Below are 72089 nucleotides of genomic sequence, written 5' to 3'. Positions count from 1 at the left end.
AGGGAGAAGAAAAGGTTGATGGACTTCTTGAGAACCTGTAACACAAAAAAGAAAGACAATACATGTATAGAAACTGAATGATCACCTACCTGTTACACACTTGCAGACAGATTGATAGCGAGCCACACACACAGTGACAATGGAAAGACCCTTGGTTCATGCAGTCCGAAAAACCTGTAAGACAAAAAAAGGTCAAAACATGTATATAAATTGAATGATCACTTACCTGTTACACACTTGCAGACAGATAGTAGCGAGTCACACACAGTTGCAGATGCACAGACCCTTGGTTCATGAGGTCCGAAAGACCTTTAAGACAAAAAAAGAAAGTCAATACATGTATAGAAACTGAATGATCACCTACCTGTTACACACTTGCAAACAGATGGTAGTGAGTCACGAACAGTTGCACTTGCACAGACCCTTGGTTCATGCGGTCCGAAAAACCTTGAAGACAAAAAAAGAAAGTCAATACATGTGTAGAAACTGAATGATCACCTACCTGTTACACACTTGCAGAAAGATTGATAGCGAGCCACACACACAATGGCAATGGAAAGACCCTTGGTTCATGCGGTCCGAAAAACCTGTAAGACAAAAAAAAAAGAAAGTCGATACACGTATAGAAACTGAATGATCACTTACCTGTTATATACTTGCAGACAGATAGTAGCAAGTCACACACAGTTGCAGATGCACAGACCCTTGGTTCATGTGGTCCGAAAGACCGTTAAGACAAAAACATGAAAGTCGATACACGTATAGAAACTGAATGACCACCTACCTGTTACACACTTGCAGACAGAGAGTAGCGAGTCACACACAGTTGCAGATGCACAGAACTTTGGTTTATGCGGTCCGAAAAACCTGTAAGACAAAAAAAGAAAGTCAATACATGTATAGAAACTGAATGATCACCGACCTGTTACACACTTGCAGACAGATTGATAGCGAGCCACACACACAGTGGCAATGGAAAGACCCTTGGTTCATGCGGTCTGAAAAACCTGTAAGACAAAAAAAGAAAGTCAATAGATGTATAGAAACTGAATGATCACTTACCTGTTACACACTTGCAGACAGATAATAGCGAGTCACACACAGTTTCAGATGCACAGACCCTTGGTTCATGCGGTCCGAAAAACCTGCAAGACAAAAAAATGAGGTCAATACATGTAAAGAAACTGAATGATCACCTACCTGTTACACACTTGCAGACAGATAGTATGCGAGTCACACACAGTTGCAGATGCACAGACCCTTGGTTCATGCGGTCCGAAAGACCATTAAGACAAAAAAAGAAAGTCAATACATGTATAGAAACTGAATGATCACTTACCTGTTACACACTTGCAGGCAGATAGTAGCGAGATGCAGATGCACAGACCCTTGGTTCATGAGGTCCGAAAGACCTTTAAGACAAAAAAGGAAAGTCAATACATGTATAGAAACTAAATGATCACCTACCTGTTACACACTTGCAGACAAATTGATAGCGAGCCACACACACAGTGGCAATGGAAAGACCCTTGGTTCATGTGGTCCGAAAAACCTGTAAGACAAAAAAAGGTCAATACATCTATAGAAACTAAATGATCACCTACCTGTAACACACATGCAAACAGATAGTAGCGAGTCACAAACAGTTGCAGATGCACAGACCCTTGGTTAATGAGGTCCGAAAAACCTGTAAGACAAAAAAAGAAAGTCAATACATGAATAGAAACTGAATGATCACCTACCTCTTACACACTTGCAGAAAGATTGATAGAGAGCCAGACACACAGTGGCAATGGAAAGACCCTTGGTTCATGTGGTCCGAAAGACCTTTAAGACAAAAAAAGAAAGTCAATACATGTATCGAAACTGAATGATCACCTACCTGTTACACACTTGCAGACAGATAGTAGCGAGTCACACACACAGTGGCAATGGAAAGACCCTTGGTTCATGCGGTCCGAAAAACCTGTAAGACAAAAAAAGAAAGTCAATACATGTATAGAAACTGAATGATCACTTACCTGTTACACACTTGTAGACAGATAGCAGCGAGTCACACACAGTTGCAGATGCACAGACCCTTGGTTCATGCGGTCCGAAAAACCTGTAAGACAAAAAAAGAAAGTCAATACTAGTATAGAAACTGAATGATCACCTACCTGTTACACACTTGCAGACAGATAGCGAGTCACACACAGTTGCAGACGCACAGACCCTTGGTTCATGTGGTCCGAAAAACCTGTAAGACAAAAAAAGAAAGTCAATACATGTATAGAAACTGAATGATCACCAACCTGTTACCCACTTGTAGAGAGATAGTAGCGAGTCACACACAGTTGCAGATGCACAGACCCTTGGTTCATGTGGTCCGAAAAACCTGTAAGACAAAAAAAGGTCAATACATCTATAGAAACTAAATGATCACCTACCTGTAACACACATGCAAACAGATAGTAGCGAGTCACAAACAGTTGCAGATGCACAGACCCTTGGTTAATGAGGTCCGAAAAACCTGTAAGACAAAAAAAGAAAGTCAATACATGAATAGAAACTGAATGATCACCTACCTCTTACACACTTGCAGAAAGATTGATAGAGAGCCAGACACACAGTGGCAATGGAAAGACCCTTGGTTCATGTGGTCCGAAAGACCTTTAAGACAAAAAAAGAAAGTCAATACATGTATCGAAACTGAATGATCACCTACCTGTTACACACTTGCAGACAGATAGTAGCGAGTCACACACACAGTGGCAATGGAAAGACCCTTGGTTCATGCGGTCCGAGAAACCTGTAAGACAAAAAAAGAAAGTCAATACATGTATAGAAACTGAATGATCACTTACCTGTTACACACTTGTAGACAGATAGCAGCGAGTCACACACAGTTGCAGATGCACAGACCCTTGGTTCATGCGGTCCGAAAAACCTGTAAGACAAAAAAAGAAAGTCAATACATGTATAGAAACTGAATGATCACCTACCTGTTACACACTTGCAGACAGATAGCGAGTCACACACAGTTGCAGACGCACAGACCCTTGGTTCATGTGGTCCGAAAAACCTGTAAGACAAAAAAAGAAAGTCAATACATGTATAGAAACTGAATGATCACCAACCTGTTACCCACTTGTAGAGAGATAGTAGCGAGTCACACACAGTTGCAGATGCACAGACCCTTGGTTCATGTGGTCCGAAAAACCTGTAAGACAAAAAAAAAGTCAATACATGTATAGAAACTGAATGATCACCTACCCGTTACACACTTGCAGAAAGATTGATAGCGAGTCACACAAACAATGGCAATGGAAAGACCCTTGGTTCATGCGGTCCAAAAAACCTGTAAGACAAAAAAAGGTCAATACATGTATAGAAACTGAATGATCACCTACCCGTTACACACTTGCAGAAAGATAGTAGCGAGTCACACACAGTTGCAGATGCACAGACCCTTGGTTAATGAGGTCCGAAAAACCTGTAAGACAAAAAAAAGAAAGTCAATACATGTATAGAAACAGAATGATCACCTACCTGTTACACACTTGCAGAAACATTGATAGCGAGCCACACACACAATGGCAATGGAAAGACCCTTGGTTCATGCGGTCCGAAAAACCTGTATGACAAAAAAAGGTCAATACATGTATAGAAACTGAATGATCACCTACCTGTTACACACTTGCAAACAGATAGTAGCGAGTCAAAAACAGTTGCAAATGCACAGACCCTTGGTTCATGAGGTGCGAAAAACCTGTTAGATCTAAAAAGAAAGTCAATACATGTATAGAAACTGAATGATCACCTACCTGTTACACACTTGCAGACAGATAGTAGCGAGTCACACACAGTTGCAGATGCACAGACTCTTGGTTCATGAGGTCCGAAAAACCTGTAAGACAAAAAAAGAAAGTCAATACATGTATAGAAACTGAATGATCACCATCCTGTTACACACTTGCAGACAGATTGATAGCGAGCCACACACACAGTGGCAACGGAAAGACCCTTGGTTCATGAGGTCCGAAAAACCTGTAAGACAAAAAAAGAAAGTCAATACATGTATAGAAACTGAATGATCACCATCCTGTTACACACTTGCAGACAGATTGATAGCGAGCCACACACACAGTGGCAATGGAAAGACCCATGTTGGCTGTATGCACTATCAGTAAGGGGGGAGCCCTTGGTCCTGAAAGCATGTAAGACAACAAAAAGGCAATACATGTATAGAAACTGAAGGATCACCTACCCGTTACACACTTGCAGACAGATAGTAGCGAGTCACACACAGTTGCAGATGCACAGAACTTTGGTTCATGTGGTCCGAATGACCGTTAAGACAAAAAAAGAAAGTCGATACACGTATAGAAACTGAATGATCACCTACCTGTAACACACTTGCAGACAGATTGATAGCGAGCCACACACACAGTGGCAATGGAAAGACCCTTGGTTCATGCGGTCCGAAAAACTTGTAAGACAAAAAAAAAGAAAGTCAAAACATGTATAGAAACTGAATGATCACTTACCTGTTATACACTTGCAGACAGATAGTAGCAAGTCACACACAGTTGCAGATGCACAGACCCTTGGTTCATGTGGTCCGAAAGACCGTTAAGACAAAAAAAGAAAGTCAATACACGTATAGAAACTGAATGACCACCTACCTGTTACACACATGCAGACAGAGAGTAGCGAGTCACACACAGTTGCAGATGCACAGAACTTTGGTTTATGCGGTCCGAAAAACCTGTAAGACAAAAAAAGAAAGTCAATACATGTATAAAAACTGAATGATCACCGACCTGTTACACACTTGCAGACAGATTGATAGCGAGCCACACACACAGTGGCAATGGAAAGACCCTTGGTTCATGCGGTCCGAAAAACCTGTAAGACAAAAAAAGAAAGTCAATACATGTATAGAAACTGAATGATCACTTACCTGTTACACACTTGCAGACAGATAGTAGCGAGTCAGACAAAGTTGCAGATGCACAGACCCTTGGTTCATGTGGTCCGAAAGACCTTTAAGACAAAAAATTAAAGTCAATAGATGTATAGAAACTGAATGATCACCAACCTGTTACACACTTGCAGACAGATAATAGCGAGTCACACACAGTTTCAGATGCACAGACCCTTGGTTCATGCGGTCCGAAAAACCTGCAAGACAAAAAAATGAGGTCAATACATGTATAGAAACTGAATGATCACCTACCTGTTACACACTTGCAGACAGATAGTAGCGAGTCACACACAGTTGCAGATGCACAGACCCTTGGTTTATGTGGTCCGAAAAACCTGTAAGACAAAAAAAAGAAAGTCAATACAAGTATAGAAAATGAATGATGACCTACCTGTTACACACTTGCAGACAGATAGTAGCGAGTCAGACAAAGTTGCAGATGCACAGACCCTTGGTTCATGTGGTCCGAAAGACCTTTAAGACAAAAAAAGAAAGTCAATACATGTATAGAAACTGAATGATCACCTACCTGTAACACACTTGCAAACAGATAGTAGCGATTCACAAACAGTTGCAGATGCACAGACCCTTGGTTCATGTGGTCCGAAAGACCTTTAAGACAAAAAAAGAAAGTCGATACACGTATAGAAAGTGAATGACCACCTACCTGATACACACTTGCAGACAGAGAGTAGCGAGTCACACACAGTTGCAGATGCACAGAACTTTGGTTTATGCGGTCCGAAAAACCTGTAAGACAAAAAAAGAAAGTGAATACATGTATAGAAACTGAATGGTCACCGACCTGTTACACACTTGCAGACAGATTGATAGCGAGCCACACACACAGTGGCAATGGAAGGACCCTTGGTTCATGTGGTCCGAAAAACCTGTAAGACAAAAAAAGAAAGTCAATACATGTATAGAAACTGAATGATCACCTACCTGTTACACACTTGACGACAGATAGTAGCGAGTCACACACACAGTGGCAATGGAAAGACCCTTGGTTCATGCGGTCCGAAAAACCTGTAAGACAAAAAAAGAAAGTCAATACATGTATAGAAACTAATTGATCACCTACCTGTTACACACTTGCAGAAAGATTGATAGCGAGCCACACACACACAATGGCAATGGAAAGACCCTTGGTTCATGCAGTCCGAAAAACCTGTAAGACAAAAAAGGTCAATACATGTATAGAAACTGAATGATCACCTACCTGTAACACACTTGCAAAAAGATAGTAGCGAGTCACACACAGTTGCAGATGCACAGAACTTTGGTTTATGCGGTCCGAAAAACCTGTAAGACAAAAAAAGAAAGTGAATACATGTATAGAAACTGAATGATCACCAACCTGTTACACACTTGACGACAGATAGTAGCGAGTCACACACACAGTGGCAATGGAAAGACCCTTAGTTCATGCGGTCCGAAAGACCATTAAGACAAAAAAAGAAAGTCAATACATGTATAGAAACTGAATGATCACTTACCTGTTACACACTTGCAGACAGATAGTAGCGAGTAACACACAGTTGCAGATGCACAGACCCTTGGTTCATGTGGTCCGAAAGACCTTTAAGACAAAAAAAGAAAGTCAATACATGTATAGAAACTGAATGATCACGTACCTGTTACACACTTGCAGACAAATTGATAGCGAGGCACACACACCGTGGCAATGGACAGACCCTTGGTTCATGTGGTCCGAAAAACCTGTAAGACAAAAAAAGAAAGTCAATACATGTATAGAAACTGAATGATCACCAACCTGTTAAACACTTGCAGACAGATGGATAGCGAGCCACACACACAGTGGCAATGGAAGGACCCTTGGTTCATGTGGTCCGAAAAACCTGTAAGACAAAAAAAGAAAGTCAATAGATGTATAGAAACTGAATGATCACCAACCTGTTACACACTTGCAGACACAGAGTAGCGAGTCACACACAGTTTCAGATGCACAGACCCTTGGTTCATGTGGCCCGAAAGACCTTTAAGACAAAAAAATGAAAGTCAATAGATGTATAGAAACTGAATGATCACCAACCTGTTACACACTTGCAGACAGATAGTAGCGAGTCACACACAGTTGCAGATGCACAGACCCTTGGTTCATGCGGTCCGAAAAAACCTGTAAGACAAAAAACGAAAGTCAATACATGTATAGAAACTGAATGATCACTTATCTGTTACACACTTGCAGGCAGATAGTAGCGAGATGCAGATGCACAGACCCTTGGTTCATGAGGTCCGAAAGACCTTTAAAACAAAAAAAGAAAGTCAATACATGTATAGAAACTAAATGATCACCTACCTGTTACACACTTGCAGACAAATTGATAGCGAGCCACACACACCGTGGCAATGGACAGACCCTTGGTTCATGTGGTCCGAAAAACCTGTAAGACAAAAAAAGAAAGTCAATATATGTATAGAAACTGAATGATCACCTACCTGTTACACACTTGCAGACAGATAGTAGCGAGTCACACACAGTTGCAGATGCACAGACTCTTGGTTCATGAGGTCCGAAAAACCTGTAAGACAAAAAAAGAAAGTCAATACATGTATAGAAACTGAATGATCACCATCCTGTTACACACTTGCAGACAGATTGATAGCGAGCCACACACACAGTGGCAACGGAAAGACCCTTGGTTCATGAGGTCCGAAAAACCTGTAAGACAAAAAAAGAAAGTCAATACATGTATAGAAACTGAATGATCACCATCCTGTTACACACTTGCAGACAGATTGATAGCGAGCCACACACACAGTGGCAATGGAAAGACCCATGTTGGCTGTATGCACTATCAGTAAGGGGGGAGCCCTTGGTCCTGAAAGCATGTAAGACAACAAAAAGGCAATACATGTATAGAAACTGAAGGATCACCTACCTGTTACACACTTGCAGACAGATAGTAGCGAGTCACACACAGTTGCAGATGCACAGAACTTTGGTTCATGTGGTCCGAATGACCGTTAAGACAAAAAAAGAAAGTCGATACACGTATAGAAACTGAATGATCACCTACCTGTAACACACTTGCAGACAGATTGATAGCGAGCCACACACACAGTGGCAATGGAAAGACCCTTGGTTCATGCGGTCCGAAAAACTTGTAAGACAAAAAAAAAGAAAGTCAAAACATGTATAGAAACTGAATGATCACTTACCTGTTATACACTTGCAGACAGATAGTAGCAAGTCACACACAGTTGCAGATGCACAGACCCTTGGTTCATGTGGTCCGAAAGACCGTTAAGACAAAAAAAGAAAGTCAATACACGTATAGAAACTGAATGACCACCTACCTGTTACACACATGCAGACAGAGAGTAGCGAGTCACACACAGTTGCAGATGCACAGAACTTTGGTTTATGCGGTCCGAAAAACCTGTAAGACAAAAAAAGAAAGTCAATACATGTATAAAAACTGAATGATCACCGACCTGTTACACACTTGCAGACAGATTGATAGCGAGCCACACACACAGTGGCAATGGAAAGACCCTTGGTTCATGCGGTCCGAAAAACCTGTAAGACAAAAAAAGAAAGTCAATACATGTATAGAAACTGAATGATCACTTACCTGTTACACACTTGCAGACAGATAGTAGCGAGTCAGACAAAGTTGCAGATGCACAGACCCTTGGTTCATGTGGTCCGAAAGACCTTTAAGACAAAAAATTAAAGTCAATAGATGTATAGAAACTGAATGATCACCAACCTGTTACACACTTGCAGACAGATAATAGCGAGTCACACACAGTTTCAGATGCACAGACCCTTGGTTCATGCGGTCCGAAAAACCTGCAAGACAAAAAAATGAGGTCAATACATGTATAGAAACTGAATGATCACCTACCTGTTACACACTTGCAGACAGATAGTAGCGAGTCACACACAGTTGCAGATGCACAGACCCTTGGTTTATGTGGTCCGAAAAACCTGTAAGACAAAAAAAAGAAAGTCAATACAAGTATAGAAAATGAATGATGACCTACCTGTTACACACTTGCAGACAGATAGTAGCGAGTCAGACAAAGTTGCAGATGCACAGACCCTTGGTTCATGTGGTCCGAAAGACCTTTAAGACAAAAAAAGAAAGTCAATACATGTATAGAAACTGAATGATCACCTACCTGTAACACACTTGCAAACAGATAGTAGCGATTCACAAACAGTTGCAGATGCACAGACCCTTGGTTTATGTGGTCCGAAAGACCTTTAAGACAAAAAAAGAAAGTCGATACACGTATAGAAAGTGAATGACCACCTACCTGATACACACTTGCAGACAGAGAGTAGCGAGTCACACACAGTTGCAGATGCACAGAACTTTGGTTTATGCGGTCCGAAAAACCTGTAAGACAAAAAAAGAAAGTGAATACATGTATAGAAACTGAATGGTCACCGACCTGTTACACACTTGCAGACAGATTGATAGCGAGCCACACACACAGTGGCAATGGAAGGACCCTTGGTTCATGTGGTCCGAAAAACCTGTAAGACAAAAAAAGAAAGTCAATACATGTATAGAAACTGAATGATCACCTACCTGTTACACACTTGACGACAGATAGTAGCGAGTCACACACACAGTGGCAATGGAAAGACCCTTGGTTCATGCGGTCCGAAAAACCTGTAAGACAAAAAAAGAAAGTCAATACATGTATAGAAACTAATTGATCACCTACCTGTTACACACTTGCAGAAAGATTGATAGCGAGCCACACACACACAATGGCAATGGAAAGACCCTTGGTTCATGCAGTCCGAAAAACCTGTAAGACAAAAAAGGTCAATACATGTATAGAAACTGAATGATCACCTACCTGTAACACACTTGCAAAAAGATAGTAGCGAGTCACACACAGTTGCAGATGCACAGAACTTTGGTTTATGCGGTCCGAAAAACCTGTAAGACAAAAAAAGAAAGTGAATACATGTATAGAAACTGAATGATCACCAACCTGTTACACACTTGCAGACACAGAGTAGCGAGTCACACACAGTTTCAGATGCACAGACCCTTGGTTCATGTGGCCCGAAAGACCTTTAAGACAAAAAAATGAAAGTCAATAGATGTATAGAAACTGAATGATCACCAACCTGTTACACACTTGCAGACAGATAGTAGCGAGTCACACACAGTTGCAGATGCACAGACCCTTGGTTCATGCGGTCCGAAAAAACCTGTAAGACAAAAAACGAAAGTCAATACATGTATAGAAACTGAATGGTCACCTACCTGTTACACACTTGCAGGCAGATAGTAGCGAGATGCAGATGCACAGACCCTTGGTTCATGAGGTCCGAAAGACCTTTAAAACAAAAAAAGAAAGTCAATACATGTATAGAAACTGAATGATCACCTACCTGTTACACACTTGCAGACAGATTGATAGCGAGCCACACACACCGTGGCAATGGACAGACCCTTGGTTCATGTGGTCCGAAAAACCTGTAAGACAAAAAAAGAAAGTCAATACATGTATAGAAACTGAATGATCACCTACCTGTTACACACTTGACGACAGATAGTAGCGAGTCACACACACAGTGGCAATGGAAAGACCCTTAGTTCATGCGGTCCGAAAGACCATTAAGACAAAAAAAGAAAGTCAATACATGTATAGAAACTGAATGATCACTTACCTGTTACACACTTGCAGACAGATAGTAGTGAGTAACACACAGTTGCAGATGCACAGACCCTTGGTTCATGTGGTCCGAAAGACCTTTAAGACAAAAAAAGAAAGTCAATACATGTATAGAAACTGAATGATCACGTACCTGTTACACACTTGCAGACAAATTGATAGCGAGGCACACACACCGTGGCAATGGACAGACCCTTGGTTCATGTGGTCCGAAAAACCTGTAAGACAAAAAAAGAAAGTCAATACATGTATAGAAACTGAATGATCACCAACCTGTTAAACACTTGCAGACAGATGGATAGCGAGCCACACACACAGTGGCAATGGAAGGACCCTTGGTTCATGTGGTCCGAAAAACCTGTAAGACAAAAAAAGAAAGTCAATAGATGTATAGAAACTGAATGATCACCAACCTGTTACACACTTGCAGACACAGAGTAGCGAGTCACACACAGTTTCAGATGCACAGACCCTTGGTTCATGTGGCCCGAAAGACCTTTAAGACAAAAAAATGAAAGTCAATAGATGTATAGAAACTGAATGATCACCAACCTGTTACACACTTGCAGACAGATAGTAGCGAGTCACACACAGTTGCAGATGCACAGACCCTTGGTTCATGCGGTCCGAAAAAACCTGTAAGACAAAAAACGAAAGTCAATACATGTATAGAAACTGAATGATCACTTATCTGTTACACACTTGCAGGCAGATAGTAGCGAGATGCAGATGCACAGACCCTTGGTTCATGAGGTCCGAAAGACCTTTAAAACAAAAAAAGAAAGTCAATACATGTATAGAAACTAAATGATCACCTACCTGTTACACACTTGCAGACAAATTGATAGCGAGCCACACACACCGTGGCAATGGACAGACCCTTGGTTCACGTGGTCCGAAAAACCTGTAAGACAAAAAAAGAAAGTCAATACATGTATAGAAACTGAATGATCACCTACCTGTTACACACTTGCAGACAGATAGTAGCGAGTCACACACACAGTGGCAATGGAAAGACCCTTGGTTCATGCGTTCCGAAAAACCTGCAAGACAAAAAAATGAGGTCAATACATGTATAGAAACTGAATGATCACTTACCTGTTACACACTTGCAGACAGATAGTAGCAACTCACTCACAGTGGCAATGGAAAGACCCTTGGTTCATGCGGTCCGAAAAACCTGTAAGACAAAAAAAGAAAGTCAATACATGTATAGAAACTGAATGATCACTTACCTGTTACACACTTGTAGACAGATAGCAGCGAGTCACACACAGTTGCAGATGCACAGACCCTTGGTTCATGCGGTCCGAAAAACCTGTAAGACAAAAAAAGAAAGTCAATACATGTATAGAAACTGAATGATCACCTACCTGTTACACACTTGCAGACAGATAGCGAGTCACACACAGTTGCAGACGCACAGACCCTTGGTTCATGTGGTCCGAAAAACCTGTAAGACAAAAAAAGAAAGTCAATACATGTATAGAAACTGAATGATCACCAACCTGTTACCCACTTGTAGAGAGATAGTAGCGAGTCACACACAGTTGCAGATGCACAGACCCTTGGTTCATGTGGTCCGAAAAACCTGTAAGACAAAAAAAAAGTCAATACATGTATAGAAACTGAATGATCACCTACCCGTTACACACTTGCAGAAAGATTGATAGCGAGTCACACAAACAATGGCAATGGAAAGACCCTTGGTTCATGCGGTCCAAAAAACCTGTAAGACAAAAAAAGGTCAATACATGTAAAGAAACTGAATGATCACCTACCCGTTACACACTTGCAGAAAGATAGTAGCGAGTCACACACAGTTGCAGATGCACAGACCCTTGGTTAATGAGGTCCGAAAAACCTGTAAGACAAAAAAAAGAAAGTCAATACATGTATAGAAACAGAATGATCACCTACCTGTTACACACTTGCAGAAACATTGATAGCGAGCCACACACACAATGGCAATGGAAAGACCCTTGGTTCATGCGGTCCGAAAAACCTGTATGACAAAAAAAGGTCAATACATGTATAGAAACTGAATGATCACCTACCTGTTACACACTTGCAAACAGATAGTAGCGAGTCAAAAACAGTTGCAAATGCACAGACCCTTGGTTCATGAGGTGCGAAAAACCTGTTAGATCTAAAAAGAAAGTCAATACATGTATAGAAACTGAATGATCACCTACCTGTTACACACTTGCAGACAGATAGTAGCGAGTCACACACAGTTGCAGATGCACAGACTCTTGGTTCATGAGGTCCGAAAAACCTGTAAGACAAAAAAAGAAAGTCAATACATGTATAGAAACTGAATGATCACCATCCTGTTACACACTTGCAGACAGATTGATAGCGAGCCACACACACAGTGGCAACGGAAAGACCCTTGGTTCATGAGGTCCGAAAAACCTGTAAGACAAAAAAAGAAAGTCAATACATGTATAGAAACTGAATGATCACCATCCTGTTACACACTTGCAGACAGATTGATAGCGAGCCACACACACAGTGGCAATGGAAAGACCCATGTTGGCTGTATGCACTATCAGTAAGGGGGGAGCCCTTGGTCCTGAAAGCGTGTAAGAAAACAAAAAGGCAATACATGTATAGAAACTGAAGGATCACCTACCTGTTACACACTTGCAGACAGATAGTAGCGAGTCACACACAGTTGCAGATGCACAGACCCTTGGTTCATGTGGTCCGAAAGACCTTTAAGACAAAAAAAGAAAGTCAATACATGTATAGAAACTGAATGATCACCATGCTGTTACACACTTGCAGACAGATTGATAGCGAGCCATACACACAGTGGCAATGGAAAGACCCATGTTGGCTTTATGCACTATCAGTAAGGGGGGAGCCCTTGGTCCTGAAAGCATGTAAGACAACAAAAAGGCAATACATGCATAGAAACTGAAGGATCACCTACCTGTTACACACTTGCAGACAGATAGTAGCGAGTCACACACAGTTGCAGATGCACAGACCCTTGGTTCATGTGGTCCGAAAGACCTTTAAGACAAAAAAAGAAAGTCGATACACGTATAGAAACTGAATGATCACCTACCTGTAACACACTTGCAGACAGATTGATAGCGAGCCACACACACAGTGGCAATGGAAAGACCCTTGGTTCATGCGGTCCGAAAAACTTGTAAGACAAAAAAAAAGAAAGTCAAAACATGTATAGAAACTGAATGATCACTTACCTGTTATACACTTGCAGACAGATAGTAGCAAGTCAGACAAAGTTGCACATGCACAGACCCTTGGTTCATGTGGTCCGAAAGACCTTTAAGACAAAAAATGAAAGTCAATAGATGTATAGAAACTGAATGATCACCAACCTGTTACACACTTGCAGACAGATAATAGCGAGTCACACACAGTTTCAGATGCACAGCCCCTTGGTTCATGTGGTCCGAAAAACCTGCAAGACAAAAAAATGAGGTCAATACATGTATAGAAACTGAATGATCACCTACCTGTTACACACTTGCAGACAGATAGTAGCGAGTCACACACAGTTGCAGATGCACAGACCCTTGGTTTATGTGGTCCGAAAAACCTGTAAGACAAAAAAAAGAAAGTCAATACAAGTATAGAAAATGAATGATGACCTACCTGTTACACACTTGCAGACAGATAGTAGCGAGTCACACACAGTTGCAGATGCAAAGACCCTTGGTTTATGTGGTCCGAAAAACCTGTAAGACAAAAAGAGAAAGTCAATACATGTATAGAAACTGAATGATCACTTACCTGTCACACACTTGCAGACAGATAGTAGCGAGTCACACAGTTGCAGATATACAGACCCTTGGTTCATGTGGTCCGAAAAACCTGTAAGACGAAAAAAGAAAGTCAAAACATGCATAGAAACTGAATGATCACCTACCTGTTACACACTTGCAGACAGATAGCGAGTCACACACAGTTGCAGATATACAGACCCTTGGTTCATGCGGTCCGAAAAACCTGCAAGACAAAAAAAGAAAGTCAATACATGTATAGAAACTGAATGATCACCTACCTGTTACACACTTGCAGACAGATAGTAGCAACTCACACTCAGTGGCAATGGAAAGACCCTTGGTTCATTCGGTCCGAAAAAACCTGTAAGACAAAAAAAGAAAGTCAATACATGTATAGAAACTGAATGATCACCTACCTGGTACACACTTGCAGACAGATAGTAGCAACTCACACACAGTGGCAATGGAAAGACCCTTGGTTCATGCAGTCCGAAAAACCTGTAAGACAAAAAAAGAAGGTCAATACATGTATAGAAACTGATTGATCACCTATCTGTTACACACTTGCAGGCAGATAGTAGCGAGATGCAGATGCACAGACCCTTGGTTCATGAGGTCCGAAAGACCTTTAAGACAAAACAAGAAAGTCAATACATGTATAGAAACTGAATGATCACTTACCTGTTACACACTTGCAGACAGATAGTAGCGAGTCAGACAAAGTTGCAGATGCACAGACCCTTGGTTCATGTGGTCCGAAAGACCTTTAAGACAAAAAATGAAAGTCAATAGATGTATAGAAACTGAATGATCACCAACCTGTTACACACTTGCAGACAGATAGTAGCGAGCCACACACACAATGGCAATGGAAAGACCCTTGGTTCATGCGGTCCGAAAAACCTGTAAGACAAAAAAGGTCAATACATATATAGAAACTGAATGATCACCTACCTGTAACACACTTGCAAACAGATAGCAGCGATTCACAAACAGTTGCAGATGCACAGACCCTTGGTTTATGTGGTCCGAAAGACCTTTAAGACAAAAAAAGAAAGTCGATGCATGTATAGAAACTGAATGACCACCTACCTGATACACACTTGCAGACAGAGAGTAGCGAGTCACACACAGTTGCAGATGCACAGAACTTTGGTTTATGCGGTCCGAAAAACCTGTAAGACAAAAAAAGAAAGTGAATACATGTATAGAAACTGAATGATCACCGACCTGTTACACACTTGCAGACAGATTGATAGCGAGCCACACACACAGTGGCAATGGAAAGACCCTTGGTTCATGCGGTCCGAAAAACCTGTAAGACAAAAAAAGAAAGTCAATACATGTATAGAAACTGAATGATCACCTACCTGTTACACACTTGACGACAGATAGTAGCGAGTCACACACACAGTGGCAATGGAAAGACCCTTGGTTCATGCGGTCCGAAAAACCTGTAAGACAAAAAAAGAAAGTCAATACATGTATAGAAACTAATTGATCACCTACCTGTTACACACTTGCAGAAAGATTGATAGCGAGCCACACAAACAATGGCAATGGAAAGACCCTTGGTTCATGCGGTCCGAAAAACCTGTAAGACAAAAAAGGTCAATACATGTATAAAAACTGAATGATCACCAACCTGTTACACACTTGCAGACACAGAGTAGCGAGTCACACACAGTTTCAGATGCACAGACCCTTGGTTCATGTGGCCCGAAAGACCTTTAAGACAAAAAAATGAAAGTCAATAGATGTATAGAAACTGAATGATCACCAACCTGTTACACACTTGACGACAGATAGTAGCGAGTCACACACAGTTGCAGATGCACAGACCCTTGGTTCATGCGGTCCGAAAAAACCTGTAAGACAAAAAACGAAAGTCAATACATGTATAGAAACTGAATGATCACTTATCTGTTACACACTTGCAGGCAGATAGTAGCGAGATGCAGATGCACAGACCCTTGGTTCATGAGGTCCGAAAGACCTTTAAAACAAAAAAAGAAAGTCAATACATGTATAGAAACTGAATGATCACCTACCTGTTACACACTTGACGACAGATAGTAGCGAGCCACACACACAGTGGCAATGGAAAGACCCTTAGTTCATGCGGTCCAAAAGACCATTAAGACAAAAAAAGAAAGTGAATACATGTATAGAAACTGAATGATCACCAACCTGTTAAACACTTGCAGACAGATGGATAGCGAGCCACACACACAGTGGCAATGGAAGGACCCTTGGTTCATGTGGTCCGAAAAACCTGTAAGACAAAAAAAGAAAGTCAATAGATGTATAGAAACTGAATGATCACCAACCTGTTACACACTTGCAGACACAGAGTAGCGAGTCACACACAGTTTCAGATGCACAGACCCTTGGTTCATGTGGCCCGAAAGACCTTTAAGACAAAAAAATGAAAGTCAATAGATGTATAGAAACTGAATGATCACCAACCTGTTACACACTTGCAGACAGATAGTAGCGAGTCACACACAGTTGCAGATGCACAGACCCTTGGTTCATGTGGTCCGAAAAAACCCGTAAGACAAAAAACGAAAGTCAATACATGTATAGAAACTGAATGATCACTTATCTGTTACACACTTGCAGGCAGATAGTAGCGAGATGCAGATGCACAGACCCTTGGTTCATGAGGTCCGAAAGACCTTTAAAACAAAAAAAGAAAGTCAATACATGTATAGAAACTGAATGATCACCTACCTGTTACACACTTGACGACAGATAGTAGCGAGCCACACACACCGTGGCAATGGACAGACCCTTGGTTCATGTGGTCCGAAAAACCTGTAAGACAAAAAAAGAAAGTCAATACATGTATAGAAACTGAATGATCACCTACCTGTTACACACTTGACGACAGATAGTAGCGAGTCACACACACAGTGGCAATGGAAAGACCCTTGGTTCATGCGGTCCGAAAAACCTGTAAGACAAAAAAAGAAAGTCAATATATGTATAGAAACTAATTGATCACCTACCTGTTACACACTTGCAGAAAGATTGATAGCGAGCCACACACACAATGGCAATGGAAAGACCCTTTTTTCATGCGGTCTGAAAAACCTGTAAGACAAAAAAAGGTCAATACATGTATAGAAACTGAATGATCACCTACCTGTAACACACTTGCAAACAGATAGTAGCGAGTCACAAACAGTTGCAGATGCACAGACCCTTGGTTTATGTGGTCCGAAAGACCTTTAAGACAAAAAAAGACAGTCGATACACGTATAGAAACTGAATGACCACCTACCTGTTACACACTTGCAGACAGATAGTAGCGAGTCACACACAGTTGCAGATGCACAGACCCTTGGTTCATGCGGTCCGAAAAAACCTGTAAGACAAAAAACGAAAGTCAATACATGTATAGAAACTGAATGATCACTTATCTGTTACACACTTGCAGGCAGATAGTAGCGAGATGCAAATGCACAGACCCTTGGTTCATGAGGTCCGAAAGACCTTTAAAACAAAAAAAGAAAGTCAATACATGTATAGAAACTAAATGATCACCTACCTGTTACACACTTGCAGACAAATTGATAGCGAGCCAAACACACCGTGGCAATGGACAGACCCTTGGTTCATGTGGTCCGAAAAACCTGTAAGACAAAAAAAGAAAGTCAATACATGTATAGAAACTGAATGATCACCTACCTGTTACACACTTGACGACAGATAGTAGCGAGTCACACACACAGTGGCAATGGAAAGACCCTTGGTTCATGCGGTCCGAAAAACCTGTAAGACAAAAAAAGAAAGTCAATATATGTATAGAAACTAATTGATCACCTACCTGTTACACACTTGCAGAAAGATTGATAGCGAGCCACACACACAATGGCAATGGAAAGACCCTTTTTTCATGCGGTCCGAAAAACCTGTAAGACAAAAAAAGGTCAATACATGTATAGAAACTGAATGATCACCTACCTGTAACACACTTGCAAACAGATAGTAGCGAGTCACAAACAGTTGCAGATGCACAGACCCTTGGTTTATGTGGTCCGAAAGACCTTTAAGACAAAAAAAGAAAGTCGATACACGTATAGAAACTGAATGACCACCTACCTGTTACACACTTGCAGACAGAGAGTAGCGAGTCACACACAGATGCAGATGCACAGAACTTTGGTTTATGCGGTCCGAAAAACCTGTAAGATAAAAAAAAGAAAGTGAATACATGTATAGAAACTGAATGATCACCGACCTGTTACACACTTGCAGACAGATTGATAGCAAGCCACACACACAGTGGCAATGGAAGGACCCTTGGTTCATGTGGTCCGAAAAACCTGTAAGACAAAAAAGGTCAACACATGTATAGAAACTGAATGATCACCTACCTGTAACACACTTGCAAACAGATAGTAGCGAGTCACAAACAGTTGCAGATGCAAAGACCCTTGGTTTATGTGGTCCGAAAGACCTTTAAGACAAAAAAAGAAAGTCGATACACGTATAGAAACTGAATGACCACCTACCTGTAACACACTTGCAGACAAAGAGTAGCGAGTCACACACAGTTGCAGGTGCACAGAACTTTGGTTTATGCGGTCCGAAAAACCTGTAAGACAAAAAAAGAAAGTGAATACATGTATAGAAACTGAATGATCACCGACCTGTTACACACTTGCAGACAGATTGATAGCGAGCCACACACACAGTGGTAATGGAAGGACCCTTGGTTCATGTGGTCCGAAAAAGCTGTAAGACAAAAAAAGAAAGTCAAGAGATGTATAGAAACTGAATGATCACCAACCTGTTACACACTTGCAGACACAGAGTAGCGAGTCACACACAGTTTCAGATGCACAGACCCTTGGTTCATGTGGCCCGAAAGACCTTTAAGACAAAAAAATGAAAGTCAATAGATGTATAGAAACTGAATGATCACCAACCTGTTACACACTTGCAGACAGATAGTAGCGAGTCACACACAGTTGCAGATGCACAGACCCTTGGTTCATGCGGTCCGAAAAAACCTGTAAGACAAAAAAAGAAAGTGAATACATGTATAGAAACTGAATGATCACTTATCTGTTACACACTTGCAGGCAGATAGTAGCGAGATGCAGATGCACAGACCCTTGGTTCATGAGGTCCGAAAGACCTTTAAAACAAAAAAAGAAAGTCAATACATGTATAGAAACTAAATGATCACCTACCTGTTAAACACTTGCAGACAAATTGATAGCGAGCCACACACACCGTGGCAATGGACAGACCCTTGGTTCATGTGGTCCGAAAAACCTGTAAGACAAAAAAAGAAAGTCAATACATGTATAGAAACTGAATGATCACCTACCTGTTACACACTTGACGACAGATAGTAGCGAGTCACACACACAGTGGCAATGGAAAGACCCTTGGTTCATGCGGTCCGAAAAACCTGTAAGACAAAAAAAGGTCAATACATGTATAGAAACTGAATGATCACCTACCTGTAACACACTTGCAAACAGATAGTAGCGAGTCACAAACAGTTGCAGATGCACAGACCCTTGGTTTATGTGGTCCGAAAGACCTTTAAGACAAAAAAAGAAAGTCGATACACGTATAGAAACTGAATGACCACCTACCTGTTACACACTTGCAGACAGAGAGTAGCGAGTCACACACAGTTGCAGATGCACAGAACTTTGGTTTATGCGGTCCGAAAAACCTGTAAGACAAAAAAAGAAAGTGAATACATGTATAGAAACTGAATGATCACCGACCTGTTACACACTTGCAGACAGATTGATAGCAAGCCACACACACAGTGGCAATGGAAGGACCCTTGGTTCATGTGGTCCGAAAAACCTGTAAGACAAAAAAAGAAAGTCAATAGATGTATAGAAACTGAATGATCACCAACCTGTTACACACTTGCAGACACAGAGTAGCGAGTCACACACAGTTTCAGATGCACAGACCCTTGGTTCATGCGGTCCGAAAAAACCTCTAAGACAAAAAAAGAAAGTCAAAACATGTATAGAAACTGAATGATCACCTACCTGTTACACACTTGCAGACAGATAGATAGCGAGCCACACACACAATGGCAATGGAAAGACCCTTGGTTCATGCGGTCCGAAAAACCTGTAAGACAAAAAAAGAAAGTCAAAACACGTATAGAAACTGAATGATCACCTTACTGTTACACACTTGCAGACAGATAGTAGCGAGTCACACACACAGTGGCAATGGAAAGACCCTTGGTTCATGCGGTCCGAAAAACCTGCAAGACAAAAAAATGAGGTCAATACATGTATAGAAACTGAATGATCACTTACCTGTTACACACTTGCAGACAGATAGTTGCGAGTCAGACACAGTTGCAGATGCATAGACCCTTGGTTCTTGCGGTCCGAAAAACCTGTAAGACAAAAAAAGAAAGTCAATACATGTATAGAAAGTGAATGATCACTTACCTGTTACACACTTGCAGACAGACAGTAGCGAGACACAAACAGTTGCAGATGCACAGACCCTTGGTACATGCAGTCCGAAAAACCTGTAAGACAAAAAAATTAAGTCAATACATGTATAGAAACTGAATGATCCCTTACCTTTCACACACTTACCTTACCTGTTACCACACTTACCTGAGCCACACACAGTTGCAATGGACAGACTATTGTTGGCTGTATACACCATCAGAAAGGGGGGAGCCATTGGTCCAGAAAGCGTGTAAGACAAAAAAAAAGGCAGTACATGTATAGAAACTGAATGATCACCTACCTGTTACACACTTGCAGACAGATAGCGAGTCACACATGGTTGCAGATGCACAGACCCTTGGTTAATGCGGTCCGAAAAACCTGTAAGACAAAAAAAGGTCAATACATGTATAGAAACTGAATGATCACCTACCTGTTACACACTTGCAGACAGATAGTAGCGAGTCACACACAGTTGCAAATGCACAGACCCTTGGTTCATGCGGTCCGAAAAACCTGTAAGACAAAAAAAGAAAGTCAATACATGTATAGAAACTGAATGATCACCTACCTGTTACACACTTGCAGACAGATAGTAGCAACTCACTCACAGTGGCAATGGAAAGACCCTTGGTTCATGCGGTCCGAAAAACCTGTAAGACAAAAAAAGAAAGTCAATACATGTATAGAAACTGAATGATCACCTACCTGTTACACACTTGCAGACAGATAGTAGCGAGTCACACATAGATGCAGATGCACAGACCCTTGGTTAATGCGGTCCGAAAAACCTGTAAGACAAAAAAAGAAGGTCAACACATGTCTAGAAACTGAATGATCACCTACCTGTTACACACTTGCAGACAGATAGCGAGTCACACACAGTTGCAGATGCACAGACCCTTGGTTCATGTGGTCCGAAAAACCTATAAGACAAAAAAAGAAAGTCAATACATGTATAGAAACTGAATGATCACCTACCTGTTACACACTTGCAGACAGATAGTAGCAAGTCAGACACAGTTGCAGATGCACAGACCCTTGGTTCATGTGGTCCGAAAAACCTGTAAGACAAAAAAAGAAAGTCAATACATGTATAGAAACTGAATGATCACCTACCGGTTACACACTTGCAGACAGATAGTAGCAACTCACTCACAGTGGCAATGGAAAGACCCTTGGTTCATGCGGTCCGAAAAACCTGCAAGACAAAAAAAGAAAGTCAATACATGTATAGAAACAGAATGATCACTTACCTGTTACACACTTGCAGACAGATAGTAGCGAGTCACACACAGTTGCAGATGCACAGACCCTTGGTTCATGTGGTCCAAAAGACCTTTAAGACAAAAAAAGAAAGTCAATACATGTATAGAAACGGAATGATCACCTACCTGTTACACACTTGCAGACAGATAGCGAGTCACACATAGATGCAGATGCACAGATCCTTGGTTAATGCGGTCCGAAAAACCTGTAAGACAAAAAAAGAAAGTCAATACATGTATAGAAACGGAATGATCACCTACCTGTTACACACTTGAAGACAGATTGATAGCGAGCCACACACACAGTGGCAATGGAAAGACCCTTGGTTCATGTGGTCCAAAAAACCTGTAAGACAAAAAAAGAAAGTCAATACATGTATAGAAACTGAATGATCACCTACCTGTTACACACTTGCAGACAGATAGTAGCAACTCACACACAGTGGCAATGGAAAGACCCTTGGTTCATGCGGTCCGAAAAAACCTGTAAGACAAAAAAAGAAAGTCAATACATGTATAGAAACTGAATGATCACCTACCTGTTACACACTTGCAGACAGATAGTAGCAACTCACACACAGTGGCAATGGAAAGACCCTTGGTTCATGCAGTCCGAAAAACCTGTAAGACAAAAAAAGAAGGTCAATACATGTATAGAAACTAATTGATCACCTATCTGTTACACACTTGCAGACAGATTGATAGCGAGCCACACACACAGTGGCAATGGAAAGACCCTTAGTTCATGCGGTCCGAAAAACATTAAGACAAAAAAAGAAAGTCAATACATGTATAGAAAAGGAATGATTACTTACCTGTTACACACTTGCAGACAGATAGTAGCGAGTCACACACAGTTGCAGATGCACAGACCCTTGGTTCATGTGGTCCGAAAGACCTTTAAGACAAAAAAAGAAAGTCAATACATGTATAGAAACTGAATGATCACTTATCTGTTACACACTTGCAGGCAGATAGTAGCGAGATGCAGATGCACAGACTCTTGGTTCATGAGGTCCGAAAGACCTTTAAGACAAAAAAAGAAAGTCAATACATGTATAGAAACTAAATGATCACCTACCTGTTACACACTTGCAGACAGATTGATAGCGAGCCACACACACAGTGGCAATGGAAGGACCCTTAGTTCAAGTGGTCCGAAAAACCTGTAAGACAAAAAAAAGAAAGTCAATAGATGTATAGAAACTGAATGATCACCAACCTGTTACACACTTGCAGACACAGAGTAGCGAGTCACACACAGTTTCAGATGCACAGACCCTTGGTTCATGTGGCCCGAAAGACCTTTAAGACAAAAAAAGAAAGTCAATACATGTATAGAATCTGAATGATCACCTACCTGTTACACACTTGCAGACAGAAAGCGAGTCACACACAGTTGGAGGTGCACAGACCCTTGGTTCATGCAGTCCGAAAAACCTGCAAGACAAAAAAAGAAAGTCAATACATGCAAAGAAACTGAATGATCACCTACCTGTTACACACTTGCAGACAGATAGTAGCAACTCACACACAGTGGCAATGGAAAGACCCTTGGTTCATGCGGTCCGAAAAAACCTGTAAGACAAAAAAAGAAAGTCAATACATGTATAGAAACTGAATGATCACCTACCTGTTACACACTTGCAGACAGATAGTAGCAACTCACACACAGTGGCAATGGAAAGACCCTTGGTTCATGCAGTCCGAAAAACCTGTAAGACAAAAAAAGAAGGTCAATACATGTATAGAAACTAATTGATCACCTACCTGTTACACACTTGCAGACAGATAGTAGCGAGTCACACACAGTTGCAGATGCACAGACCCTTGGTTCATGTGGTCCGAAAGACCTTTAAGACAAAAAAAGAAAGTCAATACATGTATAGAAACTGAATGATCACTTATCTGTTACACACTTGCAGGCAGATAGTAGCGAGATGCAGATGCACAGATCCTTGGTTCATGAGGTCCGAAAGACCTGTAAGACAAAAAAAGAAAGTCAATACACATATAGAAACTGAATGATCACCTACCTGTTACACACTTGCAGACAGAGAGTAGCGAGTCACACACAGATGCAGATGCACAGACCCTTGGTTCATGTGGTCCGAAAAACCTGTAAGACAAAAAAAGAAAGTCAATACATGTATAGAAACTGAATGATCACCTACCTGTTACACACTTGCAGACAGATAGTAGCAACTCACTAACAGTGGCAATGGAAAGACCCTTGGTTCATACGGTCCGAAAAACTTGTAAGAAAAAAAAAAGAAGGTCAACACATGTATAGAAACTGAATGATCACCTACCTGTTACACACTTGCAGACAGATTGATAGCGAGCCACACACACAGTGGCAATGGAAGGACCCTTGGTTCATGTGGTCCGAAAAACCATTAAGACAAAAAAAGAAAGTCAATACATGTATAGAAACTGAATGATCACCTACCTGTTACACACTTGCAGACAGAGAGTAGCGAGTCACACACAGTTGCAGATGCACAGAACTTTGGTTTATGCGGTCCGAAAAACCTGTAAGACAAAAAAAGAAAGTGAATACATGTATAGAAACTGAATGATCACCAACCTGTTACACACTTGCAGACAGATTGATAGCGAGCCACACACACAGTGGCAATGGAAGGACCCTTGGTTCATGTGGTCCGAAAAACCTGTAAGACAAAAAAAGAAAGTCAATAGATGTATAGAAACTGAATGATCACCAACCTGTTACACACTTGCAGACACAGAGTAGCGAGTCACACACAGTTTCAGATGCACAGACCCTTGGTTCATGTGGCCCGAAAGACCTTTAAGACAAAAAAATGAAAGTCAATAGATGTATAGAAACTGAATGATCACCAACCTGTTACACACTTGCAGACAGATAGTAGCGAGTCACACACAGTTGCAGATGCACAGACCCTTGGTTCATGCGGTCCGAAAAAACCTGTAAGACAAAAAACGAAAGTCAATACATGTATAGAAACTGAATGATCACCTACCTGTTACACACTTGCAGACAGATAGTAGCGAGATGCAGATGCACAGACCCTTGGTTCATGAGGTGCGAAAGACCTTTAAAACAAAAAAAGAAAGTCAATACATGTATAGAAACTGAATGATCACCTACCTGTTACACACTTGACGACAGATAGTAGCGAGTCACACACACAGTGGCAATGGAAAGACCCTTGGTTCATGCGGTCCGAAAAACCTGTAAGACAAAAAAAGAAAGTCAATACATGTATAGAAACTAATTGATCACCTACCTGTTACACACTTGCAGAAAGATTGATAGCGAGCCACACACACAATGGCAATGGAAAGACCCTTGGATCATGCGGTCCGAAAAACCTGTAAGACAAAAAAGTGTCAATACATGTATAGAAACTGAATGATCACCTACCTGTAACACACTTGCAAACAGATAGTAGCGAGTCACAAACAGTTGCAGATGCACAGACCCTTGGTTTATGTGGTCCGAAAGACCTTTAAGACAAAAAAAGAAAGTCGATACACGTATAGAAACTGAATGACCACCTACCTGTTACACACTTGCAGACAGAGAGTAGCGAGTCACACACAGATGCAGATGCACAGACCCTTGGTTCATGTGGTCCGAAAAACCTGTAAGACAAAAAAAGAAAGTCAATACATGTATAGAAACTGAATGATGACCTACCTGTTACACACTTGCAGACAGATAGTAGCAACTCACTAACAGTGGCAATGGAAAGACCCTTGGTTCATACGGTCCGAAAAACCTGTAAGAAAAAAAAAAGAAGGTCAACACATGTATAGAAACTGAATGATCACCTACCTGTTACACACTTGCAGACAGATAGCGAGTCACACACAGTTGCAGATGCACAGACCCTTGGTTCATGTGGTCCGAAAGACCTTTAAGACAAAAAAAGAAAGTCAATACATGTATAGAAACTGAATGATCACCTACCTGTTACACACTTGCAGACAGATAGTAGCAACTCACACACAGTGGCAATGGAAAGACCCTTGGTTCATGCAGTCCGAAAAACCTGTAAGACAAAAAAAGAAGGTCAATACATGTATAGAAAAGGAATGATCACTTACCTGTTACACACTTGCAGACAGATAGTAGCGAGTCACACACAGTTGCAGATGCACAGACCCTTGGTTCATGTGGTCCGAAAGACCTTTAAGACAAAAAAAGAAAGTCAATACATGTATAGAAACTAATTGATCACCTATCTGTTACACACTTGCAGACAGATTGATAGCGAGCCACACACACAGTGGCAATGGAAAGACCCTTAGTTCATGCGGTCCGAAAGACCATTAAGACAAAAAAAGAAAGTCAATACATGTATAGAAAAGGAATGATCACTTACCTGTTACACACTTGCAGACAGATAGTAGCGACTCACACACAGTTGAAGATGCACAGACCCTTGGTTTATGTGGTCCGAAAGACCTTTAAGACAAAAAAAGAAAGTCAATACATGTATAGAAACTGAATGATCACTTATCTGTTACACACTTGCAGGCAGATAGTAGCGAGATGCAGATGCACAGACCCTTGGTTCATGAGGTCCGAAAGACCTTTAAGACAAAAAAAGAAAGTCAATACATGTATAGAAACTAAATGATCACCTACCTGTTACACACTTGCAGACAGATTGATAGCGAGCCACACACGCAGTGGCAATGGAAGGACCCTTGGTTCATGTGGTCCGAAAAACCTGTAAGACAAAAAAAGAAAGTCAATAGATGTATAGAAACTGAATGATCACCAACCTGTTACACACTTGCAGACACAGAGTAGCGAGTCACACACAGTTTCAGATGCACAGACCCTTGGTTCATGTGGCCCGAAAGACCTTTAAGACAAAAAAAGAAAGTCAATACATGTATAGAATCTGAATGATCACCTACCTGTTACACACTTGCAGACAGATAGTAGCAACTCACACACAGTGGCAATGGAAAGACCCTTGGTTCATGCGGTCCGAAAAAACCTGTAAGACAAAAAAAGAAAGTCAATACATGTATAGAAACTGAATGATCACCTACCTGTTACACACTTGCAGACAGATAGTAGCAACTCACACACAGTGGCAATGGAAAGACCCTTGGTTCTTGCAGTCCGAAAAACCTGTAAGACAAAAAAAGAAGGTCAATACATGTATAGAAACTAATTGATCACCTATCTGTTACACACTTGCAGACAGATTGATAGCGAGCCACACACACAGTGGCAATGGAAAGACCCTTAGTTCATGCGGTCCGAAAGACCATTAAGACAAAAAAAGAAAGTCAATACATGTATAGAAAAGGAATGATCACTTACCTTTTACACACTTGCAGACAGATAGTAGCGAGTCACACACAGTTGCAGATGCACAGACCCTTGGTTCATGTGGTCCGAAAGACCTTTAAGACAAAAAAAGAAAGTCAATACATGTATAGAAACTGAATGATCACTTATCTGTTACACACTTGCAGGCAGATAGTAGCGAGATGCAGATGCACAGACCCTTGGTTCATGAGGTCCGAAAGACCTTTAAGACAAAAAAAGAAAGTCAATACATGTATAGAAACTAAATGAACACCTACCTGTTACACACTTGCAGACAAATTGATAGCGAGGCACACACACCGTGGCAATGGACAGACCCTTGGTTCATGTGGTCCGAAAAACCTGTAAGACAAAAAAAGAAAGTCAATACATGTATAGAAACTGAATGATCACCTACCTGTTACACACTTGCAGACAGAGAGTAGCGAGTCACACACAGTTGCAGATGCACAGAACTTTGGTTTATGCGGTCCGAAAAACCTGTAAGACAAAAAAAGAAAGTGAATACATGTATAGAAACTGAATGATCACCAACCTGTTACACACTTGCAGACAGATTGATAGCGAGCCACACACACAGTGGCAATGGAAGGACCCTTGGTTCATGTGGTCCGAAAAACCTGTAAGACAAAAAAAGAAAGTCAATAGATGTATAGAAACTGAATGATCACCAACCTGTTACACACTTGCAGACACAGAGTAGCGAGTCACACACAGTTTCAGATGCACAGACCCTTGGTTCATGTGGCCCGAAAGACCTTTAAGACAAAAAAATGAAAGTCAATAGATGTATAGAAACTGAATGATCACCAACCTGTTACACACTTGCAGACAGATAGTAGCGAGTCACACACAGTTGCAGATGCACAGACCCTTGGTTCATGCGGTCCGAAAAAACCTGTAAGACAAAAAACGAAAGTCAATACATGTATAGAAACTGAATGATCACCTACCTGTTACTCACTTGCAGACAGATAGTAGCGAGATGCAGATGCACAGACCCTTGGTTCATGAGGTCCGAAAGACCTTTAAAACAAAAAAAGAAAGTCAATACATGTATAGAAACTGAATGATCACCTACCTGTTACACACTTGACGACAGATAGTAGCGAGTCACACACACAGTGGCAATGGAAAGACCCTTGGTTCATGCGGTCCGAAAAACCTGTAAGACAAAAAAAGAAAGTCAATACATGTATAGAAACTAATTGATCACCTACCTGTTACACACTTGCAGAAAGATTGATAGCGAGCCACACACACAATGGCAATGGAAAGACCCTTGGTTCATGCGGTCCGAAAAACCTGTAAGACAAAAAAAGGTCAATACATGTATAGAAACTGAATGATCACCTACCTGTAACACACTTGCAAACAGATAGTAGCGAGTCACAAACAGTTGCAGATGCACAGACCCTTGGTTTATGTGGTCCGAAAGACCTTTAAGACAAAAAAAGAAAGTCGATACACGTATAGAAACTGAATGACCACCTACCTGTTATACACTTGCAGACAGAGAGTAGCGAGTCACACACAGATGCAGATGCACAGACCCTTGGTTCATGTGGTCCGAAAAACCTGTAAGACAAAAAAAGAAAGTCAATACATGTATAGAAACTGAATGATGACCTACCTGTTACACACTTGCAGACAGATAGTAGCAACTCACTAACAGTGGCAATGGAAAGACCCTTGGTTCATACGGTCCGAAAAACCTGTAAGAAAAAAAAAAGAAGGTCAACACATGTATAGAAACTGAATGATCACCTACCTGTTACACACTTGCAGACAGATAGCGAGTCACACACAGTTGCAGATGCACAGACCCTTGGTTCATGTGGTCCGAAAGACCTTTAAGACAAAAAAAGAAAGTCAATACATGTATAGAAACGGAATGATCATTCACCTGTTACACACTTGCAGAAAGATAGTAGCGACTCACACACAGTTGCAGATGCACAGACCCTTGGTTAATGCGGTCCGAAAAACCTGTAAGACAAAAAAAGAAAGTCAATACATGTATAGAAACTGAATGATCACCTACCTGTTACACACTTGCAGACAGATAGTAGCAACTCAATCACAGTGGCAATGGAAAGACCCTTGGTTCATGCGGTCCGAAAAACCTGCAAGATAAAAAAAGAAAGTCAATACATGTATAAAAACTGAATGATCACCTACCTGTTACACACTTGCAGACAGATTGATAGCGAGCCACACACACAGTGGCAATGGAAAGACCCTTGGTTCATGTGGTCCAAAAAACCTGTAAGACAAAAAAAGAAAGTCAATACACGTATAGAATCTGAATGATCACCTCTACCCGTTACACACTTGCAGACAGATAGCGAGTCACACACAGTTGGAGGTGCACAGACCCTTGGTTCATGCGGTCCGAAAAACCTGTAAGACAAAAAAAGAAAGTCAATAGATGTATAGAAACTGAATGATCACCAACCTGTTACACACTTGCAGACACAGAGTAGCGAGTCACACACAGTTTCAGATGCACAGACCCTTGGTTCATGTGGCCCGAAAGACCTTTAAGACAAAAAAATGAAAGTCAATAGATGTATAGAAACTGAATGATCACCAACCTGTTACACACTTGCAGACAGATAGTAGCGAGTCACACACAGTTGCAGATGCACAGACCCTTGGTTCATGCGGTCCGAAAAAACCTGTAAGACAAAAAACGAAAGTCAATACATGTATAGAAACTGAATGATCACTTATCTGTTACACACTTGCAGGCAGATAGTAGCGAGATGCAGATGCACAGACCCTTGGTTCATGAGGTCCGAAAGACCTTTAAAAAACAAAAAAAGAAAGTCAATACATGTATAGAAACTGAATGATCACCTACCTGTTACACACTTGACGACAGATAGTAGCGAGTCACACACACAGTGGCAATGGAAAGACCCTTGGTTCATGCGGTCCGAAAAACCTGTAAGACAAAAAAAGGTCAATACATGTATAGAAACTGAATGATCACCTACCTGTAACACACTTGCAAACAGATAGTAGCGAGTCACAAACAGTTGCAGATGCACAGACCCTTGGTTTATGTGGTCCGAAAGACCTTTAAGACAAAAAAGAAAGTCGATAGACGTATAGAAACTGAATGACCACCTACCTGTTACACACTTGCAGACAGATAGTAGCGAGTCACAAACAGTTGCAGATGCACAGACCCTTGGTTCATGTGGTCCGAAAGACCTTTAAGACAAAAAAAGAAAGTCAATACATGTATAGAAACTGAATGATCACTTATCTGTTACACACTTGCAGGCAGATAGTAGCGAGATGCAGATGCACAGACCCTTGGTTCATGAGGTCCGAAAGACCTTTATGACAAAAAAAGAAAGTCAATACATGTATAGAAACTAAATGATCACCTACCTGTTACACACTTGCAGACAAATTGATAGCGAGCCACACACACAGTGGCAATGGAAGGACCCTTGGTTCATGTGGTCCGAAAAACCTGTAGACAAAAAAAGAAAGTCAATAGATGTATAGAAACTGAATGATCACCAACCTGTTACACACTTGCAGACACAGAGTAGCGAGTCACACACAGTTTCAGATGCACAGACCCTTGGTTCATGTGGCCCGAAAGACCTTTAAGACAAAAAAAGAAAGTCAATACATGTATAGAATCTGAATGATCACCTACCTGTTACACACTTGCAGACAGAAAGCGAGTCACACACAGTTGGAGGTGCACAGACCCTTGGTTCATGCGGTCCGAAAAACCTGCAAGACAAAAAAAGAAAGTCAATACATGCATAGAAACTGAATGATCACCTACCTGTTACACACTTGCAGACAGATAGTAGCAACTCACACACAGTGGCAATGGAAAGACCCTTGGTTCATGCGGTCCGAAAAAACCTGTAAGACAAAAAAAGAAAGTCAATACATGTATAGAAACTGAATGATCACCTACCTGTTACACACTTGCAGACAGATAGTAGCAACTCACACACAGTGGCAATGGAAAGACCCTTGGTTCATGCAGTCCGAAAAACCTGTAAGACAAAAAAAGAAGGTCAATACATGTATAGAAACTAATTGATCACCTATCTGTTACACACTTGCAGACAGATTGATAGCGAGCCACACACACAGTGGCAATGGAAAGACCCTTAGTTCATGCGGTCCGAAAGACCATTAAGACAAAAAAAGAAAGTCAATACATGTATAGAAAAGGAATGATCACTTACCTGTTACACACTTGCAGACAGATAGTAGCGAGTCACACACAGTTGCAGATGCACAGACCCTTGGTTCATGTGGTCCGAAAGACCTTTAAGACAAAAAAAGAAAGTCAATACATGTATAGAAACTGAATGATCACTTATCTGTTACACACTTGCAGGCAGATAGTAGCGAGATGCAGATGCACAGACCCTTGGTTCATGAGGTCCGAAAGACCTTTAAGACAAAAAAAGAAAGTCAATACATGTATAGAAACTAAATGATCACCTACCTGTTACACACTTGCAGACAAATTGATAGCGAGGCACACACACCGTGGCAATGGACAGACTCTTGGTTCATGTGGTCCGAAAAACCTGTAAGACAAAAAAAGAAAGTCAATACATGTATAGAAACTGAATGATCACCTACCTGTTACACACTTGCAGACAGAGAGTAGCGAGTCACACACAGTTGCAGATGCACAGAACTTTGGTTTATGCGGTCCGAAAAACCTGTAAGACAAAAAAAGAAAGTGAATACATGTATAGAAACTGAATGATCACCAACCTGTTACACACTTGCAGACAGATTGATAGCGAGCCACACACACAGTGGCAATGGAAGGACCCTTGGTTCATGTGGTCCGAAAAACCTTTAAGACAAAAAAAGAAAGTCAATACATGTATAGAAACTGAATGATCACCTACCTGTTACACACTTGCAGAGAGTAGCGAGTCACACACAGTTTCAGATGCACAGACCCTTGGTTCATGTGGCCCGAAAGACCTTTAAGACAAAAAAATGAAAGTCAATAGATGTATAGAAACTGAATGATCACCAACCTGTTACACACTTGCAGACAGATAGTAGCGAGTCACACACAGTTGCAGATGCACAGACCCTTGGTTCATGCGGTCCGAAAAAACCTGTAAGACAAAAAACGAAAGTCAATACATGTATAGAAACTGAATGATCACTTATCTGTTACACACTTGACGACAGATAGTAGCGAGTCACACACACAGTGGCAATGGAAAGACCCTTGGTTCATGCGGTCCGAAAAACCTGTAAGACAAAAAAAGGTCAATACATGTATAGAAACTGAATGATCACCTACCTGTAACACACTTGCAAACAGATAGTAGCGAGTCACAAACAGTTGCAGATGCACAGACCCTTGGTTTATGTGGTCCGAAAGACCTTTAAGACAAAAAAAGAAAGTCGATACATGTATAGAAACTGAATGATCACCTACCTGTTACACACTTGACGACAGATAGTAGCGAGTCACACACACAGTGGCAATGGAAAGACCCTTGGTTCATGCGGTCCGAAAAACCTGTAAGACAAAAAAAGGTCAATACATGTATAGAAACTGAATGATCACCTACCTGTAACACACTTGCAAACAGATAGTAGCGAGTCACAAACAGTTGCAGATGCACAGACCCTTGGTTTATGTGGTCCGAAAGACCTTTAAGACAAAAAAAGAAAGTCGATACACGTATAGAAACTGAATGATCACTTATCTGTTACACACTTGCAGGCAGATAGTAGCGAGATGCAGATGCACAGACCCTTGGTTCATGAGGTCCGAAAGACCTTTAAGACAAAAAAAGAAAGTGAATACATGTATAGAAACTGAATGATCACCGACCTGTTACACACTTGCAGACAGATTGATAGCAAGCCACACACACAGTGGCAATGGAAGGACCCTTGGTTCATGTGGTCCGAAAAACCTGTAAGACAAAAAAAGAAAGTCAATACATGTATAGAAACTGAATGATCACCTACCTGTTACACACTTGACGACAGATAGTAGCGAGTCACACACACAGTGGCAATGGAAAGACCCTTGGTTCATGCGGTCCGAAAAACTTGTAAGACAAAAAAAGAAAGTCAATACATATATAGAAACTAATTGATCACCTACCTGTTACACACTTGCAGAAAGATTGATAGCGAGCCACACACACAATGGCAATGGAAAGACCCTTGGTTCATGCGGTCCGAAAAACCTGTAAGACAAAAAAAGAAAGTCAATACATGTATAGAAACTGAATGATGACCTACCTGTTACACACTTGCAGACAGATAGTAGCAACTCACTAACAGTGGCAATGGAAAGACCCTTGGTTCATACGGTCCGAAAAACCTGTAAGAAAAAAAAAAGAAGGTCAACACATGTATAGAAACTGAATGATCACCTACCTGTTACACACTTGCAGACAGATAGCGAGTCACACACAGTTGCAGATGCACAGACCCTTGGTTCATGTGGTCCGAAAGACCTTTAAGACAAAAAAAGAAAGTCAATACATGTATAGAAACGGAATGATCACTTACCTGTTACACACTTGCAGAAAGATAGTAGCGACTCACACACAGTTGCAGATGCACAGACCCTTGGTTAATGCGGTCCGAAAAACCTGTAAGACAAAAAAAGAAAGTCAATACATGTATAGAAACTGAATGATCACCTACCTGTTACACACTTGCAGACAGATAGTAGCAACTCAATCACAGTGGCAATGGAAAGACCCTTGGTTCATGCGGTCCGAAAAACCTGCAAGACAAAAAAAGAAAGTCAATACATGTATAAAAACTGAATGATCACCTACCTGTTACACACTTGCAGACAGATAGTAGCAACTCACTCACAGTGGCAATGGAAAGACCCTTGGTTCATGCGGTCCGAAAAACCTGCAAGACAAAAAAAGAAAGTCAACACATGTATAGAAACTGAATGATCACCTACCTGTTACACACTTGCAGACAGATAGTAGCGAGTCACACACAGTTGCAGATGCACAGACCCTTGGTTAATGCGGTTCGAAAAACCTGTAAGACAAAAAAAGAAGGTCAATACATGTATAGAAACTGAATGATCACCTACCTGTTGCACACTTGCAGACAGATAGCGAGTCACACACAGTTGAAGATGCACAGACCCTTGGTTCATGTGGTCCAAAAGACCTTTAAGACAAAAAAAGAAAGTCAATACATGTATAGAAACGGAATGATCACTTACCTGTTACACACTTGCAGACAGATAGTAGCGACTCACACACAGTTGCAGATGCACAGACCCTTGGTTAATGCGGTCCGAAAAACCTGTAAGACAAAAAAAGAAGGTCAATACATGTATAGAAACTGAATGATCACCTACCTGTTACACACTTGCAGACAGATAGTAGCGACTCACACACAGTTGCAGATGCACAGACCCTTGGTTAATGCGGTCCGAAAAACCTGTAAGACAAAAAAAGAAGGTCAATACATGTATAGAAACTGAATGATCACCAACCTGTTACACACTTGCAGACAGATTGATAGCGAGCCACACACACAGTGGCAACGGAATGACCCTTGGTTCATGCGGTCCGAAAAACCTGTAAGACAAAAAAAGAAGGTCAATACATGTATAGAAACTGAATGATCACCAACCTGTTACACACTTGCAGACAGATAGTAGCGAGACACACACACAGTGGCAACGGAATGACCCTTGGTTCATGCGGTCCGAAAAACCTGTAAGACAAAAAAAGAAAGTCAATACATGTATAGAAACTGAATGATCACCAACCTGTTACACACTTGCAGACAGATAGTAGCGAGACACAAATAGTTGCAGATGCACAGACCCTTGGTACATGCAGTCCGAAAAACCTGTAAGACAAAAAAAATACATGTGTAGAAACTGAATGATCCCTTACCTTTTACACACTTACCTTACCTGTTACCACACTTACCTGAGCCACACACAGTTGCAATGGACAGACTATTGTTGGCTGTATACACCATCAGGAAGGGGGGAGCCATTGGTCCAGAAAGCGTGTAAGACAATAAAGAAAGTCAATACATGTATGGAAATGAATGATCACTCATATGTTACAGAGTTGCAGAACACACAGTTCAGACAGTGAGCCACACAGTTGCCGATGAAAATACATTTGTTGGGTTGATGGGGTACCTGAGAACCTGTAACACAAAAAAGAAAGTCAATACATGTATAGAAACTGAATATAGTGAGGCCCATGTGGTAGTCTTGGAAAGGAGAGTGGAATCTGTTCCCAGACCTAATGTGAGAAACTGTACATGAACTGAACAAACATAACGTAAAAGAGAGGGGTCCAGCTGTGTCTGCATTTCATCCATAAGGAATCATCATTAGCCCCCACCATTACTTACATGGTCTACGTGCTGCAGACATCCTGCATATGAGAACAGTCTAACAACATATGACGTATAGTAGGGTATAAAACATAAGGTATTCCTTTGTCTGGGAAAGAGAGAAGAAGGGCACCCAGAATTGGCAGACTCTCTCCACTTTTGATTGGAATAAAATGTTTCATTGTTACAATTGAAAGACGGTGGTCACGAGTCTCCTTTCAAAAGAAGTCCTCTGAAGAAGAAGTAGAAGAACCCCGACAAAGTTTATTGAGGTACCTGCTCGAACAGCCTGACAAAAGTGTGTTGCAATAATCTAACCGTGAGGTTAAGTGTGTACTAGCTTTTCTGCATCCTGTAGAAAAGGAATTTCTTAGTTTGGCAATGTAGGCTGTCCTAGTTATTTAGCTATATGTTGCTGAAATGATAGATCCTAATCAAATAAGACACCAAGATTTTTAGCTGCTGGACCCAGAATAATGCAAAACAACAGCCAAGTCTAACATTTAGTCTGAGTTTACTTCTAGTGTTTTTCAGACCTAAAAAGAGAACCTATGTTTTGTTACTGTTAAGGAGAACGAAGTCATGTGGCATCCAGAGTACATCCTTCACACAGTAACTCAGTAATTAAAGAAAATTGAGGACTATCAGGTTTGGCTGATATATAGAGCAGTGTCATCTGCATCTGTAAGTTAACATCCTGTCTGCTTATAACTGCCCTGTGGTAACATCTATAATGTAAATAACAGATGCCCTTAAATAGAGCATTGTGGAACTCCATATCGGACATCTGTGTAATTTAGAAATACGGACTGATAGGGTTCGTTTAGATATGATTTGAACCACAATATGGCTGTTTCTCTGATTTCAACCATGTTCTCTAATCTTTCAAAGAGAATAGTGTTATCTATAGTGTCAAAGGCTAAACTGAGGGCGAGTAGGGCTACGTAGCCTTGATCAGAGGCAAGAAGAGATCGTTTGTAATCTTTACTTGGGCTGTCTGAATCCAGATTGGAATTTCTCATACATTTCATTTTTACTCTGGTATAAGCAGAGTTGTTGAGCCACAGCATTTTCTAATATCTTGGACAGAAATGTCAGGCTTAAGATGGGTCTGTAATTGACAGTACACCAGGACCAAGATGTAGTTTCTTAATTAAAGGTTTTAAAACTGCAAATTAAAGGGATTTGGGTACATGGCCTTAGGTAAGGGATGAATTTACTATTGTTAAAAGAGGTCTGATTATAATTGGGAGTAATTCTGTCAGTATTTTAAAGGGAATCGGGTCGAGTGTACAGGTTGTAAAATTTACTGAGGAAATAGTTTTTTGTTAGTTCTGGCTGTGGAAGTGAGTAGAAGACTTCCAGTCTTTGTTCTACAACTAACATTTTAACTCATGTTCTAAATCAGCTACACCAGGTGACAACAAATCCAACACTCCTTAATAGCAAATACGTAGGTTTCCTTTTTTTCCCCCTAAGATTGTTAAAACCAATTTTCTGTTCTCAATATATGCTCGATACTGCAGGGTTTGTTTAAATGTGAGCAAATGATACTAATATTACTTTTTTAATACAAGCAGAGAAAGGGAAGAACAAATGGTTTGAATATAGTAAATCATCACTTACCTGACAGATCTCAGGCAGCACAGGTGTAGCCTTTCTCGGTGGTAGAGGACAGAACGTCAAACCTGCAGTCAGCAGTGGAGCGCGAAGAGTCAGCTGAATGGCTTGCTTCCTCGATCCTGCCGTCTGTTTTCTTCCAAACGGTGTCTGGAATTTAGTGTACTAGAGGTCTTCCAGGCCACAGGTACCGCAGCATTACTCTTTGGGCACAATATTTAATAGGGTCTTACAATAAAATCTCCAACAATGAGAACACCATCTGGAGTAGTTGCCCTCTCTGCTGGAGCATGCAGAGCCATAGACAAAGTTGATAAAGACCCAGTCGCTTCAGCGTTGAACAATATCTCTCTCAGCAAATCGCTCAAAGAAAAAAATAAATATACATCAGCTCCCACCTTAGGCTTTCCACTTTTTTTTTGTTTTTCTTTTTTCTGGCCCAGAGAGAAAAAGGAAATTGCGCAATATGCAGAGTTAGGGTACCTGTCAATAATAGGTGCCTTTCTCACACTTTTCTACATCTGTTGAAGAAAAAATTAAGAAAAATCTCATTAACTTGTTTACTGTAAATGCAGTGTCTTGTCTGCTAATGATACTGAACATGTATACATCACTCTGTATTTAAAAGTGAAAATTAATTAGAACATTTTTGTGTTTGATGTAAGCTAATTACAAATAATGCTAATGGGTACGATACTAACACAGTGCAGCATACGGAATGATGAAGCATCTGGTGCTTGTCAGCCCTGCGGCGCTGCGCCCCCCCCAGGGGCGGCTTCGGGCCGCGGTCCACAGGCTCCTCGGAACTTTTCAGTCAACGTTGGGTTAATTTCTATGTTCACATACTTTCTGTTCCTCCCGTGGGTTTTCTCACTAAGGACTTTTATGTTGACAGCGGTCGCAGTAAGACGCCATGTTTTCTGTTTATGTCTGATTTGTTTCACCTGAGTGCTGGGGTACAAAGGGAGCAAACGCAGATGCCTCGGCGCCGAGAATTACTCTTGCGATGCCAAGCTGTAAGGTTGGCTTCATGGTCTGGAGACTTCTAGGGAATTCTACGAGTTCAAGTAGTATATGCTCTATCGGAGCGGTTTCACGTTCAGGAGTTCACTGTCTGGTTCACCGGTTGGTCGCCAGGGTGATTTGGCGTCGGTTCCCTTGCACCTGAGTCGAGTAAGTTCATCAGCGTCTGACGAGCGCGGGGTTTGATTTGTCCCCTCTCGCTTTGCTCCCGGGCTGCTTTCCAGCCTCAGGTGGTTTTCCAGGTTTATCCCCTTTCAGTTGTCACCTGTTTGTTTTCTGTTTCTGTTTATTGGACCCTGTACTTTGCTGCCTCGTTTTGTTTGTGTTTGTTCATTTTGGTTTGGTCATTAAAGACTTTCTCTGCATTGTTCTGTCCCTGCGAGTGTTCCCTTGTCTCGCCTAGCCAGCATGACGGTGCTAAGGTAGTGGTATGGGGGCCCCATAAAGTCTTGGGCTGGCCCTGGTCACGCTAATGCTCCCAGTGCCTCTCCATGGCCACCATATTCCTCGAAAGTAAACACAGAAGTTAGTTAGTAAAGCAAAATAATGTAAGGTAAGACACATAGCAGACAGCACAAGGATTAAAACTATGATAAACAAGCCAAAGCTAATATAAAAGAAATGACTAGGAGGGAGTCACGTGAGATCGACAAGCAGTAAGGTTGTCCTAAGCCACATTAACTTAAATCCTAACTAATCTGCATATTTCTCATTTTCAGCTATTTGTCTGTTACGTATTTCATTACCAAAAATCCATAAAAACATGTCTTCATCTTCAAAATATTTTAAGCCTTCATGAGGGAAGGGGCAGCTGCTACCGAACCAGGTGATGCTAGCCTGAAACGGGACAGAATGCTAATTTGGAACACATCCTAGCCGAAGTGAGTAGAATAAACTTGACGCTGCAGTTGCTTATGATGCGTCAATGATTAAGGAGACTACAGAAGAAATGAAAAACGGCATGCAGGGGCTACTAGCAGAGGAGGAAAGGCAATCTCCAACTTGGAAGACGCGACTCAACAACTGGTGAATGGCCATGAGCTGCATGGCAAGCGCATAGATACTTTGGAGAGGCGTGTGGAAGATCTGGAAAATAGGAGCCGCCACAATAATGTCAGATTGATTAAAAGAGGGCATTGAAGGGGAGAACTTGATTGTATGCATTGAAAAGATCCTGTCAGAGGGCCTGCACATGCACATTAACAACAAATTCGAAATTGAAAGAGCCCTGATCTCCAGATCTCGTCTGCATGAAGACCAGCCTCAGAGATTGATCCTCTCTGCGTTCAACCACAAGAGATAATGTCTTAAAAGCTGCGAGGGAGAAAGGAGGTGTAGTGTGGAGCGGAAGCAACATTTCCTTGTTTCCATACATGTCGAAGAAGCTGGTTGAGAGGAGGAAAACGTTCTGATTGGCGAAACAGCTGCTGCGTGACAAGAAAGTGAAGTTTCCTTTAGTCTTTCCTGCAGCGCTCCAGTTTGCGTGGAAGAGGAGAAACAAAGTTTGACGTCACAACAGAAGCTGTCAAGTTCATCAAGAAGCAAGTTACTGATGGAGAATAAACTATAAAACATCCACTAGCACAAGGAGACTGAGAGGTATGATTGGTCTGGATAGCTTTGAGTAGCTGTTTAGGCTATAACCTAGTAGACATCTCAGACATTCCACTGACCCAAGTTAAGTTCTCTTCTTTTTTTTCTTCCTTTTTTCTCTTTGTTGTTAGTTTTGTGGACATGAATTTAACAAGAAGAGAATCCTCAGCTGGCTACTGGAGACATTTTTCTGTTCTGTTCAAGATTTTTGTTGGCCTGTTTGGCTATGTTGGTTCTATTTAGAATTACAGGTATCCTAATAATGTTCACTGGTACAAAAGCAGTAGCCTATATTTTGAAATTAGGAAGGTCAGATGGCATGGAACGATTGCTATTCCAATCTTTTATTTCAGTTTTGTTATCTTATCATATGAATGGCAAATAGTGCTTATGTTAAGGTAGTTTCCTGGAATATTAATGGTTCTTATGGAGTTCTTATTTTGGTCCATAGGAGGTTGAACTTTGCTGAGAGAGTATAAGGATAGTAATGGTAGAGTTATTTATATAGAAGCCAATATAAATGGGGGGGGGGTGTAAATAACACTGTGTAATATCTAACCTCCTAACATGGAGGATCCATCTTTCTTTCATGGAGTTAATAAATTGGGAAATGCCCAAGGACAAATGCTTTTGGCAGGACTTCAATTAGGTCTTAAATGGGATATTAGATAAAAGTAAATAATCAGGTACCTCAACGCCGAAGGATAGAGCTGCCATTCACATGCTGATGGTGGACAATGACCTGATTCAATCCTAGAAACCAGGAATGCACATTTTACTACCACTGCCATAATTCCTACCCAAGACTTGACCTTGATTTTGATCTCCCAGAATCTAACCAATAATATCATTGATAGCACTATCAATGCTATTTCCCTGTCGGACCATGCACCTGTTTAGCTTTGTGTGAATATACATTCAGACAAGCTTAGAAGAGGAAGATGGAGAATGAACACATCTCTACTACAGATGTCTGAAAACCTGTATTAGACCTGATCAATATTCAGCACTAAATGAAGCCACCCCCGCAGGTTATAAATATGTACATAGCCCTAGATTATCAGGCAGAGGAGGTGGAGTATGCATAATCTACCAGAAAACGCTTGATATTCAAAAACACTATCAAATTCACTTTGTTTGAGATTCTTTACATTAATATATCAAATCCAGCCACAAATAAAAATACATTCACACTATTATTTGCAGGCCTCCAGCATCACACTCTGAATTTTTAAAAGAATTGAGTGGTTTTGCTGGCAGTGTGCAACAAGTTATAATAGTAGGAGACTTTAATATTCATTTTGAAAAAGCAGACGATCCATTAACAAAGGCCCTTGCATCGATCTTAGATAACTGTAACTGGACCCACACATTACTGTAATCATACCCTAGATTTAGTCCTGACCCTGGGTGTTAGCATTGATAATCTAAATATTCTACCTCAAGCTTAGTAACATCAGACCATTATCTAATCTCCTATGAGCTACATCTTAGGCAAAATGTTAATTTGGCCCCTTGCCACTTTCTAAAGCATGCAATAACCCAATGACCGCTGTACAGTTTACTAAAAACCTCCCAGACCTACCGACCTTAGCTTACACTCCGTCAGATTAAACATAGCTAGATAGATTAACAAACGGTCTATAAAATACCCTTCAATTAACCTTAGACAAAGTGGCTCCGCTCGCACAGTGGTACAGTGATCAAACTCGTACCTTAAAACAAACAGCGCAGAAACTAGAGTGAAAATGGTGGACGACCCAACTAGAGTGTTCCACTCTGCCTGGAAGGACAGCCTTAGTCAATATAGAAAGGGACTCATTAAATCTCTCTCAGCGTATTTGGCCTCACTGATCGATAATTACAAAAACAATCCCAGAGTATTTTTAGTGAGATCTCTAAAGCCAGGCAGATACTCAACTCCAGATTCCAGCTTCTTTAACCAGTAATGTTTTTATGGACTATTTTAATAATAAAATAGAAAGCATTAAACAACAAATTCAACACTCCTTATTAAATCAAACATTTGACTTTAAATCAAAATTGCCTGGTGTAGCTCCTTTAGAACATAACTTGGTTATAGAATAAAGGCTGGAAGCCTTCTACCCACTTCCACAGCCAGAACTAGAAAAAATGATTTCCTCAGCAAATTGCACAACCTGTACACTTGACCCAATTCCCTCTAAAATACTAAAATAAATACTCCCAATTATAATCAGACCTCTTTTAACAATAGTAAATTCATCCCTTAGCTTAGGGCATGTACCCAAAACCCTTAAATTAGCAGTCATGAAACCTTTAATTAAGAAACCAAATCTCCTAGTCCATCCATGAATAAGAAATTCCTATCTGGATTCAGACCCCATCGTAGCACAGAGACAGCCCTAGTGAAGATTACAAAGATCTCTTTCTTCCTCTGATCAAGGCTACGTATTCTTTATTAGCCCTACTAGACCGCAGCGCAGCCTTTAATACAATAGTTCACACTATTCTACTAGAAAGATTAGAGAAAATGGTTGGAATCACAGGAACAGCCCTACCGTGGTTCAAATCATATTTAAGGGAACACTATCAGTTTATAAAGATAAAAGATTTATCATCAAATTACACAAGTAAGATATGGAGTTCCACAATACTCTATTTTAGGACTGCTATTATTTACATTATACATGTTACCACTGGGCAGTTATAATTTCCATTGCCATTGCAGATGACACACAGCTCTATATATCAGCCCAACATGTTGATAAATTCAGATTAAAGAAAATGGAGGACTGTGTAAAGATTATAAAACTCTGGATGTCACATAACTTCTTTCTTCTTAACAGTAACAAAACAGAAGTTCTCCTTTTAGGTCCAAAAGACACTAGAAATAAACTATTTTTATTCCTGGTCCAGCAACTAAAAATCATTTGACTGAAAAAAGATTTGAATAAAGTAAACCATCACTTACCTGACTGGTGTTACTGGGTAAGGTCTTGGTGTAGCACCTTCTCAGTGTTTCCGGAGAGCACAACAGATTCCAGGCAGCAGAGGTGAAGCCTTTCTCTGTGATAGAGGACCGGACGTCATACCCAATTTCATCACTTTAACTGGTGGTACTATTTCCACATATTTCTCAGACTAGGAGAAGCTGCATTTGCAAACACTAGTAAATGAAACTTCACATGAATCGGGCTGTCTTACTAATGAGCTAAAAAACACAGTCACTTGTTTGTACATCCAAGCACATTTTTTTAAGAACCTTGAGTTTGGAAAGCTCAGCCAACTTAGTTTGATATTGGATCATTAGATATTCACTTTGCCCCTCCTCTCACTCACAAACAATGTCCTAAAATCTCAAACATGACTTTAAAAAAAAACAATGGAGAACAGAGAAACTACACTCATTATATTTCCTCAACATTTCCAGTCTTTCCATTTTGACAAGGATATTTAATCAGAATAGCCAGAATTCCTGCAACAGGTGCTGTTGATGGTAAAAGACAAAAATAAAATGTGCACTTTTTGCACTTTAGAGGTTCTAAACATGCATGTAGTGCATTTCCATAATGAATAAATCACTACTGTGACACTATCGTACAATATGCCTATTTTAACCATTTTAATGTAATATTGTTCCAGTTAAACATCCATAAAGCATATAAATCCAAAATCAGCTGTAGTGTAGAGAGACATCTGAAATATACTACTACCCTTAGAATAGCCAGATCACAATTTACAAAACAAGTACTTAAGAGAGCCTGCAGATTTCTTGTGGACTGCTCACTAGTGCTTGAAGGTAGGTAAAATTTTGTCTGTACTCACCCTCTTATTAACGGTACTTACTTGAAGTCCATAGAACCAATCCAAAACATAGGAATTGGAAAGCTCTCACAAAGTGGTTTGTATTTCAGACATCCTTCTTTCTGATAACAGTTTATAATCCTGGGTGTTTCCTTGTGAAAGGAAAGTCTGAACCATGGAAATCCCTGGTTTGAGTTGCTGAGAGTCAATTCAGGAGTGATACATTTGTCTTCTGTGTGTAAAGTTTATCCCAATGTCCATAAGAAGAGCAAGTTAGTTGTAAGGACTGCAAATAGAGAAACAAACAAACAGAAAACAAGACAAAAGTGAAGCTTCCTGCAAAAGCACAACAGAACAAAACCTCATGAAGCCACATCTAAACCACCTTGCTGCTTCATAGTTCCCTCCCTTTTGGCTTGTAACCTGGCCTACTTCCAATATACTGCCACATAGTGGATGGAGTAGGAATTACCATGAAAAAAAACAGTCACAACACTGGAGTCACACGAGAGTCAGCTATGGCTTCAAGTAGGCCTAAGTTTTAGGTCCTGCACAATTGTTTCTTATTTTAGTGACAAATAAATGGCAATTTAATACATTTATAACTATTTTACAAAGTTAGTGAGATAATGTTTACATCAATCCTGATGCTTTAAATCTCTCCCACATGGTGAGGTATACGGTTTATTTATTTAACAATGGTATCAGATCGGTACTGTGTATCGATCAATAAGTTTATGTATTGGTATCGATTATGTATGGTGTATCTGTAAATGTAACATATAGGAAACAGCATATGACAGCATTATTGTAAGGCATTTCTGGCAACTTCACTGGTTAATAGAATATGCCTACATTGATAAATCCCTTTAAGTTGCACCCTGATTGGTGAATGTTTAGCATGTCAAATGTATGCTTGAATGTGATTGGCTAATACCAACCACAATAATTGACATATCAAGTCCTCTGGTCAGACTATTATAGAACAGGCTAAAGATGCAGCATGTAAAATTGTAGGTTGACTGGATGAATGGTTTCTAAGAGTTATGTACTATTGGCCTCGCTTTCTTGTGACAAATGTCCACCAAACTTGACATACCCCCTCAAAATAATGTGCTGAACATTTTGTTAAAATGGGCTTGTTCAAAGTCAAAGTGTTCAAAAGGTACAAGTTATTCCTTATAATTATTATTAATTATAAATATTGCAGGTATTTTGCTACCAGATGTGTGAGGATTGGCAAAAAAATTCTTGAAGTAGAAAGGATCAAGAAATTACCCCCCCCCCCCAAAAAAAAAAAAAAAAAAGAATTTTGTGTGTAGGACACAGATGCTACAGACCAGATGCTATTGAATAAAAACGCTTAATGCTTTGTTGTAACGCCACCATCAGGCCAGTGAATGTCATTTTTCTTGAAGCTGCTGTAACTTTGTTGTGTCCATATGCAATGTGTTTAATGCATATATTAAACAAATTCGTTGTTACGGATTTAGGACACTGGGGGCACTAGTGGACTGTTTGAGGTAAGAGAAAGAAGAGAGGAAAGGAGGAGAAGAATAAACAAAATAGTAAGCTCTCTGTTCCATAATCGTGTGTGGTTAATGTCTGACTCTGAACGACAAGCAACACAACAAAGTGGCGACGAGAGAAGGAGTGAAGATACAGACATGGCTCTGCTCTCCTTGCAACCTCCTGCTGTGTTCCTGGACTGCCCAGGCAACCCGACAATTCCATTTGCTACTTGGAAAATGCTATTCGATAACTATCTGCTTGCTGTCGGGGGAGGCGAGTTTCCTGCCGAGAGGAAGAGAGCCTTGCTTATTCACTGCTTGGGAACGGAGGGTAACCGAATCTACAGCACCTTACCACTCGAAAAAGATGACTATGAGGGCTCAGTAAAGGCTTTGGAGAAGCACTTCAGTCCAAAACTAAACATTGTCGCAGAAAGATACCGCTTTAGGCAAAGAGCACAAGCTGTAGGTGAGTCAATTGATCACTATGTCGCAGCATTGCGTGAACTGGTAAAAAAATGTCAGTTTGGAGCTATGGAGGATGAGATGCTTCGGGATCAAATTGTAGAGAAAACAAACAGTTCCCGCATCCGTGAAAGACTTTTAATGGAAGAAGGTTTGACACTGGATAAAACTCTGGATGTAGCCAGGCGTACTGAAGCCGCTATAGCTGTTAGCGATTTCTGTGACTGATACAAAGCCCGTTGCTGCTGTGCAAGTGCAAAAGAAGGCACGTAACCCAAAACAAAAACCTGCTCGTAAAACTGATGGTGCTACGTCATGCTACCGGTGTGGTGCTGCTGAGCACAAAGCAAATGACAAGTCGTGCCCTGCAACAAACTCTAAATGCAAGTCATGTGGAAAATTGGGACACTTCTCAAGAGTATGCAAGTCCTCTCGAAAGCCAGTTAATGAAGTGACTGTGCCTGAAATGTGTGTTTTAAGTGTTGAAAATAATTTCACTGTTGATGCAATTAAACTAATGTGCCCTGTTACCATCACTCTACCAAATACTACTGCTGCATGTAATGTAAAATTGCTAGTTGATACAGGATCTGGCATTTCTATACTGCCTAATAGTATTTACAATGCTAATTTTAGCTCAGTTAAACTGCATAATCCAAAAGTGCAGCTTGTGACGTATTCTAAGGAAAAACTGAATGTGATAGGATGTCTTAGAGCTGACGTTACTCACAATGGTAGTACTGCCTCTACTGACTTTTACATAGTGAAGACAGGGACACCTGTACTGGGCATGGACCTGGTTACTGCTCTCCAGCTGCAGATTAAAGGAGGACAGTTACTAACACAGGCGTCGGAAATCTGTGCAACGCTCCACCAAGCCAAAGCTCCATCTACTCACTTTGAACATGATGGTGGGTCACCTGCCACGTTCGGATGTGCGAGAAACTTCGTGCACAAAGTGAAGCTCCGGCCTGATGTGAAGCCTGTACGACAGAACCTCCGACACTTAACTCTCTCAGTTCGCGATGCTGTCTCCGAGGAACTCAAGGACCTGGAAAAACACGGCATAATTGAGAAAATTGATGCGTCTGAATGGGTCTCTCCAATTGTGGTCACCAAAAAGAGAACTGGTGGCATACGCATGTGTGTTGACCTGAGGGAACTTAACAAGGCTGTGATTAGGGATAGCCATCCATTGCCACTGATTGAGGACATTCTGTCAGAACTGCGTGGCGCCGTGATGTTCTCAACTCTGGATTTGAAATCTGCTTACCATCAACTGACGCTGCATGAAGAGAGTAGGGGGCTCACTGCTTTCATTACACATGAAGGACTGTACCGGTACTGCAGAGTCCCATATGGACTGTGTTCAGCCCCAGCAGCTTTCCAAAAGATGATGATGCAGATTCTCAGTGGCATGAAGGGGGTGCAATGCTACCTTGATGACGTCATTACATATGGATCGTCAGAGGCGGAGCATGACGCCAACCTGAGTGCGGTGTTGCGCAAAATCAATGATGCTGGACTGAAGCTCAATGTTAACAAATGCCAACTCCGGCAAACCACACTAAGCTTCCTTGGTCAAAAGATTGGACCAGAGGGTCTGCTGCCAGATGACTCTCACGTTGCTGCTATTCTGAATGCACCGTCCCCTTCCGATCCTGCAACCTTGCGCTCTTTCCTTGGCCTGAGTGCATGGTACAGCAAGTTTGTGCCAAATTACGCAACTGTCGTTGAGCCCATGAGAGCTCTTCTTTGAAAAGATTGTTCATTTCACTGGAACAAGACAGCTCAAGCAGCATTTAAGCAAGTCAAGCAGTTGATTGTGCATAGCACTGCACTGGTGATGTTTGACCCCAGTAAGTCAACCATTGTTTCAACAGATGCCTCAGACTATGGGGTAGGTGCAGTCTTGACTCAGATGGACAGTAACGGGGCAGAGCAGACTGTTGCTTTTGCATCTCGCAGTCTTTCTGAGGCAGAGAGGAAATACTCTATAGTCGAGAAGGAAGCGCTAGCTTGCGTCTGGGCTGCCGAGGAATGGCGGACATGGCTGTGGGGAAGGAGATTCCTGTTACGCACTGATCACCAAGCACTTACCACGCTGCTGACTACCAAAGGCAATAACCGTGCTGGTCTCCGCATTACCCGATGGTCTGCTCGTCTCCTAGAGTTTGACTACGACGTTGAATACAGAACAGGGTCCCTGAACCATGTTGCTGACTGCCTGTCGAGACTCCCACTGCCTGAAACTGACACTGCATACGCAGAAGAGATTGAGTCAGTGGCTGCCATACTCACTGACCTGAGTGCTGTGTCTGAGGAAGACTTCCGTTCAGAATGTAATGACTGTCCAGTGCTCACTAAACTCCGTGCACAGATACAGAGAGGCTGGCCATCACGGAAGTCTACACTCGATCTTAACATACAGCCATACTTTCCTATTCGCCATGAACTTGCTGTCATGAATGAATGCATAGTCAGAGGGTCTCACAGATTACTTGTGCCAGAGTCATTGCAGAAAAGACTCATTGTGCTAGCCCATGAAACCCACCAGGGTATTGTGCGTACCAAACAACGCCTTAGAGAGTTGTACTGGTGGCCCAAAATGGACTCTCAGATAGAAATATGCATTAAGAACTGCTCAACCTGCCAACAGAATGACAAGACAACTGTCACCCATGATGCTCCACTGCAACCAGTTCCCCTACCAGCTGCTGCTTGGGAAAAGGTGTCCGTAGACATCATAGGCCCATTTGAGAAAGCTCCTCCTGATTGTAGATTTGCCATATCACTGGTAGATTACTTTAGTAAATGGCCTGAAGTAGCGTTTGCTCACCGCGTTGACACAGCTACTATTATACAGTTCCTGACTGCCCTTTTCTCTCGATAAGGAATCCCAAAGACGCTGATAAGTGACAATGGTCCTCAATTTCTCTTGTTTGCTGACTTTCTCAAAGAGAGTGGAATACAACACCTGAGATCTTCAGTGTACTACCCAAGAGCTAATGGAGAAGTTGAGAGATTCAACAGAAGTGTTAAGGACTGCTTACAGACTGCATCCATTCAAGGAGAACCCTGGAAGTCATTCCTGAGAACTTACCTGAGGGACTACAGAGTAACTCCTCATTCAACCACTGGAGTATCCCCATCAGAACTGCTCCATGGCCAGCGAATGTATCATATAAAATGTGATTTACAATATTCAGGTTTTAGTTAAAGCATTACTGTTACATTAATAATACTGTCAGGTTCTTCTGAGTTACAAGAAGGTATTCTTTGTTCAAGGGGGAAGATGTTGTGTCCATATGCAATGTGTTTAATGCATATATTAAACAAATTCGTTGTTACGGATTTAGGACACTGGGGAGCACTAGTGGACTGTTTGAGGTAAGAGAAAGAAGAGAGGAAAGGAGGGGAAGAATAAACAAAATAGTAAGCTCTCTGTTCCATAATCGTGTGTGGTTAATGTCTGACTCTGAACGACAAGTCAACACAACAAGCGCCTGTCTAGTAAACAGGAGATCCTGGCTTGGAATCCCAGCGGTGCCTTTTCCTTTGGTAATCTTTAATCAGTAACTGCTACAATGAGTAAATCAACCCAATCAAACAATTTTTTATTGGTGTCAGACTATGACTAACAGTATGCAGAGCTTTGGTGTGTGCTTTGACTTGCAGATAATCATCAGACCACTGGGATTTACATATGCATAGTAAATGTATTATTTGCCTCAAATATTAGCAGCACTACTGTTATTTTATAGGAAGGTTGGCCAAGGAACCAACTTCTTCGCCTGGGCTCTCTGGCGCAATGGATAGCGCATTGGACTTCTAGATAAATAGCTGGAGCAATTCAAAGGTTGTGGGTTCGAGTCCCACCAGAGTCGAGAGTGTTTCCTCTTCTTTATAGCTCTGTCTACTACCTTTTTGTACTTTTATTTGCAAGATTTTCTCTAGTCTTTTTACCTAATTAATAGCAATTTCAAACTTTCAGAAATATTCTGTTTGATGTTGGGGTATTGGAACATATTTGTGCTGCAGAAGATTCTGCATGTATTTGTGAAAAGTGAGATGAAGCAGTTTGAAATGTAGGATTTTAGCCTTTTCTGAATCAGAATGATGTTTGCTGATCCATTAAAAGATGTTTAAACGGAACCTGAAGGGTAAACAAAAGATGCTAAGTTTTGTGTGTACATTCTGCGTGACAAGGTCTAGTACTCTGTACATGTATATGATAGGTTTAAGCAATTGAGACAAGCTTTCAGAGTTGATGTTATTTGTTTCTGGAAAATGCAGAGGTTCCTAATCAGGGAAGTTGTTTTTGCTGTCTGTGTAAAGTTTGTATGCAAGAGAATGTTTTTGAGTTTGCCTGAAGCTACATTGTATTGATATAGAAACCCAGTCATGTAGGGCGCCGTGGCTTAGTTGGTTATAGCGCCTGTCTAGTAAACAGGAGATCCTGGGTTCGAATCCCAGCGGTGCCTTTTCCTTGGGTAATCTTTAATCAGTAACTGCTACAATGAGTAAATCAACCCTTTTTTTATTGGCGTCAGACTATGACTAACAGTATGCAGAGCTTTGGTGTGTGCTTAGACTTGCAGATAATCATCAGACCACTGGGATTTACATATGCATAGTAAATTTATTATTTGCCTCAAATATTAGCAGCACTACTGTTATTTTATAGGAAGGTTGGCCAAGGAACCCGTTTCTTCACCTGGGCTCTGTGGCGCAATGGATAGCACATTGGACTTCTAGATAAATAGCTGGAGCAATTCGAAGGTTGTGGGATCGAGTCCCACCAGAGTTAAGAGTGTTTCCTCTTCTTTATAGCTCTGTCTACTACCTTTTTGTACTTTTATTTGCAAGATTTTCTCTAGTCTTTTTACCTAATTAATAGCAATTTCAAACTTTCAGAAATATTCTGTTTGATGTTGGGGTATTGGAACATATTTGTGCTGCAGAAGATTCTGCATGTATTTGTGAAAAGTGAGATGAAGCAGTTTGAAATGTAGGATTTTAGCCTTTTCTCAATCAGAATGATGTTTGCTGATCCATTAAAAGATGTTTAAACAGAACCTGAAGGGTAAACAAAAGATGCTAAGTTTTGTGTGTACATTCTGCGTGACAAGGTCTAGTACTCTGTACATGTATATGATAGGTTTAAGCAATTGAGACAAGCTTTCAGAGTTGATGTTATTTGTTTCTGGAAAATGCAGAGGTTCCTAATCAGGGAAGTTGTTTTTGCTGTCTGTGTGAAGTTTGTATGCAAGAGAATGTTTTTGAGTTTGCCTGAAGCTATATTGTGTTGATATAGAAAACCAGTCAGTTAGGGTGCCGTGGCTTAGTTGGTTGTACCGCCTGTCTAGTAAACAGGAGATCCTGGCTTGGAATCCCAGCGGTGCCTTTTCCTTGGGTAATCTTTAATCAGTAACTGCTACAATGAGTAAATCAACCCTTTTTTATTGGTGTCAGACTATGACTAACAGTATGCAGAGCTTTGGTGTGTGCTTAGACTTGCAGATAATCATCAGACCACTGGGATTTACATATGCATAGTAAATTTATTATTTGCCTCAAATATTAGCAGCACTACTGTTATTTTATAGGAAGGTTGGCCAAGGAACCAACTTCTTCACCTGGGCTCTATGGAGCAATGGATAGCGCATTGGACTTCTAGATAAATAGCTGGAGCAATTCAAAGGTTGTGGGTTCGAGTCCCACCAGAGTCTAGAGTGTTTCCTCTTCTTTATAGCTCTGTCTACTACCTTTTTGTACTTTTATTTGCAAGATTTTCTCTAGTCTTTTTACCTAATTAATAGCAATTTTAAACTTTCAGAAATATTCTGTTTGATGTTGGGGTATTGGAACATATTTGTGCTGCAGAAGATTCTGCATGTATTTGTGAAAAGTGAAATGAAGCAGTTTGAAATGTAGGATTTTAGCCTTTTCTGAATCAGAATGATGTTTGCTGATCCATTAAAAGATGTTTAAACAGAACCTGAAGGGTAAACAAAAGATGCTAAGTTTTGTGTGTACATTCTGCGTGACAAGGTCTAGTACTCTGTACATGTATATGATAGGTTTAAGCAATTGAGACAAGCTTTCAGAGTTGATGTTATTTGTTTCTGGAAAATGCAGAGGTTCCTAATCAGGGAAGTTGTTTTTGCTGTCTGTGTAAAGTTTGTATGAAAGAGAATGTTTTTGAGTTTGCCTGAAGCTACATTGTATTGATATAGAAAACCAGTCATGTAGGGCGCCGTGGCTTAGTTGGTTATAGTGCCTGTCTAGTAAACAGGAGATCCTGGGTTCGAATCCCAGCGGTGCCTTTTCCTTGGGTAATCTTTAATCAGTAACTGCTACAATGAGTAAATCAACCCTTTTTTTATTGGCGTCAGACTATGACTAACAGTATGCAGAGCTTTGGTGTGTGCTTAGACTTGCAGATAATCATCAGACCACTGGGATTTACATATGCATAGTAAATTTATTATTTGCCTCAAATATTAGCAGCACTACTGTTATTTTATAGGAAGGTTGGCCAAGGAATCCGTTTCTTCACCTGGGCTCTGTGGCGCAATGGATAGCACATTGGACTTCTAGATAAATAGCTGGAGCAATTCGAAGGTTGTGGGATCGAGTCCCACCAGAGGTAAGAGTGTTTCCTCTTCTTTATAGCTCTGTCTACTACCTTTTTGTACTTTTATTTGCAAGATTTTCTCTAGTCTTTTTACCTAATTAATAGCAATTTCAAACTTTCAGAAATATTCTGTTTGATGTTGGGGTATTGGAACATATTTGTGCTGCAGAAGATTCTGCATGTATTTGTGAAAAGTGAGATGAAGCAGTTTGAAATGTAGGATTTTAGCCTTTTCTGAGTCAGAATGATGTTTGCTGATCCATTAAAAGATGTTTAAACAGAACCTGAAGGGTAAACAAAAGATGCTAAGTTTTGTGTGTACATTCTGCGTGACAAGGTCTAGTACTCTGTACATGTATATGATAGGTTTAAGCAATTGAGACAAGCTTTCAGAGTTGATGTTATTTGTTTCTGGAAAATGCAGAGGTTCCTAATCAGGGAAGTTGTTTTTGCTGTCTGTGTGAAGTTTGTATGCAAGAGAATGTTTTTGAGTTTGCCTGAAGCTATATTGTGTTGATATAGAAAACCAGTCAGTTAGGGTGCCGTGGCTTAGTTGGTTGTACCGCCTGTCTAGTAAACAGGAGATCCTGGCTTGGAATCCCAGCGGTGCCTTTTCCTTGGGTAATCTTTAATCAGTAACTGCTACAATGAGTAAATCAACCCTTTTTTTATTGGCGTCAGACTATGACTAACAGTATGCAGAGCTTTGGTGTGTGCTTAGACTTGCAGATAATCATCAGACCACTGGGATTTACATATGCATAGTAAATTTATTATTTGCCTCAAATATTAGCAGCACTACTGTTATTTTATAGGAAGGTTGGCCAAGGAACCAACTTCTTCACCTGGGCTCTATGGAGCAATGGATAGCGCATTGGACTTCTAGATAAATAGCTGGAGCAATGCAAAGGTTGTGGGTTCAAGTCCCACCAGAGTCTAGAGTGTTTCCTCTTCTTTATAGCTCTGTCTACTACCTTTTTGTACTTTTATTTGCAAGATTTTCTCTAGTCTTTTTACCTAATTAATAGCAATTTTAAACTTTCAGAAATATTCTGTTTGATGTTGGGGTATTGGAACATATTTGTGCTGCAGAAGATTCTGCAAGTATTTGTGAAAAGTGAGATGAAGCAGTTTGAAATGTAGGATTTTAGCCTTTTCTGAATCAGAATGATGTTTGCTGATCCATTAAAAGATGTTTAAACAGAACCTGAAGGGTAAAAAAAAAGATGCTAAGTTTTGTGTGTACATTCTGCGTGACAAGGTCTAGTACTCTGTACATGTATATGATAGGTTTAAGCAATTGAGACAAGCTTTCAGAGTTGATGTTATTTGTTTCTGGAAAATGCAGAGGTTCCTAATCAGGGAAGTTGTTTTTGCTGTCTGTGTAAAGTTTGTATGAAAGAGAATGTTTTTGAGTTTGCCTGAAGCTACATTGTATTGATATAGAAAACCAGTCATGTAGGGCGCCGTGGCTTAGTTGGTTATAGTGCCTGTCTAGTAAACAGGAGATCCTGGGTTCGAATCCCAGCGGTGCCTTTTCCTTGGGTAATCTTTAATCAGTAACTGCTACAATGAGTAAATCAACCCTTTTTTTATTGGCGTCAGACTATGACTAACAGTATGCAGAGCTTTGGTGTGTGCTTAGACTTGCAGATAATCATCAGACCACTGGGATTTACATATGCATAGTAAATTTATTATTTGCCTCAAATATTAGCAGCACTACTGTTATTTTATAGGAAGGTTGGCCAAGGAATCCGTTTCTTCACCTGGGCTCTGTGGTGCAATGGATAGCACATTGGACTTCTAGATAAATAGCTGGAGCAATTCGAAGGTTGTGGGATCGAGTCCCACCAGAGTTAAGAGTGTTTCCTCTTCTTTATAGCTCTGTCTACTACCTTTTTGTACTTTTATTTGCAAGATTTTCTCTAGTCTTTTTACCTAATTAATAGCAATTTCAAACTTTCAGAAATATTCTGTTTGATGTTGGGGTATTGGAACATATTTGTGCTGCAGAAGATTCTGCATGTATTTGTGAAAAGTGAGATGAAGCAGTTTGAAATGTAGGATTTTAGCCTTTTCTCAATCAGAATGATGTTTGCTGATCCATTAAAAGATGTTTAAACAGAACCTGAAGGGTAAACAAAAGATGCTAAGTTTTGTGTGTACATTCTGCGTGACAAGGTCTAGTACTCTGTACATGTATATGATAGGTTTAAGCAATTGAGACAAGCTTTCAGAGTTGATGTTATTTGTTTCTGGAAAATGCAGAGGTTCCTAATCAGGGAAGTTGTTTTTGCTGTCTGTGTGAAGTTTGTATGCAAGAGAATGTTTTTGAGTTTGCCTGAAGCTATATTGTGTTGATATAGAAAACCAGTCAGTTAGGGTGCCGTGGCTTAGTTGGTTGTACCGCCTGTCTAGTAAACAGGAGATCCTGGCTTGGAATCCCAGCGGTGCCTTTTCCTTGGGTAATCTTTAATCAGTAACTGCTACAATGAGTAAATCAACCCTTTTTTTATTGGTGTCAGACTATGACTAACAGTATGCAGAGCTTTGGTGTGTGCTTAGACTTGCAGATAATCATCAGACCACTGGGATTTACATATGCATAGTAAATTTATTATTTGCCTCAAATATTAGCAGCACTACTGTTATTTTATAGGAAGGTTGGCCAAGGAACCAACTTCTTCACCTGGGCTCTATGGAGCAATGGATAGCGCATTGGACTTCTAGATAAATAGCTGGAGCAATGCAAAGGTTGTGGGTTCAAGTCCCACCAGAGTCTAGAGTGTTTCCTCTTCTTTATAGCTCTGTCTACTACCTTTTTGTACTTTTATTTGCAAGATTTTCTCTAGTCTTTTTACCTAATTAATAGCAATTTTAAACTTTCAGAAATATTCTGTTTGATGTTGGGGTATTGGAACATATTTGTGCTGCAGAAGATTCTGCAAGTATTTGTGAAAAGTGAGATGAAGCAGTTTGAAATGTAGGATTTTAGCCTTTTCTGAATCAGAATGATGTTTGCTGATCCATTAAAAGATGTTTAAACAGAACCTGAAGGGTAAAAAAAAAGATGCTAAGTTTTGTGTGTACATTCTGCGTGACAAGGTCTAGTACTCTGTACATGTATATGATAGGTTTAAGCAATTGAGACAAGCTTTCAGAGTTGATGTTATTTGTTTCTGGAAAATGCAGAGGTTCCTAATCAGGGAAGTTGTTTTTGCTGTCTGTGTAAAGTTTGTATGCAAGAGAATGTTTTTGAGTTTGCCTGAAGCTATATTGTATTGATATAGAAAACCAGTCATGTAGGGCGCCGTGGCTTAGTTGGTTATAGCGCCTGTCTAGTAAACAGGAGATCCTGGGTTCGAATCCCAGCGGTGCCTTTTCCTTGGGTAATCTTTAATCAGTAACTGCTACAATGAGTAAATCAACCCTTTTTTTATTGGCGTCAGACTATGACTAACAGTATGCAGAGCTTTCGTGTGTGCTTAGACTTGCAGATAATCATCAGACCACTGGGATTTACATATGCATAGTAAATTTATTATTTGCCTCAAATAATAGCAGCACTACTGTTATTTTATAGGAAGGTTGGCCAAGGAACCCATTTCATCACCTGGGCTCTGTGGCACAATGGATAGCGCATTGAACTTCTAGATAAATAGCTGGAGCAATTCAAAGGTTGTGGGATCGAGTCCCACCAGAGTCGAGAGTGTTTCCTCTTCTTTATAGCTCTGTCTACTACCTTTTTGTACTTTTATTTGCAAGATTTTCTCTAGTCTTTCTACCTAATTAATAGCATTTTCAAACTTTCAGAAATATTCTGTTTGATGTTGGGGTATTGGAACATATTTGTGCTGCAGAAGATTCTGCATGTATTTGTGAAAAGTGAGATGAAGCAGTTTGAAATGTAGGATTTTAGCCTTTTCTCAATCAGAATGATGTTTGCTGATCCATTAAAAGATGTTTAAACAGAACCTGAAGGGTAAACAAAAGATGCTAAGTTTTGTGTGTACATTCTGCGTGACAAGGTCTAGTACTCTGTACATGTATATGATAGGTTTAAGCAATTGAGACAAGCTTTCAGAGTTGATGTTATTTGTTTCTGGAAAATGCAGAGGTTCCTAATCAGGGAAGTTGTTTTTGCTGTCTGTGTGAAGTTTGTATGCAAGAGAATGTTTTTGAGTTTGCCTGAAGCTATATTGTGTTGATATAGAAAACCAGTCAGGTAGGGTGCCGTGGCTTAGTTGGTTGTACCGCCTGTCTAGTAAACAGGAGATCCTGGCTTGGAATCCCAGCGGTGCCTTTTCCTTGGGTAATCTTTAATCAGTAACTGCTACAATGAGTAAATCAACCCTTTTTTTATTGGTGTCAGACTATGACTAACAGTATGCAGAGCTTTGGTGTGTGCTTAGACTTGCAGATAATCATCAGACCACTGGGATTTACATATGCATAGTAAATTTATTATTTGCCTCAAATATTAGCAGCACTACTGTTATTTTATAGGAAGGTTGGCCAAGGAACCCGTTTCATTACCTGGGCTCTGTGGCGCAATGGATAGCGCATTGGACTTCTAGATAAATAGCTGGAGCAATTCAAAGGTTGTGGGTTCGAGTCCCACCAGAGTCTAGAGTGTTTCCTCTTCTTTATAGCTCTGTCTACTACCTTTTTGTACTTTTATTTGCAAGATTTTCTCTAGTCTTTTTACCTAATTAATAGCAATTTCAAACTTTCAGAAATATTCTGTTTGATGTTGGGGTATTGGAACATATTTGTGCTGCAGAAGATTCTGCATGTATTTGTGAAAAGTGAAATGAAGCAGTTTGAAATGTAGGATTTTAGCCTTTTCTGAATCAGAATGATGTTTGCTGATCCATTAAAAGATGTTTAAACAGAACCTGAAGGGTAAACAAAAGATGCTAAGTTTTGTGTGTACATTCTGCGTGATAAGGTCTAGTACTCTGTACATGTATATGATAGGTTTAAGCAATTGAGACAAGCTTTCAGAGTTGATGTTATTTGTTTCTGGAAAATGCAGAGGTTCCTAATCAGGGAAGTTGTTTTTGCTGTCTGTGTAAAGTTTGTATGCAAGAGAATGTTTTTGAGTTTGCCTGAAGCTACATTGTATTGATATAGAAAACCAGTCATGTAGGGCGCCGTGGCTTAGTTGGTTATAGTGCCTGTCTAGTAAACAGGAGATCCTGGGTTCGAATCCCAGCGGTGCCTTTTCCTTGGGTAATCTTTAATCAGTAACTGCTACAATGAGTAAATCAACCCTTTTTTTATTGGCGTCAGACTATGACTAACAGTATGCAGAGCTTTGGTGTGTGCTTAGACTTGCAGATAATCATCAGACCACTGGGATTTACATATGCATAGTAAATTTATTATTTGCCTCAAATATTAGCAGCACTACTGTTATTTTATAGGAAGGTTGGCCAAGGAACCCGTTTCTACACCTGGGCTCTGTGGCGCAATGGATAGCGCATTGGACTTCTAGATAAATAGCTGGAGCAATTCAAAGGTTGTGGGTTCGAGTCCCACCAGAGTCGAGAGTGTTTCCTCTTCTTTAAAGCTCTGTCTACTACCTTTTTGTACTTTTATTTGCAAGATTTTCTCTAGTCTTTTTACCTAATTAATAGCAATTTCAAACTTTAAGAAATATTCTGTTTGATGTTGGGGTCTTGGAACATATTTGTGCTGCAGAAGATTCTGCATGTATTTGTGAAAAGTGAGATGAAGCAGTTTGAAATGTTGGATTTTAGCCTTTTCTGAGTCAGAATGATGTTTACTGATCCATTAAAAGATGTTTAAACGGAACCTGAAGGGTAAACAAAAGATGCTAAGTTTTGTGTGTACATTCTGCGTGACAAGGTCTAGTACTCTGTACATGTATATGATAGGTTTAAGCAATTGAGACAAGCTTTCAGAGTTGATGTTATTTGTTTCTGGAAAATGCAGAGGTTCCTAATCAGGGAAGTTGTTTTTGCTGTCTGTGTAAAGTTTGTATGCAAGAGAATGTTTTTGAGTTTGCCTGAAGCTATATTGTGTTGATATAGAAGACCGGTCAGGTAGGGTGCCGTGGCTTAGTTGGTTATAGGGCCTGTCTAGTAAACAGGAGATCCTGGGTTTGAATCCCAGCGGTGCCTTTTCCTTGGGTAATCTTTAATCAGTAACTGCTACAATGAGTAAATCAACCCTTTTTTATTGGTGTCAGACTATGACTAACAGTATGCAGAGCTTTGGTGTGTGCAGTGGATAGCGCATTGGACTTCTAGATAAATAGCTGGAGCAATTCAAAGGTTGTGGGTTTGAGTCCCACCAGAGTCAAGATTGTTTCCTCTTCTTTATAGCTCTGTCTACTACCTTTTTGTACTTTTATTTGCAAGATTTTCTCTAGTCTTTTTACCTAATTAATAGCAATTTTAAACTTTCAGAAATATTCTGTTTGATGTTGGGGTATTGGAACATATTTGTGCTGCAGAAGATTCTGCATGTATTTGTGAAAAGTGAGATGAAGCAGTTTGAAATGTAGGATTTTAGGCTTTTCTGAATCAGAATGATGTTTACTGATCCATTAAAAGATGTTTAAACGGAACCTGAAGGGTAAACAAAAGATGCTAAGTTTTGTGTGTACATTCTGCGTGACAAGCTTTCAGAGTTGATGTTATTTGTTTCTGGAAAATGCAGAGGTTCCTAATCAGGGAAGTTGTTTTTGCTGGCTGTGTGAAGTTTGTATGGAAGAGAATGTTTTTGAGTTTGCCTCAAGCTATATTGTATTGATATAGAAAAACAGTCAGGTAGGGCGCCGTGGCTTAGTTGGTTATAGCGCCTGTCTAGTAAATAGGAGATCCTGGGTTTGAATCCCAGCGGTACCTTTTCCTTGGGTAATCTTTAATCAGTAACTGCTACAATAAGTAAATCAACACTTTTTTTTATTGGCGTCAGACTATGACTAACAGTATGCAGAGCTTTGGTGTGTGCTTAGACTTGCAAATAATCATCAGACCGCTGGGATTTAGATATGCATAGGAAATTCATTGTTTGCCTCAAATATTAGCAGCACTACTGTTATTTTATAGGAAGGTTGGCCAAGGAACAAACTTCTTCACCTGTGCTCTGTGGTGCAATGGATAGTGCATTGGACTTCTAGATAAATAGCTGGGGCAATTCAATGGTTGTGGGTTCGAGTCCCACCGGAGTTGAGAGTGTTTCCTCTTCTTTATAGCTCTGTCTACTACCTTTTTGTACTTTTATTTGCAAGATTTTCTCCAGTCTTTTTACCTAATTAATAGCAATTTCAAACTTTCAGAAATATTCTGTTTGATGTTGGGGTATTGGAACATATTTGTGCTGCAGAAGATTCTGCATGTATTTGTGAAAAGTGAGATGAAGCAGTTTGAAATGTTGGATTTTAGCCTTTTCTGAATCAGAATGATGTTTGCTGATCCATTAAAAGATGTTAAAACGGAACCTGAAGGGTAAACAAAAGATGCTAAGTTTTGTATGTACATTCTGCGTGACAAGGTCTAGTACTCTGTACATGTATATGATAGGTTTAAGCAATTGAGACAAGCTTTCAGAGTTGATGTTATTTGTTTCTGGAAAATGCAGAGGTTCCTAATCAGGGAAGTTGTAATTGCTGTCTGTGTGAAGTTTATGTGTAAGAGAATGTTTTTGAGTTTGCCTGAAGCTATATTGTATTGATATAGAAGACCAGTCAGGTACGGCGCCGCGGCTTAGTTGGTTATAGCGCCTGTCTAGTAAACAGGAGGTTCTGCGTTTGAATCCCAGCGGGGCTTTTTCTTTGGGTAATCTTTAATCAGTAACTGCTACAATGAGTAAATCAACCCTTTTTTTTTATTGACGTCAGACTATGACTAACAGTATGCAGAGCATTGGTGTTTGCTTAGACCTGCAGATAATCATCAGACCACTGGGATTTACATATGCATAGTAAATTCATTATTTGCCTCAAATATTAGCAGCACTACTGTTATTTTATAGGAAGGTTGGCCAAGGAACCCATTTCATAAACTGGCCTCTGTGATGCAATGGATAGCACATTGGACTTCTAAATGACTAGCTGGAGCAATTCAAAGGTTGTGGGTTTGAGTCCCACCAGAGTCGAGAGTGTTTCCTCTTCTTTATAGCTCTGTCTACTACCTTTTTGTACTTTTATTTGCAAGATTTGGTCTAGTGTTTTTACCTAATTAATAGCAATTTCAAACTTTCAGAAATATTCTGTTTGATGTTGGGGTATTGGAACATATTTGTGCTGCAGAAGATTCTGCATGTATTTGTGAAAAGTGAGAGGAAGCAGTTTGAAATGTAGGATTTTAGCCTTTTCTGAATCAGAATGATGTTTGCTGATCCATTAAAAGATGTTTAAATGGAACCTGAAGGCTAAACAAAAGATGCTAAGCTTTTGTGTGTACATTCTGTGTGACCAGGTCTCCTACTCTGTACATGTATATGTACATGTGATGTTTTTTGTTTCTGGAAAATGCAGAGGTTCCCATTCAGGGAAGTTGTTTTTTCTGTCTGTGTGAAGTTTGTATGCAAGAGAATGTTTTTGAATTTGCCTGAAGCTATATTGTATTGATATAGATTACCTTTCAGGTAGGGCGCAGTGGTTTAGTTGGTTGTAGTGCCTGTCTAGTACACAGGAGATCCTGGGTTTGAATCCCAGCAGTGCATTTTCCTTGGGTAATCTTTAATCAGTAACTGCTACAATGAGTAAATCAACCCTTTTTTATTGGCGTCAGACTATGACTAACAGTATGCAGAGCTTTGGTGTGTGCTTAGTCTTGCAGATAATCATAGACGTTCAAAAATCAATTTTAACAACCCAATCAGAATCAACAGCGCTTCGTGATGTCCGAGTACTAGCAACTTATATATATATAATATTGCCGTTAAGTAAATTCTACTCAGCTAATTTTATTATTAAAGCAATATTTGTGTTACATACAATTAATAAAAACATTAAAAACTCGATTTGATTTTAAACTACATATATTCTTATTTTATTATGTGTTGGTAACTTTTAATTATTTAGTAAATATTAATGAACCCCAGTCCCACTTTTTACAGTGCATTGCTTCTCAGTAAGTCCTCTTCATGTCCACATCAGAAACAACTGAGTTTCCATATATATATATATATATATATATATATATATATATATATATATATATATATATATATTGATAGATATAATATAAATATTGAATTTGGGGTTTCATTAGTTGTCAGTTATAACCATCAAAATTAAAATAAATAAACACTTGAAATATATCAGTCTGTGTGTAATGAATTAATATAATATACAAGTTTACCTTTTTGAATGGAATTGAAATAAATCATCTTTTTCAAAATATTCTAATTTTATGACCAGCACCTGTACATGACTCAACTGAAGATGTTCAGAAATCAGGTTCTGAATCTTCTTGTTGTGCTTCTTGATTCAGACTGCCTTCAGAACACCCACTGCTCCTGATTCAGTCCCAGAGACGAGCTTCATTGGTGGAGAGACATCCCTGCTGTTCCATGGCCTCAGTATGGATCACTTTCCGGTCCTCTGGTCCTAGGCTGGTAAATCAAGCAGTGTCTATGGGAGGAGATCCGCTGTCCAACAGAGTGTGGAAGTTCTGGTCTGTATCACTGAGGCCACCGGAACAAGCTTCACCCTCCATATTGAACTGGACACCAGTGGAGAGCTGATGCCTGAGGTGAAGAACATTCAACCACTGCACTTTTTTCAGGGTTGTCTGAGAGTAACCTACTTTCAAACCTACCAAGCGTTTCACTTAACTTACACTTACAAGTCCAAATATTTGTGGACAACCTTTCTAAACAATGCTTTCAGCTACTTTATGTTGCACCCATTGCTGACACAGATGTGCAAATGCACACACACACAGCTTGTCTAGCCCCTGTAGGTTAGACTGAGCTGTGGAGCAGTGGAACTGTGTTTTCTGAAATGATGGATGGTGCTCCATACAAAATTTTAGAGATGGGTTGGAGAGTTGGGGATGATTAGGTGGGGTGATCAACCAATATACTGACCTCACTAAAGCTGTTGTCGCAGAATGCAATCAAATCCACCAGGTAACCATAATTGGTTCATATCTGGTTTAAAAAATAATTGTTTAAATAACAGGAAAATAGGAACCTTGGCATCGCTGTCCAGACCTTCAGCTCCTTATGGATGATGAGTACCACAATCTGCTCCTCAATGGTTGTTTTACCAACAGCAAGATTTATTTGGGAACATCTCCTACAGAAATGGTACATTTATCTTCTGAGGTATATTTTTATGAAATTTAGATAAATATTTTAAAATGTACATAATGATTAAATATTCATATTTTAGTTTCAGGGTTTGAGAAATCGTTTGTCTGCAGGTCAGGGCGGCCTCATTACTATGCTCCTCCCTCATTGAATACACTTCTCCTTTAGATCAGAGGTAGTAAAGCTCCTCTGTGGATGTAGATTTAGTTCCAAAAACAACCAGTTTAAGAAACAGATCAGCAGCATTCATACATGACTCAACTGAAGATGTTCAGAAATCAGGTTCTGAATCACACTTGATTTAGACTTCCGTTAGTCCACCCACTATTTCTGACTCAGTCCGAGACAAGCTCCACTGGTGGAGGGACCTCTGTGCTGGTCCATGGCCTCTTCAGCCTTTACTGAGAGATAGACAGACAGAGACATTATCAGGCTAACAAATGAGTGCTTCCCTAAAATCTTTTATAGTCTTTTATATTTATATTTAAAAATCTTTTATAGTGACCAAGTATACAATATTCACATTCAAATACAGAATATATAAACATATACACTATTTTACACTATTATGCACGATCTGTTCCAAATAAACATATTTACATATAAGCTCTTATAGTGAGTGAGTCTGTAGTAGAAAATAAGGTTATATTACAGGATATAAACAACATATATTATTGTACTATTCCAAATATACCAATTTTACATATTTTCCCTGATGTTTATATAATTTCCATATAATATTCCACATAATTACCAACTGTTTAGATTCTAATATTAGTAATATTACTGTTTTTTAATTTCATTACTTTACAGAACAAACCAGACAGAATATCTGCTGTAGGGGTGCAACAGCTCATTAGTTCATTATTATTTAATAGACGATTAGTTGTTGACGTCACCACGCATATTTCTTGTGCTAACTCGGACCGTTTGTACATGGATCACATGTTCTGGTGAGTTTCACTTACTTGTCAAAGCAAGCTACCATAGTGTAGATTTATTGGACCATGTATGTGATACAGATGTTATTAGTCATTGGTAGTTGTGAATACTGATGGAGCAAAATTCATTTTAGTTTGTGTATATGCGATTAACAGTATTGCGATTAACCAAATATTTGAAGCAGACCTTTGTAGGAAGATAAAGTAATGGAAGGTAAAATACTCGACAGATCAGGATGTTATAGGAGAAGACTTTAATGTAGTTCCAGATGGCTCAGTTGACCGTCTTCCCTCTAGAGGGCAGCATCATCTTTTTGATTATATTTTCAATAACTTAGTCTCCAATACTAATCTGACAGACTGTTGGAGGACAGGAAACCCCAATGCCAGACAGTACACCTGGTTTAATGCTTCCAATAATGGTCAGTGTTCAAGGCTACACTACTGGTTAATCCCTCACAATGTGACGGATAGTATTTTAAGCTGTGAAATTTCAGCATATCCTTTAACTGATCACTGTTCAGTTACCTTGTTCCTCTCTTGGGAACAAATGTAAATCACCTTTGAATTCAATTTGGAAATTTAATAGTAACCTTTTACTTAATTGAAGAAATTTCACTACTGGAAATTTCACCTCTGAACAAATGGGAGTGGTTTAAATGCAATGTTAGGGCAGCAGCAATTAGGATAGTATGCGTCTAAACAGATGAGGGCCCAACAATCCCAACAGACACACACAGACCCGTTTAGCATTGATTAGGAAGTGAATATGGGTTGAATGCAGTCACTCTGACGCCCACTTTCCAGAGTGTGTGAAAGTGTGTAAAAAAAGAAAAAAGAGAGAGACATTTTTAGGTAAAATAAAGTTTATTTTATTATCTTTATCGGTTGTTAATAAGAATGAGAATTATATCAGTGGTATATTAATTTAATTTAGAAAATATCAAATTGACATTTATGTTGTATTAAAGGACAGAAACAGTCATTGTAGGAAATGAAACTAGACGCTAGATGGCAGCATGGAGTCAGGAGTCAAATGCTTCAACAGCACTGAACTGTGTTAATACTCTGAAAAGCTTCTCAATAACCATCTCTACACCAAAGCTGCTCAAGTACTTCTAATAAGGAGAGGATGTAGTTTGTACCTGTTTGATAATTGCTATGCAGACGATGGCGGTCCGGTCGAGTTGTGCAGCCATGTGTTTCTTTATGAAGGTAAATGTGCCTAAATGAACCAGTAGGTGGGATATTTCTACAGGCTAAAAGCATCATATCAGAGAATGCTCCCAGCAGACGTATATGAGAGATATAGTGTTAGTGACTATATGAGAGTAATAATTATGAGGTAACAGAGGTGATAAGAAATCGTTTTTTATTACTTTTATTTTTTTAATCACAGTTTACACTTTTTCACTCTAGCAAATATTAACGGTAAGCAGAGATTGCATGAAGCAACGAGAAAAACAGAATTATCATGAAAAACACATGAAAACTGTAAAAATAATTGGTCCACGCATGCGCAGAATCGACTCAAACAGAGCTAGTTGTGCACTAATGGCACCCCCTGTGGAGAGTCTTAAGCTTGCGGGAGCCATTACAGCACAGTGTGTAATAAAAACTGAATAAAAATTTCTAAAGAATTTAATTTTTAAAGCATAAAGAAAAATGATATCACTCTCCAGTGTAAATTAGACCTTCCAGCAGTAAATATTCACTCAGCTTCTAGTTTAAGGAAACAGTGGCGTAGGGTTCAATTAAACTCCTCATACCACTTTATATTTATACAAGGAAGCTGTTACTGACATATAATGATTGCTAGATGGCGTTTCTTCCACACGTCATTCAGTTGGGTGTAGAGATTCTCGATATGCCAGGTGAGTTTAAACTGTTCACTGGATGTTCAAAAATAATATTATTATAATTAAAAGATATTAAATAATAATAGTAATAATAATAAGGACTTCCTGTTCGTTTCTGTTCATTTGTGTTGATTCATTGTTCATGTGTTTCACCTGGGACTGGGAGTACTAAAGGAGCGTAGTTCCCTTCACTGCCGTGAATTGACTCTACTGGAATCCCTGTGACGCTCTGGGATTCCTCACACGTTACCGCCGTGTTCAGGTCAGCTCTAGTTTTGCGGCCCATGTTTAGGAGAGATTCTCTGTCCGACTCGGAGGCAAGCCAGGTACGTTCGCTTCCTGCTCAGGTTCCATGGTGAACCAAGTTCTAGGCAGTAGGTTCAGATTAGGCTGGCCTTGCTTTCTGGTCTGGCAGCTGGTTCCCCCGCTACCTTTGTTTGTACACAGAGCTCGGCTCTGTCCTTAGTATCTCCCCTCTCTGCCCAAGCGAGGTTTGTGGCTTTGTGTTTATACCCCTTTAGTTTTCCCCCTCGTTTCACTCTCATTTAGCTCCCTGCTCCTCCCAGTCCCAGGTTTGTTTTGTTTGCCATCTGACTTGTTGCGTTTTGGTTCTGTTCATGGTTTTGCCCATGTTGCTGCACTTTGCTTTTTGGATCCCATTGTTTTGTATTTGGTTAATAAAGTATCTTGCTTCGATTTCCATTTCTGCGAGTGTTCATCCCTTCAGGTCTGGCCGTACACGCCATGACAATAACATTAACAGGTGAACGTCATTCTTTATTTTAGTTCATTTATTTTGATTTTCATTTGTTGTATTTAATAATCATTTATAGTGAGACAAAAAAAAGTATTTAGTCAGCCACTGATTGTGCAAGTTCTCCTACTTAGAACAATAAGAGGTGTGTGAAACTATGAAAGACAAGGGAGGACAATGAGGAAAACAAATCCAGGAAATCAGATGGTAGAATTTTTAAAGAATTTATTTGTAAATTATGTTGGAAAATAAGTATTTGGTCACCCACAAACAAGCAAGATTTCTGGCTCTCAAAGGCCTGTAACTTCTTCTTTAGGAAGCTATTCTGTCCTCCACCTGTTACCTGTATTAATGCCACCTGTTTGACCTTGTTATCTGTATAAAAGACACCTGTCCACAGCCTCAAACAGTCAGACTCCAAACCTAACCATGGACAAGACCAACATTAGATAAACATTAGAGCTTAAAATGTTGGGCTGATTTAAATACAATCAGGGTCATAAGTAATTGGACAGTGACTGAATGTGTGTAATTTAGCTTCAGTACACCACCTCAGGGGATCTGAAATCAAGTAGTCACACAAATGAGCTGGGCCTTGGCATCGCCTTCCACACCTTCAGCTTCCTCTGGTTTTTCTGTTCTTTCTGTCATTAGCAGTGCAAGCTGTTGTAGGAACCAGTGTGATGAGTATCACAGATCTGCTCCTTCAAGGGTTGTTTTAACAACAGCAAGATTTATTTCCTACAGAAATGGTACATTTATCTTCTGAGGTGTATTTTTATTAAATTAGACTAATTATTGTTACTGTGTGTAATTATTAAATATACATATTTTAGTTTCAGGATTTGAGGAATCGTTCCTCTGCAGGTCAGTACGGCCTCAGGAGGAAACTAGTATCTACTAGACGGCTGAAGTACTTGCAGCTAAAAAGTAGACTTTCTAAGGCCAAAGCTCCAGAGATCTCAATACAGGTGTTGAGCTCCAGGCTGGTCCACACTTACAGCTGCATCTCCAAGTCTGTAAGTACTCCTCAGCAGGTAAATCACACACCAGCACAACCTAGAACCCCTTCAACCATGATCCTCCCTCATTTAATAGACTCCTCCTTCAGATCAGAGGTAGTAAAGCTCCTCTGTAGATGAGGTGAAGAACATTCAACCACTGCACTTTAATGATCACTTCTCTTGTAAATAAATGTACTTTTTCTCTCAGAACAGATGTTTAATCATGAGCTGCATGAAGAATTGTACAATGAAATGCAGATATTGTTAAATTTTATTGTAAAAAGATCTTTTTCAAATTTCTCCTTTTCAGTTGTTTAAAACTAACCTACTTTCAGACCTACCAAAAAAGAAAAAGGTAAAGGTGCATGTATTTGTCACTGCACAGCGAAATGTGTCCTCCGCATTTAACTGATCTGTGGTAGTGAACACACACACACTAATGATCTAGGGGCAGGGAGTACACACACACCCCGAGCGGTGGGCAGCCAACTCCAGCGACCCAGGGAGCAGAGAGGTTAAAGGGCCTTGCTCAAGGGCCCAACATTGGCAGCTTGCCAAGCCCAGGAATTGAACCCACAACCCTGTTATCGATAGCCAGACGCTCTAACCGCTGAGACACCACTGCCCCTAAAACCAAGCGTTTCAGTTAACTTACACTTTATGTCCAAATGTTTGTGGAGACCCCTTCTTAGAAATGCATTCATCTATTTTATGTTGCACACACTTTTGACACATATGTGCAAACTGTGGAACTGTGGGGTGTTCATCATCCAACATCCTGACCTCACTAATGCTCTTGTGGCTGAATGCTTCAAAATCTAGTAGAGAGTCTTTTTTCCCTGGACACTAAAGACATCCAACAAAAACAGGTTGTTTTAGGACCTAAATCTACATCTACAGAGGAGCTTTACTACCTCTGCTCTGAAGGAGGAGTCTATTAAATCAAGGAGAATTGATGAAGGGTTTCTAGGTTGTGCTGTTGTACCTAGTTTCCAATACAGGTGCTGAGCTCCAGGCTGAACCATACTGACCTCATGAACAGACTCTTCCTTCAGAGGTAGATGTAGATTTACTTCCAAAAGCAACCAGTTTAAGAAACAGATCAGGAAAAATCATACATGACTCAACTGAAGATGTTCAAAAATCAGGTTCTGAATCTTCTTGTTGTGCTTCTTGATTCAGACTGCCTGCCGACCACCTACTGCTCCTGATTCAGTCACAGAGACGGGCTGCCCCCCGGACGGGCTGGTCCATGACCTCAGTGTGAGGGACTACCAGAATGTGGTAGGACATCTCCAGTCCTACAGTCTGCAGCTGGGCCAAAAAAATCTAGCAGTGTCTGTAAGAGGAGGTCCGCTGTCCAACACTAATTAAGTGTGGAAATTTAGGTCCGCATCACTTAGGTCTTCAGGTCACCCTCTGGAACACGCAAGTGGATGCCTGAGCAGGACAAGAAGAAGAGGTGAAGACTGTGGTGCTGCATTCAACCACTGCACTTTAATGATCACTTCTCTTGTAAATAAATGTACTTTTTCTCTCATGTTTAATCATGAGCTGCATGAAGAATTGTTCAATAAACTGCAGATATTGTAACATTTTACTGTAAAAATATTTGTAAAATTTGGGTTGTCTAAAACTACTTGCAAACCCTTCCACTTAACCCACACTATATGCCCAAATGTTTGTGGACACCCCTTCTAATAAATGCATTCAGCTACTTTAAATTGCACCCATTGCACATATATGCAAATGCACACACTTTAGTCTTTGTAGAGAAGTAATGCCAACAGAATAGGACTCTCTGGAGCATTCATCTATTGGCACCATGCTGCCTAATGCCAGTCATGGGGCAGAGGGGTATAAAGCCCCCCAGTATTGAGCTGTGGCACAGTGGAACTGTGGAATGTTCCACTGCGCCACAGCTCAAACACATTCTCTGGAGTGATTAATGGTGTTTCATCCAATATTTTTGGAATAAGTTGGGGTGGTGATTATTTAACATCCTGACCTTACCAATGCTCTTCTTGCTGAATGCAATCAAATCCTCACAGCAATGCTCCAAAATCTAGTAAGCTGTCTCCAGCCTTCCCTAGACACTAGAGACAGTCAATCCAATAAAACAGCATCAAGAATGAATGAGCAGGTGTCCCAATACATCTGTCCATGTAGTGCATGAGTCTCACTTATCCTACACCTCAAACACCTATAAAATAAAGCATAACACTACTCATAAACCTAATTCCAATCCAAAACCTTTAACTAACTTTACCCTGTTGAACATACACTGAGATGGTGATGATGGTTCGCTCGATGAAAGCTAGTCTGTGTGTGTGTGTACTCACATTTCACTGATCTGTTGACAGGGTCCCTGCACCTTCCCCGCCACTGTGTGTACTGACTGACAGACAGACAGACAGAGACATTATCAGGCTGACAAATGATCTGCATCATCTGCAGAATTATCACCATTAACAATATTATCATGATCCAGATTCAGTGGCTGCTTACCTAAATCAAGTCAAGTGACTTTTATTATATAGTATATGATACACAAATTCAAATCCAGAATCTATACACATAAATACACACTATTTTACACTATTCTGCAAGGTCTGGGTGCAACAACTAAGATTAGCTTTAAATTTAGTTAAATAAAAAAAATTAGTTGATGTCATCACTCATGTTTCTCGCACTAACCAGGAACGGTTTGTGCATGGATCACGTTTTCTGTCAATGTTACCATAGTGTATATTTACAGATAAAGCTGCCTAAATACACCAGTAAATAGGAAATGATGATAGACTAAAATCATTATATGAGAGAACGCTCCCAGCAGGAGAGTGTAAATCACCATGTCAGTGTAAATATAAGCTAATAATGGTAATAAGAAATCATTTTTATATATTTATATATATTAACACCCAAGTAAATCCTCAGATTCAGAGATATATAGTAATGAAGTAGAACTACTTCAGTACTGTACTTAAGTACTAAAATACTGTATCTGTATCTACTGGAGGATTATTTTATCTCCTACTTCCACTTTTACTTCACTACATATTTTGGATGAGTTTAATACTTTTACTCCGTTAGATGTTTATGTGCTGCAGCTGCAGTGAGGACACTAACGCTAGAGCTCTGTAGTTTATTCCGAGATGGAAGAACCACTAGAAGAAACACCACCTTCCCCACCTTCAAATACTCGTATGTGGCCGAATGGTTCATGTTCATGAACTCCGTCTTCTACAGTTCTGTCCTTCTACTACAGCCAGAGGAACTGTGACAGTACTTAAGTCTGAGCATTTGAAATAATAGAAACACTGATACTCAGACTTTTGACTGCTTTCTGTAAGAACTACAGAACACAATACTGTACTTTTACTTTCAGTACTTAAGTAACTACATGCAATACTTAAGTACTTCCACTTAAGTCTGGAGCTTAAAGACACTTCTACTTCTACTCAAGTCACTTTTTTGATAGAGCACTTGTACTTTTACTGAAGTCTGGGTCTCTAGTACTTTCTACATGTCTGCTGAGATTGTATTTTGCACGTGAGAAAAACAGATTTATCATAAAAAAAAAAACACATGAAAGCATTTGTTGGTGGGTTGTGGGTCCGCGCTTGCACAGGTCACATTTGGATGGGTAGAAATCGGCAGAACACCAGTCTTCTGCGGCACGGCAGAGGAGAGGTGCGTACAGCTTGAGCTCTAGTTCTTAAACTGTTTAAAGAGTTAAAACTCATGATATGCTTAAAAGAAGAGAAAGCTTTAGTGAAAGCAGACTCGTTTAGCATTGATTACGAAGTGAGTATCGGTTGAATGCAGTGGATTAAGGTTTGGCCTCTATACAATCTTAACATCTTGTACAGAAATGGTACATTTATATGTAAAAAATAGTAATATTTTAAACTGTGCAAAATAATTAATAATAATAATTAAACATTCGTATTTTAGTTTCAGAATTCAAGGAATCATTCCTCTGCAGACCAGTACGGCTTCAGAAGGACACTAGTATCTACAAAACGGCTGACTTGGAGGAAATGTCTGCATTAGAGCTGCTACACTGAATCTATAAAATTGATAATAATCGATTATTAAAAGTGTTGGCAACGAATTTCATTATGGATTTGTTGTGTCGCACGATGTATGTGTTACTCGCCTTGTCATATCAGCTCATCTCCGCTTACGTTACCTGTGGCGCTTTGTCTACTCTGGAAAAAATTTATAAATAAGAGGGAGATGAGCGAAGCGAGTCAGAGCGGAGGCGTAATCTTTAAAATAAATTTAACATCAAGAAGTAAAAATATTCCAAAAAATTAAACATAAAGGAGCACGTATTCGTCACTGTACAGTGTGGACTGTACAGCGAAATGTGTCCTCCGCATTTAACCCATCTGGTAGTGAACACACACACACACACACACACACACACACACACACACACACACACACACACCCAGAGCGGTGGGCAGCCAACTCCAGCACCCGGGGAGCAGAGAGGGTAAAGGGCCTTGCTCAAGGGCCCAACAGTGGCAGCTTGCCGAGCCCGGGAATCGAACCCACAACCCTGTTATCGATATCTCGGCGCTCTAACCGCTGAGCCACCACTGCCCCATGAATGATGCAGAACAGAAGTTCAGCTTAAATCCTCACCAATGTGGGAGCACAGTCACTACAATAACCCCAGTTAGTTCTGTTTTGAAGTGAGAAAACATAAC

The 72089-nt window shown here is 40.3% G+C and overlaps 7 non-coding genes across 7 annotated transcripts; all 7 read left to right on the top strand.

Moving 5' to 3' along the window:
• Positions 1-50281: 50281 nt before the first annotated feature.
• Positions 50282-50355, top strand: trnat-agu (transfer RNA threonine (anticodon AGU)). Its single transcript has one exon. It is a non-coding gene; the product is annotated as a tRNA-Thr (tRNA).
• Positions 50356-52126: 1771 nt separating this feature from the next.
• Positions 52127-52200, top strand: trnat-agu (transfer RNA threonine (anticodon AGU)). The gene has a single exon. It is a non-coding gene; the product is annotated as a tRNA-Thr (tRNA).
• Positions 52201-53973: 1773 nt separating this feature from the next.
• Positions 53974-54047, top strand: trnat-agu (transfer RNA threonine (anticodon AGU)). Its single transcript has one exon. It is a non-coding gene; the product is annotated as a tRNA-Thr (tRNA).
• Positions 54048-55820: 1773 nt separating this feature from the next.
• trnat-agu (transfer RNA threonine (anticodon AGU)) lies at positions 55821-55894 on the top strand. The gene has a single exon. It is a non-coding gene; the product is annotated as a tRNA-Thr (tRNA).
• Positions 55895-57053: 1159 nt separating this feature from the next.
• On the top strand, positions 57054-57143 carry trnar-ucu (transfer RNA arginine (anticodon UCU)). Its single transcript is given in 2 exon segments — positions 57054-57090; positions 57108-57143. It is a non-coding gene; the product is annotated as a tRNA-Arg (tRNA).
• Positions 57144-57666: 523 nt separating this feature from the next.
• Positions 57667-57740, top strand: trnat-agu (transfer RNA threonine (anticodon AGU)). The gene has a single exon. It is a non-coding gene; the product is annotated as a tRNA-Thr (tRNA).
• A 236-nt stretch (positions 57741-57976) lies between these two features.
• Positions 57977-58066, top strand: trnar-ucu (transfer RNA arginine (anticodon UCU)). Its single transcript is given in 2 exon segments — positions 57977-58013; positions 58031-58066. It is a non-coding gene; the product is annotated as a tRNA-Arg (tRNA).
• The last annotated feature ends 14023 nt before the right edge of the window (positions 58067-72089 follow it).

This window comes from Salminus brasiliensis, chromosome 4, assembly GCF_030463535.1.
Source record: "Salminus brasiliensis chromosome 4, fSalBra1.hap2, whole genome shotgun sequence".
NCBI lineage: Eukaryota > Metazoa > Chordata > Actinopteri > Characiformes > Bryconidae > Salminus > Salminus brasiliensis.
Note: the sequence above shows the minus strand (reverse complement) of the source record. Positions and strands in the feature narration are given on the sequence as shown.